This window comes from Cibotium barometz, chromosome 11, assembly GCF_041138505.1.
Source record: "Cibotium barometz isolate CiBa-2024 chromosome 11, ASM4113850v1, whole genome shotgun sequence".
NCBI lineage: Eukaryota > Viridiplantae > Streptophyta > Polypodiopsida > Cyatheales > Cibotiaceae > Cibotium > Cibotium barometz.
The window spans coordinates 22782930-22855018 of record NC_141056.1 but is presented as its reverse complement, the minus strand read 5'-3'; the positions used below and the strand labels follow the sequence as shown (position 1 = coordinate 22855018).

The window sequence follows — 72089 nt, the reverse complement described above, 5'->3', positions numbered from 1 at the left end:
AAGCATACTTCTTACCTTGAAAGAAAACTTTAACTTCTCAACAAGCTGCAAATATGTTTATCAAACAAATCTTTATACATCATGTCTTACCCAAAGTCATTGTTTTTGACGGAGATTCAAGATTTTGTAGTAATTTTTGGATTACATTATTCTCCAACTTAGGCACTAAAGTAGATTTCTCAATAGCTTTCCATCCGGAAACAAATGGACAAACTGAGGTTACTAACAACACTATCTTAGATCTACTCATAGCCTATGTTGCCCAACAACCTAACTCCTGGGATAAGTACATTCATTTTCTCCAATTTGCTTACAATAATACTCCTCATTTAACTACTGGTCGAGCACCTTTCGAAACTGTTTATGGAAAACTTTTGCCTATTGTAGTAACTAGACTTTCTCACAAAATCGAAGCTGCTAATCAATTCACTATTGATTTTATGACCATTCTGAATGATGTAAAACATTCCATTGCTCATGCTCAAGAAAAGTATGCTAAGCAACTAAATCATAAACGTAAAGCTATATCCTTTAAACTTGGAGACTATGTACTTTTGAAAATTGAAAAACATCGACTTAAAAGTGTTGAAAAATTCCCAGCTGTTAAGCTTGCACCTAGATTTTATGGACCTTTCAAAGTGATCCACAAAATTAATGATGTTGCATATAAACTTGAATTACCTTCTCATTGGAACATTCATAATTCATTTCATGTTAGCTTATTAAAACCTTTCAAAGGAAAACTTCCCACTCATCCAGTATATGAAGAACCACCTCTTATTGAAGGAGACCAAGAAATCTTACTCCCAAATACTATCATTGACCATCAAATTACACCAACTCGCACTGGAAACCAATATAGCAAATATTTAATAACTTTAAAAAATCATCCTCGTGAAGATGCAAGATGGGTACCTGAGAAATATTTTTGTGCTTTCCCTGAGTACGTTCTTTTCAACAAACTAGCAAATTGCAAACTCAAGCAAGAGGGGATGTTATGGGTTGGAGGCTATGGCCTAAATTGGAATAAAGTATCTCATAAATACTCATGTGTGGGAGAAAATAGGCCATATACACATGGGGGGGATGATTGCACCCAATCTTGGAGCCGAATCTTTGTGAGCTAAGTATTTTCATATGTTTTTGAATATTTTGATTATGGTCATGTGATGTTTGATGAATTGTTGAATTTAAATCAATTTCTTGCAATATATTTGATTTCTATCTCCCTAGAAATTTAGATCCGATGATAGTGGTATCAGAGCTAGACCTAGGGAGAAGGTGATAAAATTGAGTGGTAGAAAGCAAAATTCAAAGGTTATTGAAGGATTGCTTCTATTAACCAAAGGGCAATAACCAAAGGTTAAGAGGAGGGTGGTAAACCATTTTCAGAAAACCATGAAACCACTCTAAAATTGAGAAGCGATTTTGCTAGATCCTTAACCTCTTTCTGATCCGTCTGTATGGTTGAAATCTAAAATTGAGAGTAAATCTGGCTTAGCTTTCAGATTGCTAAACCACTGTTGGGGAAAGAAACCTATAATGGATGGTGTGTGAATCTCCATGAGTCAATTTATGAGAATATATGCACTCTAGAAAATTTTCAAAAAATAGAATTAGAAATTTTTCCTTTCTTCCTTCCCTTTCCAACCCTTGGTGATTACTTCCAAGGGAAACATTTTTTTTCTCTAAATCCTCCATGGCCGGCGTTGCGTGTAATCCAGAGGAAAGTAGCGTGGTTGTTTGCGCCGATTGCTTCACCCAAGCTTTGTAAGCTTTTAGTAATTAAAAAAAAGCTACGCTGGTTATTTTAACTAAAAACTTTGTTAAGCTTTGATAAGCTTTATGTAACAAGCTTTAACTATATATATATATATATATACACACACACACACACACACCTTATCCCATAACCATCTAGCTCTCTCTCTCTCTTTTTAGTGCATTTTTGTGACCAAAAATTCAAAGAGAGAAAACTTCATAATTTCTCTTATAGAAGAGAGAAAACCCATAGCTTCTTTAAAGCAAGTTTTTGCTAAAAGGTTTTAAAATTCCTATACTCATCATTTCAAAAGAAAAACTTTTTGAGAGAACTCATGAGTCATCACTCCCCACAAAAGGCAATAATTCAGAAAGAAATTTAGGAATCTCAAATCTTTTAGAGGACGGAATTGAACCCATCATTTTGTGCTGATTTATAAGCTAAAACTCTCCGTCTTAGTTGCAATGGCTGCTTTACCCATTCCGCCCACAGTTCAAGAACAAATCTTAGCCCTTCAAGAACAAATTGCTAATGAACGAGAACTCCAACGCAAATTAAAGCGTCAAGTCAAGCGTACCAAACGCAAACGTGATGCTTCTAATTCTTTCAACTCAGATGAGGAGGAAAGGGATCAAGTTACACGCGCTATTAAAGCTACATTGCGTGCTCAAAATTCTAAGAAAGACTCACGAATCAATCAAAACGCATTCACTTTCCAAAATTATGATGGCAAGAAGGACGTACGAGTTCTCATTGTTTGGATTAGCCAACTAGATGACTATTTCTCTAGGGGCGAGAAGTTCTCCGAAAAAGATAAAATTAAATGTGCTTATAATCATTTAATTGAAAGTGCGGCTTTATGGTGGAACGTGATTAAGCAAGGTTAACATCGACCCTCAACTTGGAAAGAGTTTCGTAAACTCTTAAAGAAACATTTTTTACCATCGCAGTACAAAGCCAAAACACGTCAATGAGACACTCTACACCAGATTGATAAAAGAGAATGTCCAAGCTTATGTCGACAAGTTTTGGGATATTCTTTTACATGTTCAAGTAATTGAAAAAGTCGAGGAAAAAGAGCAACGCAAAAAATTCATTATAGAAGTCTACCATTAGAGCTGACGTTAACATGTTTCATTCACATGACCTTAGCACTGCTATGGACCTTACCCTAAATTCAGAACGTAAAAAAGCTATATCTACAGATTTCAAGATTCAGGATAAATCTTTACGAAAGCTTCTTTCCCTTCTAGTACTTTTGATAAATCCAAGATGCAAAAGGGTAAAGATATAGCTTAAGGACGTATTCGGAAGGATAACAACAAAACAAACCTTCAAATGGACAACCAAAGAATCGAATCTTCAGATGCTACAATTGTCAAATAAGGAAGGACACCTCACGCAAGATTGCCTTGACAAAAAGAAGAATTTATGACCAAGAAATTTGTCTTCAATGCCAAAACAAAGGTGAATTAAGCCCATTTCTGACTCATACTCAAGTAAAAAGAGCTGTACGGAAAGGGAGAAGACATTTTTAATTTTTGTCAACCAGCTTACTGCCGTGGCTCCAAATCAAATATGTCTCATGACCCATTCATCTCTAAATTCTCTAATTGCTTCATAGACGACTAACCACCTGGCTTACTAAGACCTCGTCCAGAAGACCATAAAATTGAAATAATTCCTGGTAGCTCACTGCCATATAAAGCTCCTTATAGAGTTAACATGCTTGAACAAAAGGAGATTCAAAGACAAATCGAAGAACTATTACATAAGGAATTGATTCGACCCAGTAGCTCTCCATTTGGTGCTCCAGTTCTTCTCATTAAAAAGAAGAATGATACATATCGATTGTGTATCTATTATCGTGTACTAAACAAAATTACTGTTAAGAATTGATATCCAATACCCCAAGTAGATGACTTGCTAGACAAACTTAAAGGAGCCCGAGTCTTTAGCAAGATCGACCTAAAGTCTGGATATCCTCAAATTCGAATGGATGAAGGAGATATCGACAAAACTGCCTTCAGAATCCAAACTAGCCATTATGAGTTTTTAGTTATGCCATTCAGTTTGACTAATGCAATTCCTAATTAAGGCAAACCAACAAAGCATTCGTCATTTGTTGACTCAGCCATTGATTTGTGATCGACATATCAAATGGGCTTCATTTATCCAAAGTTTCCAACCCATGATTCAATATCAACCAGGCAAAGAAAATGTTGTGTCGATGCTTTAAGTAGACGTTCTAGTATTCATCACAAGATTTCTGTTATTCAAAGTCAACCATTAAGTCCTATGAGAGAATTATGATACAGACCCAAATTTTTCTAAAATTTGGACTAAACTTAGAGACAATAATTGGAACCCTATTGGTGATTACTCAAGCCATGATGGTTATCTTTTCTTCCAAAAAAGATTATGTATTACACAACCTTTCATATTCATACCGGAGGAAATGCATCAACCACCATACATGGGTCATCGGCTACCTTACAACTAGTATCTAGGGAATTCTTTTGGCCTCATCTCAAACAAGATATAGAAAAATTTGTGGCTAAATGTTTTGTTTATCAGAAGATTAAAAGCTACAAAGCCAAAACCCAAGGACTCCTTACCCCCTACCAATTCCTAAAGACACTTGGGAGCAAATATCCATGGATTTCATCACATGTTTGCTTACTACATCAAGTTATAACAATATGATTTGGACAATAATTAACCGTTTGAGTAAGCAAGCATACTTCTTACCTTGTAAGAAAACTTTAACTTTTCAACAAGCTGCAAATATGTTTATCAAACAAATCTTTATACATCACGTCTTACCCAAAGTCATTGTTTTTGACGGAGATTCAAGATTTTGTAGTAATTTTTGGATTACATTATTCTCCAACTTAGGCACTAAAGTAGATTTCTCAACAGCTTTCCATCCGGAAACAAATGGACAAACTGAGGTTACTAACAACACTATCTTAGATCTACTCATAGCCTATGTTGCCCAACAACCTAACTCCTGGGATAAGTACATTCATCTTCTCCAATTTGCTTACAATAATACTCCTCATTTAACTACTGGTCGAGCACCTTTCGAAACTGTTTATGGAAAACTTTTGCCTATTCTAGCAACTAGACTTTCTCACAAAATCGAAGCTACTAATCAATTCACTATTGATTTTATGACCATTCTGAATGATGTAAAACATTCCATTGCTCATGCTCAAGAAAAGTATGTTAAGCAACTAACTCATAAACGTAAAGCTATATCCTTTGAACTTGGAGACTATGTACTTTTGAAAATTGAAAAACATCGACTTAAAAGTGTTGAAAAATTCCTAGCTGTTAAGTTTACACATAGATTTTATGGACCTTTCAAAGTGATCCACAAAATTAATGATGTTGCATATAAACTTGAATTACCTTCTCATTGGAACATTCATAATTCATTTCATGTTAGCTTATTAAAACCTTTCAAAGGACAACTTCCCACTCATCCAGTATATGAAGAACCACCTCTTATTGAAGGAGACCAAGAAATGTTACTCCCAAATACTATCATTGACCATCAAATTACACCAACTCGCACTGGAAACTAATATAGCAAATATTTAATAACTTTAAAAAATCATCCTCGTGAAGATGCAAGATGGGTACCTGAGAAATATTTTTGTGCTTTCCCTGAGTACGTTCTTTTCAACAAACTAGCAAATTGCAAACTCAAGCAAGAGGGGATAATATGGGAATATATTTTAAGCCCTCTTAAAAATATTATTCTACCCTCTTAGATAATTCGGGGACGCTTGGATTATCTTTGCGTCATGCCAAATTATGTTAATATCATGGGTGATACCATTATAAATATTAATACATTTGGTGGATATTGACGTATGCTTGAAGTCTCCAATGTTTGTTTCAGTTGGTTCGTATGTAGGGGTGATTCTCGGGCTACTTATGCCTGGCAAACATGGGTGATACCATTATAAATATCATGGGTGATACCATTATAAATATTAGTACGTTTGGTGGATATTGACGTATGCTTGGGGTCTCTAATGTTTGTTTCAGGGGTGATTCCCAAGTTCCTTATGCCTGGCAAACATGTGTGATGATGGTTTGTATGCTTATGGAATATTTATTTCACGAATTTATTGTTGGTTATTTCATAGGTAAAGAGGATTCCAATGATTGAGGAGTAGTCGCACAAATTTACTACTTGGCACACCATTTTTGTAAACAAGCTTTGTAAATACATGTGCTAGCTTGTGCACATTTTGATTTATTTTGTAAACAAGCTTTGTAAATACATGTGCTAGCTTGTGCACATGTTGATTTATTTTGTAAAAGCTATAGCTTATCAAGCATAGACTTGATCTTTAATATTTGGTAAAGCATGATATGCTTTAAACCCAAGCCTCAATTTATGGGCACTCTATTCTTGAAGATAAGAGAGTGTCGTGCAAGAAAAGCACCCTTTTTGTATTTTTGGAGGCTATGGCCTAAATTGGAATAAAGTATCTCATAAATACTCATGTGTGGGAGAAAATAGGCCATATACACATGGGGGGGATGATTACACCCAATCTTGGAGCCGAATCTTTGTGAGCTAAGTATTTTCATATGTTTTTGAATATTTTGATTATGGTCATGTGATGTTTGATGAATTGTTGAATTTAAATCAATTTCTTGCAATACATTTGATTTCTATCTCCCTAGAAATTTAGATCCGATGATAGTGGTATCAGGGCTAGACCTAGGGAGAAGGTGATAAAATTGAGTGGTAGAAAGCAAAATTCAAAGGTTATTGAAGGATTGCTTCTATTAACCAAAGGGCAATAACCAAAGGTTAAGAGGAGGGTGGTAAACCATTTTCAGAAAACCATGAAACCACTCTAAAATTGAGAAGCAATTTTGCTAGATCCTTAACCTCTTTCTGATACGTCTATATGGATGAAATCTAAAATTGAGAGCAAATCTGGCTTAGCTTTCAGATTGCTAAACCACTGCTGGGGAAAGAAACCTATAATGGATGGTGTGTGAATCTCCATGAGTCAATTTATGAGAATATATGCACTCTAGAAAATTTTTAGAAAATAGAATTTAGTTAATTAGAAATTTTTCCTTTCTTCCTTCCCTTTCCAACCCTTGGTGATTACTTCCAAGGGAAACATTTTTTTTCTCTAAATCCTCCACGGCTGGTGTTGCGTGTAATCCAGAGGGAACTAGCGTGGTTGTTTGCGTCGATTGCTTCACCCAAGCTTTGTAAGTATTAAAAAAAAAAGCTACGCTGGTTATTTTAACTAAAAGCTTTGTTAAGCTTTGATAAGCTTTATGTAACAAGCTTTAACTATATATATATATATATATATATATATATATATATATATATACACACACACACACACACACACACCCACACACACACACACACACACACCTTATCCCATAACCATCTAGCTCTCTCTCTCTCTCTTTTTAGTGCATTTTTGTGACCAAAAATTCAAAGAGAGAAAACTTCATAATTTCTCTTATAGAAGAGAGAAAACCCATAGCTTCTTTAAAGCAAGTTTTTGCTAAAAGGTTTTAAAATTCCTATACTCATCATTTCAAAAGAGAAACTTTTGAGAAACTTTTTGAGAGAACTCATCACTCCCCACAAAAGGCAATAATTCAGAAACAAATTCAGGAATCTCAAATCTTTTAGAGGACGGAATTGAACCCATCATTTCGTGGTGATTTATAAGCTAAAACTCTCCGTCTTAATTTAGTTGCAATGGCTGCTTTACCCATTCCGCCCACGGTTCAAGAACAAATCTTAGCCCTTCAAGAACAAATTGCTAATGAACGAGAACTCCGACGCAAATTAAAGCGTCAAGTCAAGCGTACCAAACGCAAACGTGATGCTTCTAATTCTTTCAACTCAGATGAGGAGGAAAGGGATCAAGTTATACGCGCTATTAAAGCTACATTGTGTGCTCAAAATTCTAAGAAAGACTCACGAATCAGTTAAAACGCATTCACTTTCCAAAATTATGATAGCAAGAAGGACGTACGAGTTCTCATTGTTTGGATTAGCCAACTAGATGACTATTTCTCTAGGGGCGAGGTTCTCCGAAAAAGATAAAATTAAATGTGCTAATAATCATTTAATTGAAAGTGCGGCTTTATGGTGGAACGTGATTAAGCAAGGTAAACATCGACCCTCAACTTGGAAAGAGTTTCGTAAACTCTTAAAGAAACATTTTCTACCATCGCAGTACAAAGCCAAAACACGTCAATGAGACACTCTACACCAGATTGATAAAAGAGAATGTCCAAGCTTATATCGACAAGTTTTGGGATATTCTTTTACATGTTCAAGTAATTGAAAAAGTCGAGAAAAAAGAGCAACGCAAAAAATTCATTACAGAAGTCTACCATTAGGGCTGACGTTAACATGTTTTATTCACATGACCTTAGCACTGCTATGGACCTTACCCTAAATTCAGAACGTAAAATAGCTATATCTCCAGATTTCAAGATTCAGGATAAATCTTTTACAAAATCTACTAAAGCTTCTTTCCCTACTAGTACTTTTGATAAATCCAAGATGCAAAAGGGTAAAGATATAGCTTAAGGACGTGTTCGGAAGGATAACAACAAAACAGACCTTCAAATGGACAACCAAAGAATCGAATCTTCAGATGCTACAATTGTCAAATAAGGAAGGACACCTCACGCAAGATTGCCTTGACAAAAAGAAGAATTTATGACCAAGAAATTTGTCTCCAATGCCAAACAAAGGTGAATTAGGCCCATTTCTGACTCATACTCAAGCAAAAAGAGCTGTACGGAAAGGGAGAAGACATTTTTAATTTTTGTCAACCAGCTTACTACCGTGGCTCCAAATCAAATATGTCTCATGACCCATTCATCTCTAAATTCTCTAATTGCTTCATAGACGACTAACCACCTAGCTTACTAAGACCTCGTCAGGAAGACCATAAAATTGAAATAATTCCTGGTAGCTCACTGCATATAAAGCTCCTTATAGAGTTAACATGCTTGAACAAAAGGAGATTCAAAGACAAATCCAAGAACTATTACATAAGCAATTGATTCGACCCAGTAGCTCTCCATTTGGTGCTCCAGTTCTTCTCATTAAAAAGAAGAATGATACATATCGATTGTGTATCTATTATCGTGTACTAAACAAAATTACTGTTAAGAATTGATATCCAATACCCCAAGTAGATGACTTGCTAGACAAACTTAAAGGAGTCCAAGTCTTTAGCAAGATCGACCTAAAGTCTGGTTATCCTCAAATTCGAATGGATGAAGGAGATATCGACAAAACTGCCTTCAGAATCCAAACTGGCCATTATGAGTTTTTAGTTATGCCATTCAATTTGACTAATGCTCCAGGTACTTTTAACATAATGATGAATAGGATATTCTTGAAATATCAAAACTTTGTTGTAGTGTTTTTCGATGATATCCTAGTTTTAAGTGAGAATCGTCAAGAACATGAACAACATTTAGAAAAAGTACTCTCACTTCTTCAAGAGAATTAACTCTATGTCAATCTTGAAAAAGAGCAAATTCTTCCAAGAAGAAATTAAATATCTAGGACACATTGTCTCTGCTGATGGTATTCGAGTAGATCCCAAAAAGATCGAAAGCATTACTAGTTGGCATATCCCACGTGATATTCACGAACTCCGATCTTTTCTTGGATTATGTAGCTACTACAGGAAGCTCGTTAGAAATTTTATATATATTGCACATCCTTTGACTAAACTTCTTAAGAAAGCTTAACATTTTGATTGGACTAGTCCAGAGGATCATTCTTTTTCTGAACTTAAGAAAGCATTGACCCATGCACCAGTTCTTACATTACCAGTTTTTCAACGACCGTTCTTCGTTGTAGTTACTAATGCTAGTGGACAAGGCTTTGGTGCTGTTCTTACGCAAGATGGACATCTAATAGCTTACGAAAGTCATAAGCTTATACCAGCAGAAAGAAATTATAGTATATATGACAAAGAAGTAGCTGCAGTTGTCCATGCTTTAAGACTTTGGAAACATTATTTAATGGAATCTGAATTCTTAATTAAGGCAAACCAACAAAGCATTCGTCATTTGTTGACTCAGCCATTGATTTGTGATCGACATATCAAATGGGCTTCATTTATCCAAAGTTTTCAACCCATGATTCAATATCAACCAGGCAAAGAAAATGTTGTGTGGATGCTTTAAGTAGACGTTCTAGTATTCATCACAAGATTTCAACCATTAAGTCCTATGAGAGAATCCTATGATACAGACCCAAATTTTTCTGAAATTTGGACTAAACTTAGAGACAATAATTGGAACCCTATTGGTGATTACTCAAGCCATGATGGTTATCTTTTCTTCCAAAAAAGATTATGTATTACACAACCTTTCAGATTCATACTGGAGGAAATGCATCAACCACCATACATGGGTCATCGAGGTGTTTCAGCTACCTTACAACTAGTATCTAGGGAATTCTTTTGGCCTCATCTCAAACAAGATATATAAAAATTTGTGGCTGAATGTTTTGTTTATCAGAAGAAGATTAAAAGCTACAAAGCCAAAACCCAAGGACTCCTTACCCCCCTACCAATTCCTAAAGACACTTGGGAGCAAATATCCATGGACTTCATCACATGTTTGCTTACTACTTCAAGTTATAACAATATGATTTGGACAATAATTAACCGTTTGAGTAAGCAAGCATACTTCTTACCTTGTAAGAAAACTTTCACTTCTCAACAAGCTGCAAATATGTTTATCAAACAAATCTTTATACATCACGTCTTACCCAAAGTCATTGTTTTTTACGGAGATTCAAGATTTTGTAGTAATTTTTGGATTACCTTATTCTCCAACTTAGGCACTAAAGTAGATTTCTCAACAGCTTTCCATCCGGAAACAAATGGACAAACTGAGGTTACTAACAACACTATCTTAGATCTACTCATAGCCTATGTTGCCCAACAACCTAACTCCTGGGATAAGTACATTCATCTTCTCCAATTTGCTTACAATAATACTCCTCATTTAACTACTGGTCGAGCACCTTTCGAAACTATTTATGGAAAACTTTTGCCTATTCTAGCAACTAGACTTTCTCACAAAATTGAAGCTGCTAATCAATTCACTATTGATTTTATGACCATTCTGAATGATGTAAAACATTCCATTGCTGCTCATGCTCAAGAAAAGGATGTTAAGCAACTAAATCATAAACGTAAAGCTATATCCTTTGAACTTGGAGACTATGTACTTTTGAAAATTGAAAAACATCGACTTAAAAGTGTTGAAAATTTCCCAGCTGTTAAGCTTGCACATAGATTTTATGGACCTTTCAAAGTGATCCACAAAATTAATGATGTTGCATATAAACTTGAATTACCTTCTCATTGGAACATTCATAATTCATTTCATGTTAGCTTATTAAAACCTTTCAAAGGACAACTTCCCACTCATCCAGTATATGAAGAACCACCTCTTATTGAAGGAGACCAAGAAATGTTACTCCCAAATACTATCATTGACCATCAAATTACACCAACTCGCACTGGAAACCAATATAGCAAATATTTAATAACTTTAAAAAATCATCCTCGTGAAGATGCAAGATGGGTACCTGAGAAATATTTTTGTGCTTTCCCTGAGATCCTCCGTTCTTTTCAACAAACCAACAAATTGCAAACTTAAGCAAGAGGGGATGTTATGGGAATATATTTTAAGCCCTCTTAAAAATATTATTCTACCCTCTTAGATAATTCGGGGACGCTTGGATTATCTTTGCGTCATGCCAAATTATGTTAATATCATGGGTGATACCCATTATAAATATGAATACGTTTGGTGGATATCGACGTATGCTTGGAGTCTCCAATGTTTGTTTCAGTTGGTTCGTATGTAGGGGTGATTCTCGGGCTACTTATGCCTGGCAAACATGGGTGATACCATTATAAATATCATGGGTGATACCATTATAAATATTTAATGGTGGATATTGACGTATGCTTGGAGTCTCCAATGTTTGTTTCAGTTGGCTCGTATGTAGGGGTGATTCTCGGGCTACTTATGCCATGTGTGTGGTTTGGATGCTTATGGAATATTTATTTCACCAATTTATTGTTGGTTAGAGGTGAAGAGGATTCCGAGGATTGACACAAATTTATTACTTGGCACACCATTTTTATAAACAGGCTTTGCAAATACATGTGCTAGCTTGTGCACATTTTGATTTATTTTGTAAAAGCTATAAGTTATCAAGTATAGACTTGATCTTTAATATTTGGTAAAGCGTGATATGCTTCAAACCCAAGCCTCAATTTATGGGCACTCTATTCTTGAAGATAAGAGAGTGTCGTGTAAGAAAAGCACCCTTTTTGTATTTTTGGAGGCTATGGCCTAAATTGGAATAAAGTATCTCGTAAATACTCATGTGTGGGAAAAAATAGGCCATACACACATGGGAGGGGATGATTGCACCCAATCTTGGAGCCGAATCTTTGTGAGCTAAGTATTTTCATATGTTTTTGAATATTTTGATAATGGTCATGTGATGTTTGATGAATTGTTGAATTTAAATCAATTTCTTACAATATATTTGATTTCTATCTCCCTAGAAATTTAGATCCCGTGACAATCAAGCCCATAACTCATGAAAAGCAAAGGTGCATTAGCTCATAGAAAGCAAAAGGTGCATTAACTAATAGAAAGCAACGCTTGATGGGCAGCAAGGCAACCCTTCATACACAATGCTAAGGCCTTTGCCATAGGCAGGCCAAAAACGACAAGCGCCGACTGTGCCCTATTTGTTGCAGAGCTCGTCATCTCTTTGCACCCGCCAGCTATGAACCGCCTCCTTTTCGTCCACACTGCCCCACACTCCCCTCTCACTTTACCAACTCATGCCAGCCAACCCGTCCGCCGCTGCCAACAAGGCCCCATCATCTGCACGTTGCCCCAAAAGCCTGCATGCTACATTGATCGCCCTGATCTAGACCCCGTCAGGTGCACGCTGCCACGCTCCATGGCTGTTGTTGTGCAGTGCTGCATGCTCCAACTAATACCCCCCCTCTCTGCATCAACTGGGCCCGCTATAGCTACCAACCCCAACTAGGCCCCAACCAATAGCGCTTCTTACTTCTCCTCTTTGCTTCTTCCTTCTCCTCGTTGCTCACTCGTGGTAACCACGCTGGTAACCTTTGTGGCCAGGGCCCGGAGGTGGATTAGGCCTTTCTGTTTCATGGTGCTTGGGTGTCGTCATTATGGCAGTCCAACCTCTCACATGTAGTACTAAAGTAGGCCTTCACTCCTTTTGGATCCACCGTCGTTGGCGCATGCAGTACTAAAGTAGGCCTTCACTCCTTTTGGATCCACCGTTTCGTTGGCGCATGCAGGCCCCGCCAACCACCTACTGTAAACGTCATAGAAGAAGGTGAGTGGTGCCCAGGTCCTTCACCCGGACAAGGATTTCTAGGCCCCACTATAAACGTCATAGAAGAAGGTGAGTGGTGCCCAGGTCCTTCACCCGGACAAGGATTTCTAGGCCAAGATCTGAAACTCCCAACAGTAGGTTTGCTCTACCACAAGTCAAGGAGGAGCGCTGCTAGCACCCTTTGTTGGAATTAACCTAGGGGAAATAATATTATTCCCCCTTGGGATAAACACAATGGACTTATAAGGTTTTTACCTATCTTTGGGATTACATGTTGTACTGGTTTGACTTAGAGGTTCATGTACTTCACAAGCTAGGTAAATGATATGAGATATAACTCATATGTAAGTTAGGTATAAAATATGTAGATTAGGCTTTTGATGTTTAAGAATAGTTTGAAGAATAAACTTTTAGGTTTTAGGTTGCTTGTATTATGGATTTTTGGATACCACTATTGATACTGGTATAATGCCAGCTAGCTGTCATTAGAAGTTTGCTAGCAGTTTTAATCTTGCTTGTAGTTGGGTGGGGCAAAGACAATGGCCTTATGAGGTTTCTAGCTATCTTTGGGATTATATGTTGCACTGGTTTGACTTACACATTGATCACACAGGGTCATGTACTTTACAGGTTACGTAAATGATGTGAGATATAACTCATATATAAGTTGGGTATAAAAATACCTAGATTAGGCTTTTGATGTTTACTAGTATTGTTTGGGTGACAACTATGACATGTGGTTAGGTCCCTTGACACCTGCAATATACATTCGGACTAATCAATTGTTTGTCTGTTTGTATGGATGTAGGCAATAGGACCTACCTTCTCAATGCTTGTTGGTTTTATCAAATGCTATTATTATGGTTCCCTAAAATGAGACTTTTCATTGTCTACTTTCAAACATGATTTGTGTAACTCTACTGTTGTTTCATGGGTCATGTAAACATATTATTTGAATCAAGGTGCTAGTGTTTTTCAAGTAGATGTTTCTATTCGGTTGTGGATTTTAAAAAAAGAAAAAAAGGAATAGTTTTATACATTAGTAGAGTTCCTACCTTCACATTGTGAAGACCCTCTAAAAAGCCAACTAGATTATAGCCAAACAATAATGGACTCCTAGAAACAAAACTATCCCACGACCCTTAAGCAAATTGCAACCAGCCACTATGGCATTGGGGAATATGCCACCCCTCAAAATTTTAAAGCAACTTCTCCTTCAATCAACAAGACACCTAAAATAACAAAAGTAACTAGCAACAACCCCAAACTTTAATATTACCAAGAGGCAATAAGTCCTATAGGATAGCAAATAGCTTCTCTTGCCAAGGATCCAATGGGACCAAGCACACCCAAAATCCATCTACTCGTCTTTATGGGAAAGTGAAGATTTCCATAAAGACATGCACTTGCCTTTCCACACTTCCTCATGCCACTTAAACTTCCATATCATGTTTAAATAAGGCACATCCTCACCCTGATTTTAACAAGTTTCATGTAGAAAGTTTAAACTTTGTATATGAAGCTTGATATACAAAGCTTCATAAGCCACATTCATGTACAAAGTTTGCGAGATGCACCAAGTCTTTACCTTATGGGGAAGTGAAGATTTCCATGAAGACTTGCACCTGCCTTTCCACACTTCCTCATGCCACTTGAACTTCCAGATCATGTTTAGATATGCCACATTCTCACCCCCATTAATAAGCTTCATATACAAAGTTTGTGAGATGTGCCTAGGGAGAGCATACCAAAAGATGGAGCAATCCCAGACTCATAAATGGTCGGAGAAGGGACTTGAGAATCCTGCAATGTAGAGTGAAGCCACTGCGGAGGTAGAGAGGAACTTGGTGGAGGCGGAGAAGAGGTAAGAACCAATGTTGACGGTGGAACCAAGGATATATATATATATATATATATAAAGAGAGAGAGAGAGAGGCATTAACGGCAACACAATGGCATATATGACCAACGGTGGGACTTGAACTCGGGTGGATCATAGAGAGAGAGAGAGAGCCCAACTTAGGAGAGGATCTCGTTGAACTACCGTTGGCTCATTGTCAAGTGTGCATGCCCGGACATGGTGTAGACACAAGGTTATATGAAGAATTGCTCAGCGTTCCTAGGCGAGGAGTGATGGCGGAAGATCTGGAGTCCAAGACGAAGCGCGTCAGGGATCTCCTGAGTAGCTTTTATGGAGAAGACGATGAGCACGCGCAAGCCACGCCCAGTCTCGTCCGACGGGATACCCTGCAAGCCATCAACACCAAAGCTTTCGATCCCGAGTGCTATATGTCTTCCCTGGTCGGTCTCCTTTTTCCTTTAATCTTTACATTCTGTATAGAAACCTAACTTAAATTCTGGACACACATAGCTTCATTCGCACTCGCATTTTGAAACCCTTGCTGAAAATCTGCAGAAAAACTGTGCACTCACATCTCAAAACCCTATTTGTAAAGCTTTCATGGAATGCAGAATTCTGGGAGTCAGTTTAAATCGTGTCTTTAAGGGACATTGATTTATTATTTATTTATTTACGGATCCTGATAGATTTCCTTTTGAAATTTCAAGAAAAACGTCCGGAATTCATTCATAAACACTCTCTAATAATCGCATTGTGTTTCCAAGGTTATTCCAATTTCAACTTGGCTACAATCTGAGATAAATATCCAAGGGATCAGTTTCGTAAACATGTAGTGTCTTACCAAACACTGCTCATGGAAATTGCAAAAAGTTCAAGCAGAGCTGCCATGGAAATGCAGCTTGAATGATTCAAACTGGTCCATGTATGTACGTACGTATGTATGTGATGGTGGTGATGATGAAATCCAAAGAGCATGTGCATTCCACCTGCTCTAGACCAAATACTGACTCAGCCCCCTAGTTTTGGAAGGGTGAGCTTCAAATACTATGAGGCCCAGGCTTTTAGACAAAAAAGGATTCATTTCTTTCATGAAAGATGGTACGAAAACAAGGAATCAATGTCTCTACATACACGAGAAGAGTCGTGAGTGCAAGATCAGGCATTTTCTCTAGCTTAGAATTGCATTTTGACATCTTACTTTTTATGTTGCTCTTATCCTCATGTTGGCTTGCCTTAGACTTGCTTGCAGAGTCAATAATAACATTGCACGACATGAATATATTCAATGTTGAATTGGGATACAGATCTTGATTCCTATCATGCTAGCATTAAGCTACATTCATGAACTAAAGGTTATTACTTGTGCATGGCTAAGAACTGGTGTAAGAGACTTGTCCATCCATCACCAGGGATACGGAGACACCTCACTTCGTAAGATTAATCCCAACCATTGTGAGAGCTATCTCATCGGTGCCTCTTCTGGGACGATCCGATTTATAAGCAATCTCCACAAGATTGGGAGTCCTATCCAATATGTCAAAAGGTCTCATTTCGGTTTCTAGTCTCTTAGAAGAAAACACCTGACTCATCAGGTCCACCTGACCACCCGCTTCCGAGTGACTATATCTACGAGGTTTATCTAAGTTACTAAGCACATTGTTTTCATTGATGCAAGTTACAACTTATAACATGATTTATTTATTTATTCTCGTGCACAGGTTCTTTTATCCCTTAATGAATACATTCTTTTCTAATAAAGTCATTCCACACATTGAAAGAAATTCATCATAAGAATAACCATAATTTCAAACCCTCGGCGTCTTGATTTTTATCCATCTCTAATCTCTCAGCTCATCGAGTCATAAAACAGTCTAGAGCTTATAACCGTTGTCGTGAAAAATCACTCGCATAGTAGAACAAGAAGTGTCCCCTTCACCCTCTTCTTACTATGGAAAACCTTTCCATAGTGGTGGGTTACCCAACGAAGACAGTTGCCTTGATCTTTAAGTATTTTTAGAGTCGGTTGCTGCGGGTGGGGAGTATCTAGCTGCCCAGGCCGGTCACTAAACATATTATATCGGAATGGTTGTCCCAAGAGAATACGTCTCTTGATTAATAAAGAAAACAATTTAAAAATAGATCTCCATACTCATCATAGTCTTTTATTTCCATTGTCATTTGTAGCAATCCATGTAACCAAAAATTACATACATAAGATTCTACATTTACCTCTCTAATATATGACTGGATGTATTAGACAATTTGCTTAACCACATTTGCAAATTTACTATTTAGGGTTAGGCACTTACATGGCAGGGAGTAGATTGACCAAAACTTACAGTTATCAGAGGATGATCATGGCCACTTTCTCTCTAATGTTGATCGTAGTCAAATGTTCAAGGTGCTTGATCTCCATTACTAACCACTTTGGTCTCATTTTCAAAATGCTCGTATCATTTATATCGTCATCTCATACCGTGTGTACCTAATTGAAATAGTGCACGTAGGCTGTTGAGGGCGTTGTCGGCATCGTTGTGCATCCTCCTGTCGGAATACGCAGCGGATATGAGACAAACTGTTGCGAGCACAACGTAGCAAGACACCAACATGAAGATGAGCAAACGCAGTAGAACTACCAGCCTAAAAACGTAGAGCTGTGTGGAGAAAAGAAAACGCAGAAGAGAGAGAGAAGCTGTAGGAACTCTGCTCTATATACAAGACCTGGTACAATACCCAATACTTGAGGTGTGGGGGGCAGCCCCTCTTTATATATAGTCCAGGGCTGTTGGTCGGCCAGCCCAAGATAGGCTGATAGCAGTCCCAACTACTCACGATCAGAAAACAGGAGACAGCTAGAGAAAATCCAAGTTGGCAAGGTCATCACAGTCGGCCAAACCAGAAAATAGGCGGCCAGCATACTCTTGCCCCACAACCACAGAAGACAGGGAAAAAATACATGGAAAAATGGAGAAACACCTAATGGGCGGGCATACCCACAACAGAGTCCCTAGTGTGTAATGTACAAACAGGAGATGATTGCTAACACCCCCTCTCAGCTCTTGGATGTGGAACCAACCCCAGTGAGCTGGAGTGCTGCCGGAGCATAGCTTGAGGTAGAGACTTCGTGAAGAGGTCCGCCACATTGTCGTCCGTCGAACAAAACTCTAGCAAGATGTTACGACCCTGTGTTTTTCTCTGGACAACAAGTAGACGGGCACGGGCACGGGATGGTCAGTGTGAACAAGCATCAGTTTGGAAATGAAAAGGAAACCCATATGTGTGGCTAGCTCCAGTGTGAAAAGGGGACAAAAAGGATTTTAAAGGTTATAAGGTTTTAAATTCTTAGATGACTTAAAATATTATTATATTTATAAGCATGCGTTTTGCTAATTTTGCTTTTGGCTTTTTGAAGAAAAGCGGAATCGCATCTTTAAAAAGGGGCGAAGGGTGGCGGAATTGTATGCAGGTCGCCATGTGGTCGTCGCATGGGGCGTTGTGTAGTAGCGTGTGGAATACGCGGGCGCATCTCCTTGGAGCAGGCCACGTGCGGCTGCGCGTACGGTCAGATGGCTGTGTACGGGTGAGCAGGTGGTTGCACGTACGGCTGACCAAGCGGCTGCGCAACGGGCGACCAGGCGGGCTACAGTCAGCACAACAGGCGCCAGGCGGGCGTCAGGTGGGAGGCTCTCTATACCAGGCGGCTGGCTTATGGAAACAGCCAGCAACCGGCTGCGTGTATGGAAATAGCCAGGTGGCTGCACGCGTGGAAGCAGCTAGGCGGGCAGTGTTCTGTAGTGTGGAACAGGCCGGAGAGCACGCATGGGCTACTGTTGGGTGCGCGTCTGTGCTACGGGTGTTTGTGCTTTTGTGTAGCGCATCTGTTGGACTGCGTGTGGATTGTAGGCGCTGGTGCGTGGATATTGTTCTCTCTCTCGTCATGGATTGCAAGCCTTGTTTTACGAGATTGGGATACAGAGGATCAAGCTAAGATGCACAGGATGATGTCCTTGGAAGAGATGTGTTGTTGCTCTTCGTCTTGGACTTAAGTGTTTTCAGGGATTGCTTGACACGTCCTCTATCTTTCTCTCTCTGGGTTTTGGCAACCGTGCTTGGATGGTATATCTGTCATGGAAACAGGACATTGGTTTTTCGAGAGGAAACATGACTTTGGTATCAAGGAAACAGGCCTATGGTTTATGGGATACAGGTCTTTGGTTTCATGTGGAAAGCATGTCTTTGGATTCATGTGAACAGCTTGTAGTTTTCTCAAGGTTACATGCAAGTTGACTATAGGGAAGGACATATGGTTTGGTACAGCCCTACTGCTGTTTGGGAAAGGGTTTGAGGGATCCATGATAGAGATGGAGAAGACCTTTTCAAGCAGGGAGGTGTTGTACAGGTGTGCCTTCTCCATGGAATGCTGTGCTGTAATAACGAGAGTTCTTATTTGGAAGTCCTGGGTGAAAGCTTCGAGGGATCCTATTGGTAGAGGATTCTACAAGTTGTACTTTGTACTTAAATTTTGATCAAGTAAAGAAATACCGCAAGGGGTGCCATTGCGTTTTGGGGCCAATCGATGTTCTTGTACTATTTGCAGGAGCACTCTCTCGCTACTGTTCGCTTCTGCCCAGGCATTTCAGCGCCGTCTCTCTCTCACTGTTCGCTTCACCCACGCTTTGCTAGCTACTATCCTTTGCTACTGTTCGCTTCTGCCCAGGCATTTCAGCGCCGTCTCTCTCTCACTGTTCGCTGCGCTTCGCTTCACCCACGCTTCGCTGCTGTTCGCTTCTGCCCAGGCATTTCAGCGCCGTCTCTCTCTCATTGTTCGCTGCGCTGGCTTCCCCCCTTTTTCCCACCCACCCTTGCTCAGGCCCCCAAGGCAGCAACATAACTCTCTCTCTCTCTCTCTCCTCCCTGCTTGTGGGAAGGACTGCAGACTGATCCGGAGGAATGGCCCCGAGTCTCCAAGAGAAACTTGAGGCCCTCGAGACGGCAATGAAGGCACTAATCAAGGAGAACAAGAAGACATCCGATTCCAACCATAATGAGGTGGAGAACAAACTACACTGGCACATCATGGCTCTCGAAGCACGGGTCACGAACCTCGAACAAGAGAACACGGGAGGTGAGTGCATTGAAAGTGGAAATGGTAGCCATCAAGAATACTGAGAAGGAAGAAGGGGAGATCAATGACAACACTCACGGCCATCAAAGAAGAGATCTCCAAGGAGATCACAAAGGACATGGAGGGAAAGCTCGAAGCCAAGCAATCAGGATGGGTTGAGGTGGTGAAGAAGAACATCCGTAAAGAAGTGAGGGAGGAGACTCAAAGGGAAGAACACCAACTCATTCACACCACCATTGAGGAGGAGAAGATGAGGCATGCCCGCCGCCTCAACATTTGAGTCACAGGTATAGCCGAGACACCCGACTCCACTCCCGAGAAAGATGGACAGCTTCTATGCATGAAGCTCGGCTACAGGGAAGAGCACACTCTCCCCTTCACCAAAGCATGGAGAGCCGAGAAAGACTCAACACGCAAGCGAGCCCTCATCCTACAGTTTGCAGGAGAAACAGAGAGGGTCACCTTCATGAGGAAGAGGGTCATACTACGAGGTTTAGAGGGAGCTCCTATTTTCTTGGATGATGATCTCACGAGGATGCAGCTTGAGCATAGGAGAGCTTGCATGCCACGAGTCTTACACGCGAGGAGAGAAGGCAAGAAGGCCTTCTATCGAGATGGTTGGGTCATCATTGATGGCCGGCCCATGGATTAGCGGTTTGGGGCCTATGGGACACAGACCAGGCCACTGACAGAGATACACATGGCAGTATAGAACTGTAATGGTTCACTATGGGTGCAGCCTGGACGACTGGAGCATGTTATGGTGGGGAGAGACATCATACTTCTGTTAGAGACACATCAGAGTCCAGAGAGAGGGCTACCTCGAGTAGAGGGATTCCAGTGGGAGTCAGCATACAGGAGGACCACACGCCAGGATACAGGAGGACCACACGCCAGGGTACCTCAAGAGGGTCGGGGGAAGTAGCAGTTCTATTTAGACGGGAGCTACAGGGGAGACTGAGAGTGGTAGCACAGGATCCAGAGGCCAAATACATGTGGATCAGCCTACAGCTCTCACAGGACAGGGTTATATACATAGCTCTATGTTACTTTTCTCCATCAGGGTCCTCCTATGTCATTACAGAGGAGATGCCACAGGAGGAGGAGACAGGAGCCTCGCCATACACTTGTCTGTCAGAGGAGATTATGCATTATTCTACACTAGGGGAAGTATTTCTTACGGGCGACTTCAATGCCCACACATAGAGCAGATAGTGTGAGGTGTATGACTATGATGACATGGAGAGCCTCCACCCTGTGGATCTAGAGGAGTCGGGCATCAGAGGACACTGGACCAGATAGAGGACATTATGGGGACCACTTACTAGAGCTGGGAACCAGGCATCGTCTCGTTACTTATAATGGGATGCTACAGTGGCCGGGATCAGGAGGGTTGACATGCTTCCCACATGGGGGTCATACACGGACCGGAGGCACGGTGGTAGACTACATTATGGGGTCTTTGGAGGCATCACAGCTTGTCACCTCATTCTCCATTTCACCTCGTCCTATTGGGGCAGATCATACATACTTGGCATTTTCACTAGCCGGATCACCAGTATCACCAGCCCCCCACATACCGACGCCACACACTACCATCTACTTCACACATGACATGGCAGACATATACACTGGCAGAGTAGAGGATGGGCTCCTCCTCATGGATCCCCTAGCACCTATGGATACCATTACAGCCCAGCTGGCATCACTCCTACACACGGCTGCATTACAGAGCTTCCCACATCGTGTCTACTCAGGAGAGCTTGCGAGATCTGGGACTATGCCCCAGAACAGATGGTATGATGACGAGTGCAGAGCCCTATACTCACGGCTCCGCATACAGAGAGCCTTGGGAGCCATCACAGAGCAGGAGTCGAGGAGAGAGAGATGAGGAGACTTACTCGCCGCAAAAGGCGGGCCTTCGCAGAGATACAGGAGCTAGAGATCTTTCATTTCTTCATGAGTAGAGATAGCCCTGTCTCATGGCGGCACTTCAGAGAGCCCCGGACACCGACACCTATTGCAGACCCACAGACATGGCACACATATGCAGAGGGCCTATACCACGTCCCACAGCAGCCGCCTATACCTCAGCCATAGGAGCCTCGACCTACCACAGCTAGCTTCTTTACCCACTCGATGGTACAGGAAGCTATCCGCCACCTATAGCATGGACGGGCCGCCGACCATATGGGCCTGCAGGGTGAGCATCTCATATATGCAGTAGATTCTTTGGCTCCTTTTCTTGCACGCCTGTTCAACAGGGCACTAGCAGAGGGTTTGCCTGCGGAGTGGACGATGCACACCATTGTGCCGATTCACAAAACAGGGGATATGCTCGATCCGAGCAACTACAGGACGGTGATGGTTGGCCACGTGCTGGCCAAACTCTATGGTGCAGTGTTGGAGCAAGAGCTTAGCTTATATGCTGAGCGAGCAGGTTTACGCTCATCAGGGCAAGCAGGCTTCAGGAGAGCTTTCTCTACCATTGACCATGTATTCACTTTGAGATGTATGATTGATCAGGCCAGAGTGAGGAAGAGAAAGCTCTATTGTTGCTTTGTGGATTTCCGCAAGGCATTTGACACAGTACCACGAGAGAGGCTTTTTCAGCGCGTGCAGTCTCTTGGCATACCAGCAGATATGACATGGGGCATCTATGCATTATATGAGCAGGTTTTTGGGCGAGTCAGATGTCCAGGAGGTATGTCCGAGACTATTGCTAGCACCATTGGTGTGAAGCAAGGATGCCCACTTTCCCCCACGCTATTTGGGTTATACATTGATGAGGTGGCTGATTTCATTACACGGGGAGGCGGAGATGGAGTTGATTTAGCAGGTACCTCAGTACATATTATGCTTTATGCTGATGATATTGTATTAGTGTCTGAGTCTCCATGTGGTCTACAGCAGCATCTACATGCACTCGATGATTTCTGCACACAGAGGGGTCTTACTGTGAACCTTGGGAAAACCAAGGTTATGGTCTTTCACACATCGAGACAGGGCAGGAGTCAGCTGACATTCACTCTCGCAGGACGCCAGGTGGAGGTGGTGACATCCTACATGTACCTAGGGGTTACCTTCTTTGCAGCAGCCACACACTTCACCATGGGTTCAATAGCCAGAGCTAGATTGACACGGGGATATGCAGCATTGGCTATGCTAGAGAGACAGTGCCACCAGGCGCATTTTCAGGAGCCTCGGACGAAGGGGTGGCTATTTGACACATTAGTCACACCTGCATTGATGTATGGAGCAGCGGTATGGGCGCCAGGCCTTGCTACCCATTGGTGGACACAGATAGAGAGACCACAGGCCCTCATGATAGCACGCATGATACGCAGCAAACCGTCAATACCTCATGACATTATCCGAGCTGAGTTTGCTGCGCCTCCTATGATGGTAGAGGCCATATTTCAGACTATATGCCTGCTAGACAGATTCAGAGAGATGCCACATGACAGATTGTCATACAGGGCTTTTGAGGCATCTAGACAGCTAGCTAAGGCAGGAGACAGAGGATCATGGTATGCACAGGTCACACATTGGTTCTCACAGCATGGCCTAGACATGGATCATCTACCACCATTCCAGTATGACAGGGATGCACCACATATCCGTCTCTCACATAGTGAGAGGAACAGAGTATTGAGACAGGACCTATGGCAGCTCTATACACGAGAGACATGGATATGGCCTACACAGCCTCTTCCACCGAAGATGCGATACTACAGAGATCACTTCATGAGTATCACTGATGATGGATTTATAGAGAGGCCTAGATACATGGAGGACTTTTTACGACACGGCTCCCGAGTGGCTATTGGTTAGCTTAGAGTTTCATCACACCGATTGGAGATTGAGACTGGCAGAGCAGCACGGATCCCCCGAGAGGAGAGGGTATGCAGATTGTGCAGAGAGGAGGTGGAGAGTGAGGAGCATTATGTATGCGGATGCAGAGCATATACAGCCATCAGAGAGAGAGATCCCATCTTATTCAGAGAGCCACATTCCCTACGCCAGATCTTTGAGGCAGCAGACCAGCGCATGCTGGGGAGATTCATTCTAGACATACAGCGCCACAGAGAGACATCATTACAGGCTCAGATAGCTCCAGAGGGGGGACGACAGACACAGATTACTACATTTTTTTAGAGATCCATCCCACTCCCAGCCCCTACACGGCAGGGAATTACTCTCCAGAGAGCAGAGACACTCAGAGCTCGCAGGAGGCACAGGACACCTGGCTTTCGGACACCACGCCTATACCAGAGAGAGATGACAGAGATCAGAGCTCAGTTTCACAGAGAGGGTGCGGAGCGACTGGCTCGCTTCAAAGCACACCCAGGCATGTTCTTCAGGGAGTTGTGGACACCCCCTTCATTGATGTATACCATTTTATACCCCCCAGTATGGTACAGGATGGAGCTAGTTAGGTTGCATATCATGATTGTATACTCCATGTATATAGCTTTGCATTCTCCTAGTAGTAGAGCTCCATTCCTCCCCCACTCATTGTACTTATTGCACACCCAGATTCAGCTTTTTAGTTCGGTACTTTTTCATTTTGTTGGGATGACAGAGGATATCCCATATAGGTACACCGATTTGTCTCATAGGCCGAGTTCGGTCTTTTGGAAGACGTTAATAAAATCTTTCTTTCTTTCTTTCTTTCTTTCTACCTCCCCATGTTTGTTTCCTTTTCCAGGTCCCCATGGGTGATGAAGTGTTTTGTGTGCGAGTGTTTGTTTCACCACCCGTCAGATTTTTGAAGGCCGGTTTCATGGTTCCATTGCCGGGATATCGTCGACTTTCTCAAGGAGGCGAGCCCGTGGTTATTTCACATCAAAAGCTTCTATATGAGGAAAGTGAAAAGGAAGTACAGGAGACGGTGCAGGATTGTGTGTCTTTGCCTATATGAGGTGAAGAGCAAAAGCTGAGGATGAAACTCAGGAGAAAAGACACCAAGGACAAGAAGTAGTTGGCCAGGAACAAGAAGCAGGTGAAGTGTTGTGGTGCAAGAGATGGGTTGAAGGTTATGGCTTTCGACACTTTGTCACTAGTGGTATCTTCACGGAGGCTTCATGGGTTTTGAAGGCAGCTTCTTTCTATGTTTAGCAGTGGTGGTCTACTATGCTTCATCAGGAACTTGTGCTTACCACTTGGGTGGAGTGCAATCAGGTTTTGGGTGCCTGAGGATGTATCAGATGAGGCTGAGATGGAACCAGAGGAACTTGATGAGGTTCTTATTCCTGAGCAGAAACTGGCACATAAGGAAAAAAAAAAAAGGGTATGAGGTAAAGTTTTCCGTCGCTATCTTGTGAAGTTTAAAGAACTATTCACCGATGGATGCGAAGTGGATGGAGGAGGGTGACTTAGTAGATTCACCCTAGGTATTGCAGCTTTATCTTGATACCTTCGAGTTGGAGCCGACTCTTGCGACGGCTCATTCAGGTTTAGCAGAGCATGGGTTTGGAGCATTGCCTGATGCTCAAGAGGGGGGGTAGCACCTCCACTCCCTTGTTTTACATACAGGCTCAGTTTTTCATCTAGGAGTCGCTTTGTATTCACCCGAGGTACTGAGGCTGACAGTACATCTGCTTATGGGACTTCTATGATATTGTGTACTAGTCACATGAGATGGTAAAGTTGGGTTTGGTTGAGCTCAAAGTCTGCAGCAACCTGAGTTAACATTTCGAACTCTATGAAGGGCATAAGTCTTGTGAGCAGTCCTAGAGTTGGTTTGGTTAACATTTCGAGACTCTATGAGTTCACATTTCGAGACTCTATGAAGGGCATAAGTCTTGCGAGCAGTCCTAGAGTTGGTTTGGTTCATGGATATATGGATCGAACTCTATCTGTGCATGTATTTATACACTTTCTGAGATATTATTGTATTCTAGTGCCATTGGATCCTGGTACCCTTGGGAATACATGGGTAATACTCTGGATGTGTCAGGATGAGATGCATGTATGTTGGTATGATACATCAAGTACTTTATTATGTTCATGGATGCAACACTGAGTGTGGCTCCTGCGGGATGGCCATGAGCAGAGTGGGTAAAGCATGAAGAGGGACATATGTGGGAAGTACTTAGTGGATGTACTGTTTGGATGCATTGAGTGCTTTTATATGCTCATGTTGTACCTCCAATCGTGGATACCCATGGGTGTAAGGCTTGCGAGCAACCTTGAGACTGTTATATTGGAGTAGGTAGAGCATCTTGAGGAGCATATTGTTTGCGAATGCATATATGTGTCATATGTAGAATGATACATGGTTTTGTTTTTGGCTAACACAGGTTATGCGTTTCCACTTGGTTTTAGACTTTTGCTACAGGTTCTGAAGGAACAAGCAAGAGTTGTTTCACTCTGATGTGACGGTGTGGCCTTATTGTCTAGGATGATTGTTTCATCACCCAGATGCACTGGAGGGGCATTGCTTTTGTCATATGGGGACTCTTTCTTCATTGGATGCTTACTGTGTTATTGAGTGCAATTGAGGATGCTTGCTTTTTTTCAAGAGGGAGGTATGTTACGACCCTGTGTTTTTCTGTGGACAACAAGCAGATGGGCACGGGGCCCGTAGGTGCTTTTTATCTGCCCGTAGGTGATGCCTCCAAGGAAGCACCATGTGGAGTTTTGAACCCAGGACCTCCTGGTCCTAGACAAACATCTCTACCACTTGAGCTATCACCTCATTGGCGTGTGTGTGCAAGTTTTCATTTCAGTTTGTTTCTGTTTTTACGTTCCTTGTACAATTGAAAGAAATGATGATTCTCTCAACCTATCCTATTGTATATTGCTGCTGTGGAATTTTGTTGGTGTTGCTCCCAACTGTGGGCTGTGACACTACAGAGGCAGCTCCTTTTGTTATTGGTCCAAACACCAATTTTCTTGAAAATTTCTATACCTTTAAACCCTCCATGTATCTTTTGACAAGTTTGGGTTGGGTGTAAAAACAACCCTGTTGCTCCCTGTCAATTCGAGCTGCACTTGCAAATCAGGTTAACATTGAAGCTTCTTGTCGAGCTTCAAACGCTTATTCTCCATCACTTGCAGCAATGATGAAGCAGAACAAACTGTGGTCTGCTGAATTGAGAAATCCAGATGACATTGCAACAGGACCATAAACTTCCAAAAACAAGATCTAGGTGAAAAATAGCTATCCGATACTTGATCTGGTACTTCAGAGAGAAACTTGTTCTAATACCTTTGTTAGGGTACAGTGTACAGAAGCATTCATCTTTAAACTTATCTAGAGCACTGTATGTTTTGAACTGCTAAAAGCTAACAAAATTACCAGTGAACTGCATGCTTAGCTCTTGTGCTCCAAGATCTACCTCCTGCAGACACTGCTAGTATTGGGGAAGCCCTAGACTGATCATCAATGACTGCTTCTGATGGCTGGATCTGATACCTTTTTGTCTCTTCAGGTTTGGCTGGCTGCTCTAAACGATCCATAAAAGGTTGGGGAGAGGGTGATTATATGTTGAAACTGCAAAATGGTTGGCCTACTTGCAATAAATTTCTTTATTTGCATTTGCAGTTGCTTATTTTGATAGGTTGATAGCCTCTTCTGCCCTTGTATAAATAAGGGCTTACTGATTCCTTTGTTGAACCCTAACCCGAATTAATAGCCCTAGCATGGCACATGCATCGAAGTGTTGGAGCTAATGTATGTGACATTTGCAGTTGGTCCTAATGGCTAGTGGCTTATGTTGATCAACTTGGCCGGCTAGCATCCAACGAGCACACTGCTCTAAAATTGGGTGGCCTGTAGCTTGTTGCTTCCTACTAAATTGTGGCCCTATGTGTCAACTATTTACCTGCCTCGAATTCATCTCCTATTCGCAAAGCACAAATCTGCCCACTCTCTCACTGCTTGTGGGAGACTTTGCATTGGGGATTTGCAGGCAGGTAATCCCCACTTCCCTATCTCATGTGAAAAATGCCAATTTCCAACATGTGAGATATGGCAGGGCATGGCTTCTTGGAGCAAAGCCTTCAAGACAGCATCAAAGTCAGTCACAAGACTCTTATGAAGCTGAGATTTCTCTCGAGTCTGGCATCTAAATGGAATTAATCTACGTTGTATTTCTTCAATTAGCACATGCTGAAAAGTGTATCTATTTGAATGAAAGCAATTGAATGCTCTAGTTTTTGAGACCTGTTTATTTTTTTTCTCAACATGCGTGTTTACAGTTTTGGGGAATGCAACACCAGGCACTGAAGTGTGGTTTTCTGATGCAGGCTCGTGTAATGGCAGATTCAGAGCCTGTGCATAGCCGTTCAGAAGCTGTTGGATTACTCCAGGATCTAAACCATCCGGTGTGCCCTTGTTATGACGTGTGATGCTTTTTTTAAAAATGTGAAGTCATTATTCAGGGACCAAGATATTTTTGCTTTTCCGAACAAAGAATCTGTGTTGTTTTTCTAATGAATGAGAGGTGATTCTTAGGGGCAAACAAGCGCATCATTTTCCCTTTCAGGTTGAAAAGATCATGGAGAAATATTTGGCAGGAGATCTGGAACGGCTTATTGCAGCTCTTGAAGGAGTAGCAAGCAAGCTTATCAAAGAACTCAAGTGATGCTTCTGTTGTAGATTGGATAACGAGTCTGACTATCAGTCACCAAAGAAACTAATGGAGATTCTCAATAAGGTTGGTAATGTGTCCAATCTTGTTTGTTGATGCCTTCTCGAATTAGTTTAGTCTCTTTTGGAGGGAACCTCCTCTCCTTGGAATCCATATCGGTTATAAATGCAGCTGCCAAGGAAGGGTAAAAGGAAATAAAAAGAGAAAGAAGAGAGGCAGGGGGTGAGGGTGGGGGGTGGGAGGAACTCTGTCTAGGAGATGAGCCTGTGAATGGTGGAATTAGCATGTTGTTCTAAGCATTAGTTCTTCCGTCTCTACCAGGAGTTTCTGGCTGACTTTGCCCAATCAGCTTCCACTTTTCGAGCTATCTTTCCAATGGGGGAGAAGCGGCTCACCAAAGCTGCTACAAACCTATTCAAAAAGTGTGGATCCTGTTTCAAACTCAATACTTATATTCTTGATTTTATAAATTTTTGTAAGGAGATTTTATGTGCAAATGCATTAACTAACTGTTTTTGTGTATTTGATGTGCAGATATTTTGCAAGTGTACAGAAATCACTACAGCCTGATTTTGGAGATCCTTCTGCCAGTGAACTTATAGCTGCTCTAAGTAGGACTATTGAAGCCCAAACTTGAATTTCTCTTCTTGTTTTGTTAAACATAAACATTATGTAAAAACTCTTGCAAATACTTCTCTATACTTCAAACTCTCGTCTCAGCCATCAATAGTACCAACCAGTTCACAAATAGAATAGAGGGCTTTCTTCTTAATTCACCTCCCAGCCATCACTCATCCTTATGCATGGTTCATAAACGGGCAGGCGGATATGGCTGATGGCTGATCCGTCACCTCTGAGTACCTTTCTGTCCCAGTGCCCGCTCACAGACTGCTGGGCCAAGGAGGTTCCAGCCATTTGGTGTGAGAGACTGGTCATTTCCTTCCGGCTACTGTCTCCATTGTTCAACACCAAGCATGTCAACTGCCTTGGGTAACGGGTTGGTGGGATACTTTGGATGGCAGTCGGAGTAGTAGTCAGAAAATATGATTGGATGCCCAAGCTTGGTTGGCCTCAATATGTAGGACACAGAAGCAGCAAAACTGTCCATTGAAGGAGCTATGGAAAGCTCAGCTGAGAGTTGGGGTTTCATGTGGGAGACACACACAGAGAAGAAGGGAGAGAGAGAGAGACATATGTGGGGATAAGTCAACTCATCAAGTGTGAGTGTGTGACTCCCCTAGCACACATGTATATTTGCTATAGTACACATAGTGCACTTAGTACATTAAAAGTACTAAGTGTACTATGTACTATAAAACTTATGGGCTAGTACACACTATAAGGGTGGGCATAATGCCTTTACCACAACAACCTCCCACTTAAAGGCAAAGTGCCCTTAAATGAAGGAAAAGAAAAAATCAGCATGTACATGATAATATACAAGGCCATATCAAGGCTGAAACTGGCCTCATCCAATGCCCATCAAGTGTCTGCAAATGAGCAAACCGCTCTGGAGGCAAACTCTTTGTCAACAGATCAGCCGGGTTGTTATCCGTATGAATCTTGATAAGCTGAATTTGCTTGTTCTCTATCACCTCTCTGATGAAGTGATACTTCACATCCACATGCTTCGTCTTTGCATGAAAGACAGGGTTCTTTGCCAACTGGATGGCACTCTGACTGTCACAATGCAACAATGGAATATCCCCTGTATAACCCAAATCAACCACTAACCGAGATAGCCATAATGTCTCCTTACAAGCCTCTGTGGCTGCAATATACTCGGCCTCTGTAGTAGATAAGGCAATGCACTTCTGCATCCTGGATATCCATGACACAGCACCTCTTGTGAATGTAAACGCATAACCGGTAGTAGACTTCCGGTTATCTGGATGACCGGCATAATCCGAATCCGTGTAACCATGCACTAATGCATCCTGTTTGCCAAAGCAAATGAACATATCCTGTGTGCCCTTCAGGTATCTCATGACACCTTTCACTGCTTCCCAATGCTTCTTGCCAGGTTTGGCCATGTATCTAGTAACCACTCCCACTGCAAATGCAATGTCCGGCGTGGTAGCAACCATGGCATACATGAGACTGCCACAAGCTGAAGCATACGGAATCTTGGCCATATCAGCCCTGTCATTGTGGGCTGTCCTTAGCACTGAGTTTCACATATGGAGGCAAAGGAGTACTAGTCTTCTTCCCCCCTTCCATATTGAACCTCTGCAAAACTTTGCCAATGTATTCCTTCTGAGACAAATACAACACATGCTGATTTCTGTCCCGAAGTATCCGCATACCCAAAATGTGATTTGCATCACCCAAATCCTTCATATCAAAGGTCTGATGCAGCCTCTTCTTCAAGGCATCCATCTCTTTACGAGATTTCGCGGCAATCAACATATCATCAACATACAAGATGAGGATCAATAGAGTGCCATCCAAAGCTTTCTTGGTGTATAAGCAATGATCTATGTCACTTCTCCTGAAATCCTGGGATTTCATGAATGTATCAAATTTATGATACCATTCCCTTGGTGCCTGTTTGAGCCCATAAAGACTCTTTTTCAGCTTGCGTACAAGCTTCTCCTTTCCATTCACTACATAACCTTCTGGCTGTTGCATATATATCTCCTCATGGAGATCACCGTGAAGGAAAGCAGTCTTCACATCCATCTGAATCAAATCCAGATCATCATGAGCAACCAAAGCTAATACAGCTCTAAGTGTGGTCATTTTGACCACTGGAGAGAAGATCTCATCAAAGTCCACACCATATTCCTGCTTGAAGCCCTTAGCCACTAACCTGGCTTTGTATCTTGGCTTTGCATCTGGTGCAACTTTGAGCCTGTAAACCCACTTGCATGGCAAAACCTTCTTGCCTGTAGGCAAATGCACCAACTTCCATGTTCCATTTTTGTGCAGAGAATCCATCTCTGACTTCATAGCACGCTCCCAAAGAGCCTTGTCTGCCCTCTGTAAAGCCTCCTTATAACATGAGGGCTCCCCACAGTCAGTGAGCATCAAGTAGTCAAGCCCTGGAACAAACCTGTCAGGGGCTCTGGAGGGTCTTATGGACCTCCGTACCCAATGAGCATCATTTGCAGGTTGCTGTCCAGCCTGCATATCACCTATCGGTGGCTCCTGTTCCATGCCATAAGGTTGAAAGATCATGCCCGGTATCTCCTCTAACTGTGGGATATCCATAGGGATATCTTCTGCCATCTCTGGCTGTCCATTTGGACCATTTTCAGCACCATTTAAGGGCTGGTTTTGATGCTGTAATGGCTGATTTACAGCCCTTGGATGTTGTCCATGATGTCCATCATCATCAAAGATGACTCTGCCAGGCTCCTGTTGCCTTGCAGGCTCCTTATACATGCATGTTTCATCAAAAATGACATCATTGCTGCGTATAATCTTTCTATTCACTGGATCCCAAAGTCTATACCCCATTTCACCTCTGTCACCATATCCTAGGAATATGCATTTGTGAGACTTAGGATCAAGTTTGGTGCGTATTTCCCTGCGTATGTGCACGTACGCAACGCAACCAAACACTCTTAAGTGCTTGTAGGACGGAGGCTTCCCTGTCCATACTTGCCCTGGCACTTTCCCACCAAGCCTCGTGTTAGGTGACCTATTTATAAGATGAACGGCTGTCATAATAACAGCTTCAGCCCAAAAACCATGAGGTAATGCAGCATGTGACAACATAGAACGGACCTTCTCCTGAATGGTCCTGTTCATCCTCTCTGCTGTCCCGTTTTGTGGAGGATCATAAGGAGTAGAGAGCTCCCTCTTGATGCCTTTAGCATCACAAAAGTCCTGAGACTGTTTTGACATATACTCTCCCCCATTGTCGGAACGCAAAGCCTTCAGTGTTTTGCCAGTTTGATTCTCAACATGAGCAACAAACTTCTCAAACACTGAGAATGTATCACTCTTCAAACGAAGAGGATAAACCCACACCTTGCGTGTGGCATCATCAATAAAAGACACAAAATATTTTGCCCCTCCCAAAGAAAGCTAAGGCATCTCACATACATCTGTATGCACAAGCTCTAACTGAGCATCTTTCTGTCCAAGAGCTTTCTTGTGGGGGCACTGGAGTTGCCTGCCATATATACAATGCTCACAAAACTGAAAACTTGAGAACTTTAGAGAAAGCAAGTAACCAAAACGAGACAATTGCTCCATTCCTTTGATACTCATGTGTCCCAACCGGCTATGCCACATAGAGATTTCCGGCAGCTCGGTTGCATTTACATTAGCATGGTGACAAACACCAGCATGCATGAAGTAAAGAGTGTCCACCTTAGAGCCTCTGGCAACAACCAGTGAGCCCTTACTAATCTTCCACTTTCCACGACCAAATGTGGTAACATAATCAGCATCATCAAGCTGTCCAGTAGAAAGCAGGTTCTTCTTGATCTCAGGCACATGCCTGACATCATGGAGCATAAGCTGTGAGCCATCTGAAAACACAAGCCTCACATCACCTCTGCCAAGAATCTTGCATGCATGGTTGTCACCCAAATAAACTACTCCTTCATTGCCAGCATTATACCTGACAAACAAGTCTCTGCAACCTGTGACATGAAAGGAGGCACCTGAATCAATGATCCATGAATGCATACCATGACCATCTCCTGCAAGAAGTGAATGGGCATCAAGTGAAGACGTGAATAGGACTTCATCCTCACTGTCACCTGCATGTGACACATTGACTTCTTCAATCTTGACTCCACTTTTGTCCTTTGGCTTTGCATCTTTGGCTTCATCTTTGTCTTTGTCCTTTCCTTTTCCCTTTTCCTTTTGATCATTCTTCCATTTGTAGCATTGCTTTTTGATATGTCCCTTCTTGCCACAATAATGGCATTCCAAGTCCTTTTTGGAGCGGGACTTGCTCCTTCCCCGTTCTTGGCTTTTACCCCTTTGCTGGGATCTCCCACGTGCATTCATTGCATTGGACTTTCCAACAGAATTGTTTTTCCTGTTCATCTCTTCTTGAAGAAGAGCACCCTCCACATCTGCATATGACAGCATAGCATTTGAATTGCTAGTGGCTGTCCTGAATGTGTCCCAACTCTCTGGCAAAGTGCATAAGAGAAAGGTGGCTTTGAACTCATCGTCCATTGCCAACTTTTGATTGATGACCTAGCTGACAACACCATTAAACTCATTTAGATGGGCTGTCATATACGCCCCTTCGTTCATTTGAAGACCTAAGAGTTTCTTCAACCAATACACTTTGCTTGAGGCACTTTGCTGGGCATACAAGTCCTGCAATCTTTGCCACATTCCCCAAGCTGTCTTCTCCTCACGTATGCTGAAAAGTAAAGTGTCTGACACAGACAACATGATAGTGGATCTTGCTAGCTGATCCATATCTTCCCATTCTTCAGCAGTAAGAGAAGCGGGCATTACACCCCTTTCTTTGATAGGCTTGTGCTGCTTCTTCTGGAGCAACACATTATAGCACTGGGTTTGCCAAATGTCATAATTATGTGAGCCTTCAAGCTTCTTGATGTGAAGCAATGAAGAGCTCTCACCTGTGGTTGCCATACCAATATGCAACCTTTGTCAATGCCTGACTCCCTGCAAGATGTGCAAACACTGCACCAAAGCACACAAAGTGCTCACAGTTGTTCTCCCAAAGTTTATCTCCCACTGCGGAAGCACGAATGCAACTCTACTCCCACTGAATGCGATAAAATCACCAAAATCTGGTTGCTGCAGATTTAGGACAGCACCTTAGATGTGCTCTGTTCCCCTTCCAAAGTACTGTACAACAGTACTAAGTGCTCGCCAATGATGTACCAAATCTGTACCGGCAAGTACAGCAGCTGAAAATGAGCCTTTTCTTCACTCAAATCAATGTACAGCCATGCCAAAACTTGTACAAAGTTTTACCAAATTTGTACCAGCAAGTACAGCAGCAATAAATGCTCTCCTGGCTGTCCAAATGAGTGAAAATCAGACCTTGACAGTCCTCACCACTGCATACAACAGTCCCGGACAGAAATTGAGCAAAAGCCCCTTGACTGCAAGTGGATTTCTGAGGGTTCAAGGCATAAAAGTCTTTCCTGCTGCTTTGCCAAGCTCAACAAGCATAAAATCTTGAAAAGCCCCTTGATTCAAGATCAATTTCTGATCATACATGGTACATTAACTCACATGAAGGCATCCAGAGTCTTCACAATGCTTCCCCCTGGCCACATATACATCCAATACATAAAAGCCCCTTGATTTACTGACTCATTGAGTGCTTGACAGGCATCAACACATTGCCCAAAGCATCAAATGCCAGTGCCTGCATGCAAATCAATTCAATTGGCACAAAAGCCCTTTGATTTGCACTCCAATTTCCTGTAATTTTGCCCCAAATGTGAGATTGCTCACATCATACAGCATGTATGAATGCCCAATGGCACAATTACATCAAAAGCCCCAAATTTTGACACCCAATTTCCTCTGAAATCAGTTGATTTCTGTTGCAGAAAAGGGGAGGGGGGCGTCAAATTTACTGACTCGTGCTGATGCTGCTTCTGCAGAAAGATTGTGCAGATGAAGGGCTCCTCAGGCGTGAGTATCCTCAAGCGTGCTGCATGCGACTGTAGAAGAGGTTGCGAATGGGTACGCTGCTGCCAGCAATACGCTAACCAGCACCAGAAATGCCACGCAGCGACTGTAGAAGAGGCTGCGAATGGGTACGCCGCTGCCAGCAATACGCTAACCAGCACCAGAAACGCCACGCTTCTTTGAGTAGCACGCTAGCTACTTTAGAGATGTTCGGCTAGCACGGTGTCCACGTCTAACACCTTGACTATGCTTCCACTCCCGACAAAGTCACTGCCTGGCTTCGACGGCTTGCTCGTAGGCGTGTTCGCCTAAGTATGGACGCCCGCCTGCCTGCGACTGGTTCAACAGCTCTGCGCACAGGCGACCAGCGACCAATGAAGGAAGGGGAAGAACGCTGCGGCCCTGCCCGTGGCTCTTCAATGCTGCACGCTGCCCTGCACCGGAGGATATGGTGTGTGAAGCGAAAGCTACTACCTCCACAGTCAGCTACAGAGGTGAAACCGGTGGCCTTTGCAGTTGGCGTCAAAAAATGCCTGTGGACACGCACCCCTGCTTCTTCAAGCAAATGCTGCAGTTGCAATCGCCATGGCTCTGATACCAGTTGAAGGAGCTATGGAAAGCTCAGCTGAGAGTTAGGGTTTCATGTGGGAGACACACACAGAGAAGAAGGGAGAGAGAGAGAGAGAGAGACATATGTGGGGATAAGTCAACTCATCAAGTGTGAGTGTGTGACTCCCCTATCACACATGTATATTTGCTCTAGTACACATAGTGCACTTAGTACATTAAAAGTACTAAGTGTACTATGTACTATAAAACTTATGGGCTAGTACACACTATAAGGGTGGGCATAATGCCTTTACCACAACATCCATGAGCTGGACCTGCTCCCTTTGTGAATGCTAGGGCATCCATAGAGATGAGCTGGCCCAGTCACGAATGGGGAATTCAGGACTGCCATTCATATTTGTGAACCGGGCCTTATTTTCCTCTCTTCCCTCTCTTCCTCATAATTTCTTCTAGAGGCTTCTATTTGATGTATAGACCAAGTCTTCTCTTGCCTAGTAGTTGTAATGTGGCCCTCCTATATTCTAAGGCAACTAACCCCTTTGGTATTTCACCTTTACGTACCTCAATCAATGTCTAGGGACTCCCCTAAGCATTCCTCTTTTTGCATTGGCCACCTCAGCCAATTGCTTAGCCCTCTAAATCTGATTATTTTCTCCAAAGTCGAACTTTCTGTTGATGTGCCGTTCCATTTGACCAGACCTTCTTTGTACTCTGAATGCCAATTATGCCTACTTTTAGTATTCAAATACCTATGTGGTTCATGTGAAAGACTAGGGGTTTCAATCGATTCAACACCTACTAGGTTATCCTGGTTACCCAGTTTTCTGCTTAAGGAGCTGATACATGAAGCACTAGATATACTTTAGATTCTTTGGGAGTTTGTAACTTCACATATCTTTTTTCTTTCCGGAGAAAAGATCCTTCTATTAGCTACGATCAAACAGCCATAGGCTACATTACAAGTTCAGAACCCTCAAATGGGGTTGCAGCTTGATTACCTTGACATAGTGAGTTGACTTGGGACACGATTCTGGTACTATCAGGCTGTTAAGAGTTCAACAGAGATAGGTTCTTACTCGTGATGATTGTCCTCCGTTTGTCTGGAAGCAGAACGGATACATCAGTTCTGGTGGAACGTTGCCATGTGTTCAATACCTAGAGATCATTTGATTGGTTAGGATCTGCCTATGATAATACCGAACATGTTATGGTTAGGCATGGGTGTTAGCCTAAGTTTCCCTTGAGAATGCCTTCTTGTCCTTAGAGGTTCGAGTTCTGATAAGTTCTCTTTTGCGACGAAATTCCCAACTTTGTAGAGACTTATCCGACTGGATAAATGGGTACTTAAGAGCCTACACAGCTGAACCTAAACCTGAGAAGGAGAAGGATGAGCCATGTCCCATCGAGCATCCTCTCCCATAACCAAAACCAAAGGACATCCAAAACAAGCTGGGGCACTACTTCGAAAGCAATGAAATGAACGCTGATAATGTCAGATTTTTAAATTCCTCAGGAGTTCGATTGAGGGATTGTTGTGTTCCTCATGACCTTGGTTTGAGTTGGTATGTCTTTAGTTCCATTGAGTTAGTTGTAGGAATAGTGGCTCCAGATTCAGGTAGTTCCTATGATAGATATATGAGTGGAAAGATTAGACATGCGTGATCGAGATTATGGAGTCCGTTGTTAGATGATGTTGAGTTTCCCTTGTTTATTTTCAAGAGTGGAAGTGTCTTAGGTGGGGAAGTATGTTTAGTACCTTGTACTAATCCTTGAGATTAGTTTCCTAATTTGGTAGGGTTAGGGGAGTCCTCGGATTAGGAGAAAGCAGGCTAATACGTGCGGCTAAGGTTTTTATTAATAAATCCATGTGTTATTTATAATAGTTTGGTTATTTATAACAACAATGGATGCTACATAAGTGAAACATGGGTTGGGTTATTATTGACGTAGCCTCACTTCTAGTCTAAGTCTTGACCATGATTCTAGCCATAGTTGTGGTAGAGCACAGATAGGCTTGCCTAGAGCCTCTATGAGGCAGATATAGATGGTAGGATTGCCATGCTGTCAGGCATGGATTTGAGGGAGGAAGACCTTGGTCCCTCTCTCGGGGGAGGTTCGAAGCATAGAACTCATGGTTGGGAGGTGAGCTAGCTTGTACCCTTCTTAGGGAGTTTGTACTAATCATGGGTGTTTTGTGTTTAGGAGGCCTATGGGGTCGTTACAAGGGGTGACATTGAGGGGGAAGGAGAAGACCACTGCACCGTTGTCAGGGGTGGCGAAACGAGGATGGAAGGTCACACAAACCCGGAGCAGGGCCATTTGTGAGAACTTTCTTGCATCCACTGGAAGACACCCGAAGAAACCATAGTCGATTGGCTTCGCCATCACACGGGGCTGGTGCCAGGCGACTCTAGGAGGTAGGGCCGCCACTGGAGAGGACTGGCACCTCATTGTAGGGGACTTATGTCTACTCCGAGGGCCAGTAGGTTGGATATGTGAGGCTGGGAATTTTAGTCCACGCCCATATATGGTATTCCGGTTGGCCTCAAGACATATGTCTACGCCTGGAACGATTGCCTATTACAAGCTAAATGAAAGGGAGATTGTCCACCACATTCTTATGCATGGCATACTTGCACGCTTGGAACTATTTTTGACTGAATTGTTTTATTGCTTGCAAGATGTGTGTGTCTAGTTTACGGGTAGGGACACTCGTAAATTAGATTTGTATGTCTAGTTTACGGGCAGGGATGCCCTCTTGTGAATCGTGCGCATGAATCTATATTTTGACCTCGCTTGTGGGCTGTAGACAAGTGGTAGATGTGACTCTAAACTCTTTGTTTAAGCTTACTAGAGTTATAGTTCACTTTGCTATTTTGCAGGTCCACACTTCATTGAAGTACGGCCAGACAACTAATAATTGAGTTTGGGCATCCACACTTCATTAATGAGTGGGTAGACGAATTTTGGGTCATTTATCCCTGCCAGTTGGCTAGGCTATTGACCCTCCCCACTATGGAGAGTTGTGGTCTTTTTTGAGGTGTTCAATAGCCATCCATTTTGTATATGGAAAGCTCCCTTCTCTCTCTAAAATCAGGTGCCAACCTCAAGAGGTGGATTTAAAGATTTTACTCATAAAAATAGTCTATACGCTCTGTTGCTTGCTCTTTGGAGGTTCTCTTACTTGGTGGAGCTTGCACATGGTCTAATTACAGCTTTCTAGTGTTGGGATTGACCTATTGGCTACTCTCTCATGGATTTCTACATGATGGCAAGGTTTTGAGCAATTTTGTCGCCAACAATTCCTCCAAAATCTGAAACCCTAATTCTGTAAAACCCTAATTATGCAAAGCCCTAATTTGCAACAACCCTAATCGAGTTAAAATCATAATTCTACGAAAACCCTAATTTGCAAAATCTCTAATTTCAACCGGGAGTGCTATGGAGTATTCTATCATCATTACTTTGATCTAAAGGTGGAAGGTGTCTGTTAAATGGGAACCGATTCTCGGATGAGAGTTGCTTAAGTTCGCTAAACCTACTCTACATTTGCGTTCTTGGCCATTAAGGTCTCCTATGTCTCAGTCTAGCATACACTTGCATGTGTATGGATGCCAATGGAGCATATCTGCTTGTGGCAAGATACCAAGGATTGGGAAGTGAGGTCCTTCACGGTAGAAACTGTGGATTCAACCTCTAGTACGGCACAACTTGTTCGAAATGCATGAATCTTGTTGGAAATCTACCAAGCATTGCCCAATGAAGCTCGTATGTAAAATTTCTTGATATTACAATGGGGGTCGGCCCTTTCTAGCCCTATTGCAGTGTCATTTCAATTTTTAGCATTGCTATCTTGTTTTGTGTTGTGCCAATTCACTTTGTTTACGAGCATTAATAGTTTAAGTGTGTGTCAAGATTGTGCTCAACCCCGACCGGGGGAATTACACTGGTCCTGTGTTAAATGCTCATAATGGTTACCAATAGGTACCGTTGCCTCACGGGGCTCACCTGCATGGCTCTTCGTCCAACGACGCCTTTGTGGGGGAGGGCGGCCTGACAGCGCCCGTTGGATTGGGGGCTGGTTGCCAGTGGTTAGCATCCTTGCCATGCCGAGTCTATTGCTCTGGTGGTGGATGACTGGTCGTCTGGTCAAGTTGGCCAGTCTCTTGCACACTTGGCTGGGGAGAGGGAGGGCTTGACCACCTGTCTCCTCCTCTCCAAGAGAGTCTTTGGGCTGGGGTTGAGTGTGAAGGACATTGTCTACAAGCCTGACGTCGAGGACAAGCTCTAGCTAGGTGTCCCATTTGTTTGCATATGAAGCACTGGCCGGGGAGGCTTGAATACTCAACCTGCTGTGTAATTGGGTGGCCCTCAAGGCTGGGGAGCACAATGAATTGGGGAAGAGCCTCTGGAGAGGCTATGCACATTGCAAACCCGAATGGTGGGTATCCCTGCTGCCCAAGTGACCACAGAAGCGACCACAGAAGTGGCAGTCTTGGGGAGGGGGGGGGGGGTCTTGAGAACTTGTCCAATCAATTGGCCAATTGATCCAAGGAGGAGGAGATACTCCTTTCAGAGTCCTGGTAAGTAGACTGTGATGAGGAGGCCAGATGCACCTGTGAGGGGGTCGGATGCGGGGGTCGAAACCATGGTGCCATCAAGCGAAAAACGCGTGAGCGCTGCTTATTGCTGTGGCACTCTGCTGCATCACGATCAGTTGCCTTGGGTGAATCAAACTCCGCCTGGGAGTAGCCGTGCCCAAGAAAGCGTATGTCGGTGTTTTTTCCAGGCTTGCCAATGAGGGCTGCTTGGAGTAAATCTCGAATCTGTCCACGCGCTGGTGGGCGGTTTTCTTGGCAATCTTGCATAGTAGAGAATAAGCCACAAGTGAGGATACTGTAGAAACCAAGAGCTGAAGGTCTGCTTTGGAAAAATGGCAAGGAGTGTGGCCTCGGTCTGGGATGATGGAGCCACTGCCATGGAGTCGACCCGAAGGGGTGAAGGTGACTCCCGCGGCCCGCCGAAAGAACTGCGCCGAAAGAACTGCTACTGGACGCTGGAAACTGCTGAGGGGGCGGGGGAAGGACCGGGTACAAAGGATGGGGAAGGGCGGAGGCGTAGAAGGACTAAGGCAAAAAAGGGCTGCTGGAGGACTGGCGGGTGGCGGAAGAGAGAAGGGCGTGCTGATGCAGGTGGCATGAAGAGGCAGGCGAGAAAGGGCCCGGTGGGGGGGGGGGGAGCAGGAAGGTGGAAGGCTGGAAGCAGGTGGCAGAGAGGGAAGGAGGTGGGTGAGGGCGAAGGTGCAGGTGGAACAGAGGGAGGGCTGCCGGCAGCTGAGGCGCAAAGGGCTGGAAGGCGGGGTTCAGGAGGAGGGGGCAAAGGCACAGGTGCACAGAGGGCGCAGGAGGGAGGGGGGGATGGAAGGCAAAGGGGAGCGATAGACGCCGGGGGAGTTCCAGATCGCTTTGTGCTCAAAAAAGGTTGTGCTCAAAAAAGGTTCTAACTTAACCTATCTTGCTGTGAGTGGATTGAGATAGCTTTAGCACATTCACTTTCTTAACTCTTGTAGAAGAATTGGCTATTTTTGAAGAGACTTTTGTGTGTGTAGTGAACCCAACCCTTCTTCAGTACAAGCTCGCATCGTTCTTGGTCTATCTTGAGATCTTGATCCAGCTTGATCATTTGTACCTTTTTCTTCTCTAACCCGAATGCTACTGATGTTGTCACCTGACTTCTTACGCTTCTTTGTGTCTAAGCTTCTGTTCTTTGGTATTCTCTTCCGGTTGTATCTAGCAGTCTTCAGTCCCTTTGTAGTCTTACTCTTCTTTTATGCTGAAGGGTATGCAGCCAGACAGGCTTTTCAGTTATCTTTGCTTTCTTGTTGCTCTTGTGCCCATCTAGCTTCCGGTTCCTTCCTTCCAGCTTCTTCCTTGGCCTCATGGGATTTCCATTCAGCCTTTTATTTGGCCTTCCAGGACTTCCATTCAGCCACATGTTCCTGCCTCTTTTCTTCCAACGCCTTCCACTCCTCTTCCATACTTTGATTCATGTGGGCAATCATCTGCATCTACGGAGCCAGCATGGCAAGCATCATTTGCATCATCTGTGCCATAACCGAATTCTTGAAGTATTGGATGGGCAGGCCCTGTGATGGAGTGCCTTCGCCTCCTCACCCTCAACTGGAGGGGAGGTCCGGTCTTTATACAAATGAGTCTGTTTGTGGATTGGATCTTTGCTGTCCATGATGGGCCTCTTCCTCAAATGCAATTCAACCATGCATGTCTGCAAAGAAACTTGAAAATTTCATCCTGCAGGAAAAAAATTTCACTTTTAAACCTTAGCTCTGATTTTAATGTCAGAGCCAACAGGTCACCTGTGGGATGCATTTTGCTCAAGAGAGGGTTGAGGGATACTGATTAACAAGTTTTTGGGTTTGGGGAGGGGGGTGGTCTCATAGACCAGTTCTCTCCCCTTACTAGTCTGCATGCTTGACCAGGGGTCGTGAGCATGAAATAAGGCCTTTTTGCCAAGCATTGTACTCAAGAGAGAGTTGAGGGATACTGATTAACAAATAAGGATTTTTTGTTTTGTGGGGACTTTGATAAACCTATTCTCTTCCCCTTCTACTAGTCTGCATTCTTGACCAGGGGTTGTGAGCAAGAAATAAGGCCTTTTTTCCAGGCATGCACCTACATCTACCGTATGCAACCCCCAACCTATGCTCAGTCAGTCATCGACCGTGCTCCTTCTGTGAGGCCTCACAATCTTAAGTTAACCCTTATTTCCATATTCTACCCTGAAGGTGTTCTTAGGTTGGCTTCGCACATGCATATGAGGACTGATGCATGTGACAGAATGCTAAAAAGGGCAAATTCTAAGCTCCATCCCAGGACTGGTGCAACCAGCAGTAGGTCTATGAAGCATGCCGCTCTTACAAGCTAGTGGGGCTACCCGGCCAACACGTTGGAAATGCCTAGATTCCTTGCAAGCTTGCGGCTTTGCACAACAAACGTGTTACATTCCTATCTCTGTAGGAGAAGATATGTTATCAATGCATCATAGTTTCAAGTTTGCTATTCCAGCATAAAAATGGAACTGCTTGTTTGTATGAGGTGTTGATGACAAATAGCTTTCTAAACTGTGATCTTGCACACGGCGTGCGGAATCTACCTTTTGTACTTGGCATTAATCCAAGCATGACCCTTGAGGCTTGTATACTATCCATAGGAAAGGCCTCCCAAAGAGCTTGTGGAATCTACCTCTTGTACTTGGCATGAATCCATGCATGTCCCTTTTACACCAGCCATGGGCAAGGCCGCTCAAATAGCCACTAAGGTAATAATAAGTATACTGTAATATTTTTAAAGGAAAAAAATACCTTCTTATACAAGTCCACCAGCTGCACCACAAGCTACGGGTGCTGGCTTGTAAAGACTGTTTACAGATACCGCCGACATGTCAAACTGGGTGTAACAGTTGAATAAAGGTTATGCTTCTTGTGTGCACAGGTACACCTGTTGTGAGGTTGAAAACCAGAGATTGGATCCTTGCACAAAAAGATAGTTATGCTTCTTGTGTGCACAGGTACACCTGTAGTGAGGTTGAAAACCAGAGATTGGATCCTTGCACAAAAAGATACAGGAACAGATTAGCTTTAAAAGCTTGCATGGACTAGAGTTAGTCAGGAGAGATGCACTAAATTGTAAGAAAGGCCAACCAAATGACACATTATAGCTTACTATTGTGGAGAGTGATGAGAGTGATGTACTCCAAGCTCCCCACAAGAAAGAGAATAGGAAAGTGGACAAACATTTACATGTAGGTAGCCTATTGTCTTGCATGCAGCGTGTGTGTGTTTTGTGGGAGAAAATGGGAAAGGGAACAGAAGGGGGGTGGGGTCTTGTTTCAGGTGCTTGGGTGCCCAATTTCCTTGTCTGGCCACCCAAAAATGTTGTCGAGTGCCCACATAAATAACATGCAACTTGATGCCTGGGCATCCTGTTTACTCCCCAGCCCGCCTGACAATGAGGACGTGAGCATTCTGTTGAAGATGTGTCAGACAAGGTCTTTTAACCTCAGAAATATGCTCATCACATGTAATCTCAGTTGGCATATCTCTTCTTTATTCTGTTATTGAATGAGTTTGCATATCCAAATATGATGTCCGTTTTGAAGTGATGATTACAACACAATGGTCATCTTGCAATATGCAAGTTCCTAGATTTATGTACATGTTTCCAACAGTAGAACCAGACATCATTAGTTCATTTTTAGAGTCTGGTGTTATACTTTAGGTGTCGCTTTGATTTCACATGGACTAGTACTGTGTTCTTTTAAGACTATTGTATTGTCTGTACTGAGTGAAGGTCTGTCCTCGTCTTCTGCAGGACCTCAAAGAACTTCTTGATGATAGAGTGAAGCTGATGGTTAATTGGCGATCACTTTACGTTGACTTAGTCCAAGGTGGCGTCCAAGATCTTTTTGTGATGCTGAATGATCATTTTTTGGCTATGTGCACTTCAACAGGACATGACAACTCCAAGCAGGTCAATGTGCCAGAAGATAACGGGAAGAAGATGCTGGTGTCAAGTGGGCTTGTCCTGCTTCTTGCACGCTTCTCAGTCTATATAGAACAAATGGCAGTTCCAAAGATAACAGAGGTATGCCTTTAAAATACAGATAGCGTAATTTTCAAAATTCCACAGACAAGAATAAGGTAACAATAGTTGATCAGAACCATGCTCTGTATGATGCAATATCATTATCTTGGAGCCTTAGCTGCACAAGATCCCAGAGCAGGAAAAACTAGCTAACACTAGTCATTTAGTGGTTGATGATAATGAGCCCTGATATGCATGAGCCATGACATAGGGCCTCATTGGGACGCATACGCGGGAGTGTGTGTTATCAATACTCCAACCCATGGGTCTACTAAAACCCATGGTTGCTCATGGATGAATGGGAGAGATAATTAGGGTTAGAGTTCATGTGGGAGACATACACAGAGAGAAGAAGAGAGAGAGAGAGACATATGGGGATAAGTCAACTCATGGGAATGAGTGTGTGACTCCCCTATCACACATGTATATTGCACTAGTACACAGTGTGCATTAAAAGTACTAAGTGTACTATGTACTATAACTTATGGGCTTGTACACACTATAAGGGTGGGCATAATGCCTTTACCCCAACAACCTCCCACTTAAAGGCAAAGTGCCCTTAAATGAAGGAAAAGAAAAATCAGCATGTACATGATAATATACAAGGCCATATCAAGGCTGAAACTGGCCTCATCCAATGCCCATCAAGTGTCTGCAGTGAGCAAACCGCTCTGGAGGCAAACTCTTTGTCAGCAGATCAGCCGGGTTGTCATCCGTATGAATCTTAACAAGCTGAATTTGCTTGTTCTCTATCACCTCTCTGATGAAGTGATACTTCACATCCACATGCTTCGTCTTTGCATGAAAGACAGGGTTCTTTGCCAATTGGATGGCACTCTGACTGTCACAATGCAACAATGGAATATCCCCTGTATAACCCAAATCAACCACTAACCGAGATAGCCATAATGCCTCCTTGCAAGCCTCTGTGGCGGCAATATACTCGGCCTCTGTAGTAGATAAGGCAGTGCACTTCTGCATCCTGGATATCCATGACACAGCACCTCCTGTGAATGTAAATACATAACCGGTAGTAGACTTCCGGTTATCTGGATGACCGGCATAATCCGAATCCGTGTAACCATGCACTAATGCATCCTGTTTGCCAAAACAAATGCACATATCCTGTGTGCCCTTCAGGTATCTCATGACACCTTTCACTGCTTCCCAATGCTTCTTGCCAGGGTTGGCCATGTATCTAGAAGCCACTCCCACTGCAAATGCAATGTCCGGCCTAGTAGCAACCATGGCATACATGAGACTGCCACAAGCTGAAGCATACGGAATCTTGGCCATATCAGCCCTGCCACTATCTGACTGTGGGCTGTCCATAGCACTGAGTTTCACATATGGAGGCAAAGGAGTACTAGTCTTCTTCCCCCCGTCCATATTGAACCTCTGCAAAACTTTGCCAATGTATTCCTTTTGAGACAAATACAACACATGCTGATTTCTGTCCCGAAGTATCCGCATACCCAAAATGTGATTTGCATCACCCAAATCCTTCATATCAAAGGTCTGATGCAGCCTCTTCTTCAAGGCATCCATCTCTTTACGAGATTTTCCAGCAATCAACATATCATCAACATACAAGATGAGGATCAATAGACTGCCATCCAAAGCTTTCTTGGTGTATAAGCAGTGATCTATGTCACTTCTCCTGAAATCTTGGGATTTCATGAATGTATCAAATTTATGATACCATTCCCTTGGTGCCTGTTTGAGCCCATAAAGACTCTTTTTCAGCTTGCATACAAGCTTCTCCTTTCCACTCACTGCATAACCCTCTGGCTGTTGCATATATATCTCCTCATGGAGATCACCATGAAGAAAAGCAGTCTTCACATCCATCTGAATCAAATCCAGATCATCATGAGCAACCAAAGCTAATACAGCTCTAAGTGTGGTCATTTTGACCACTGGAGAGAAGATCTCATCAAAGTCCACACCATATTCCTGCTTGAAGCCCTTAGCCACTAACCTGGCTTTGTATCTTGGCTTTGTATCAGGTGCAACTTTGAGCCTGTAAACCCATTTGCATGGCAAAACCTTCTTGCCTGCAGGCAAATGCACCAACTTTCATGTTCCATTTTTGTGCAGAGAATCCATCTCTGACTTCATGGCACGCTCCCAAAGAGCCTTGTCTGCCCTCTATAAAGCCTCCTTATAACATGAGGGCTCCCCACAATCAGTGAGCATCAAGTAGTCAAGCCCTGGAACAAACCTGTCAGGGGCTCTGGAGGGTCTTGTGGACCTCCGTACCCAATGACCATCATTTGCAGGTTGCTGTCCAGCCTGCATATCACCTATTGGTGGCTCTTGTTCCATGCCATAAGGCTGAAATATCATGCCCGGTATCTCCTCTAACTGTGGTATATCCATAGGGATATCTTCTGCCATCTCTGGCTGTCCATTTGGACCATTTTCAGCACCATTTAAGGGCTGGTTTTGCTGCTGTAATGGCTGATTTACAGCCCTTGGTTGTTGTCCATGATGTCCATCATCATCAAAGATGACTCTGCCAAGCTCCTGTTGCCTTGCAGGCTCCTTATACATGCATGTTTCATAAAAAATGACATCATTGCTGCGTATAATCCTTTTATTCACGGGATCCCAAAGTCTATACCCCATTTCACCTCTGTCACCATATCCTAGGAATATGCATTTGTGAGACTTAGGATCAAGTTTGGTGCGCATTTCCCTGCGTATGTGCACGTACGCAACGCAACCAAACACTCTCAAGTGCTTGTATGACGGAGGCTTCCCTGTCCATACTTCCTCTGGCACTTTCCCACCAAGCCTCGTGTTAGGTGACCTGTTTATAAGATGAACGGCTGTCATAACAGCTTCAGCCCAAAAACCATGAGGTAATGCAGCATGTGACAACATAGAACGGACCTTCTCCTGAATGGTCCTGTTCATCCTCTCTGCTGTCCCGTTTTGTGGAGGATCATAAGGAGTAGAGAGCTCCCTCTTGATGCCTTTAGCATCGCAAAAGTCCTGAAACTGTTTGGACATATACTTTCCACCATTGTCGGAACGCAAAGCCTTCAGTGTTTTGCGAGTTTGATTCTCAACAAGAGCAACAAACTTCTCAAACACTGAGAATGTAATCACTCTTCAAACGAAGAGGATAAACCCACACCTTGCGTGTGGCATCATCAATAAAAGAGACAAAATATTTTGCCCCTCCCAAAGAAAGCTGAGGCATCTCACATACATCTGTATGCACAAGCTCTAACTGAGCATCTTTCTGTCCAAGAGCTTTCTTGTGGGGGCACTGGAGTTGCCTGCCATATATACAATGCTCACAAAACTGAAAACTTGAAAACTTTAGAGAAGGCAAGTAACCCAAACGAGACAATTGCTCCATTCCTTTGACACTCATGTGTCCCAACCGGCTATGCCACATAGAGATTTCCGGCAGCTCGGTTGCATTTACATTAGCATGGTGACAAACACCTGCATGCATGAAGTAAAGAGTGTCCACCTTAGAGCCTCTGGCAACAACCAGTGAGCCCTTACTAATCTTCCACTTTCCACGACCAAATGTGGTAACATAATCAGCATCATCAAGCTGTCCAGTAGAAAGCAGGTTCTTCTTGATCTCAGGCACATGCCTGACATCATGGAGCATAAGCTGTGAGCCATCTGAAAACACAAGCCTCACATCACCTCTGCCAAGAATCTTGCATGCATGGTTATCACCCAAATAAACTACTCCTTCATTGCCAGCAGTATACCTGACAAACAAGTCTCTGCAACCTGTGACATGAAAGGAGGCACCTGAATCAATGATCCATGAGTGCATACCATGACCATCTCCTGTAAGAAGTGAACGGGCATCAAGTGAAGACGTGAATAGGACCTCATCCTCACTGTCACCTGCATGTGACACATTGATTTCTTCAATCTTGACTCCACTTTTGCCCTTTGGCTTTACATCTTTGGCTTCATCTTTGTCTTTGTCTTTGCCTTTTCCCTTTTCCTTTTGATCATTTTTCCATTTGTAGCATTGCTTTTTGATGTGTCCCTTCTTGCCACAATAATGGCATTCCAAGTCCTTTTTGGAGCGGGACTTCTCCTTCCCCGTTCTTGGCTTTTCCCCCTTTGCTGGGATCTCCCACGTGCATTCATTGCATTGGACTTTCCAACAGAGTTGTTTTTCCTGTTCATCTCTTCTTGAAGAAGAGCACCCTCAACATCTGCATATGACAGCATAGCATTCGAATTGCTAGTGGCTGTCCTGAATGTGTCCCAACTCTCTGGCAAAGTGCATAAGAGAAAGGTGGCTTTGAACTCATCGTCCATTGCCAACTTTTGATTTATAACTTGGCTGACAATGCCATTAAACTCATTTAGATGGGCTGTCATAGACGCCCCTTCCTTCATCTGAAGACCTATGAGTTTCTTCAACCAATACACTTTGCTTGAGGCACTTTGCTGGGCATACAAGTCGTGCAATCTCTGCCACATTCCCCAAGCTGTCTTCTCTTCACGAATGCTGAAAAGTAAAGAGTCTGACACAGACAACATGATAGTAGATCTTGCCAGCTCATCCATATCTTCCCACTCTTCAGTAGTAAGAGAAGCGGGCTTTACACCCCTTTCTTTGATGGGCTTGTGCTGCTTCTTCTGGAGCAACACATTATAGCACTGGGTTTGCCAAATATCATAGTTATGTGAGCCTTCAAGCTTCTTGATGTGAAGCAATGAAGAGCTCTCACCTTTGGTTGCCATAGCAATATGCAACCTGTCAATGCCTGACTCCTTGCAAAATGTGCAAACACTGCATCAAAAGCACACAAAGTGCTCACAGTTGTTCTCCCAAGCTTTATCTCCCACTGCGGAAGCACAAATGCAACTCTACTCCCACTGTATGTGATGAAATCACCAAAATCTGGTTGCTGCAGATTTAGGACAGCACCTTAAATGTGCTCTGTTCCCCTTCCAAAGTACTGTACAGAAGTACTAAGTGCTCACCATTGATGTACCAAACCTGTCCCGGCAAGTACAGCAGCTGAAATTGAGCCTTTTGGTCACTCAAATCAATGTGCAGCCATGCCAAAACTTGTACAAAGCTGTACCAAATCTGTACCAGCAGGTACAGCAGCAATAAATGCTCTCCTGGCTGTCCAAATGAGTGAAAATCAGACTTTTACAGTCCCGAACACTGCATACAACAGTCCCGAACAGAAATTGGGCAAAAGCCCCTTGACTGTAAGCTGATTTCTGAGGATTCAAGGCATAAAAGTCTTGCCTGCTGCTTTGCCAAGCTCAACAAGCATAAAATCTTGAAAAGCCCCTTGATTTAAGATCAATTTCTGATCATACATGGTACATTAATGCACATGAAGGCATCCAGAGTCTTCGCGATGCTTCCCCCTGGCCACATATACATCCAATACATGAAAGCCCCTTGATTTACAGGCACATTGAGTGCTTGACAGGCATCAACACATTGCCCAAAGCATCAAATGCAAGTGCCTGCATGCAAATCAACCCAATCGGCACAAAAGCCCCTTGATTTGCACTGCAATTTGCTGCAATTTTGCCCGAATGTGCGATTTCTCACATCATACAGCATGTATGAATGCTTAATTGCACAATTACATCAAAAGCCCCAAATTTTGACATCCAATTTCCTGCAAATTGATCCTGATTGTGACCAATGTCACCCAATTTTGCCAATTTTGCTCAAAATTTGAGCAATTTGGCACCTGACCTGCTCAATTGATGATTGTACCTGCTCAATTGCAAATTGGACATGCAAATTCCAAAAAAATTGAAGCAAATACGTCAGGTAATTTTTTGATTTTTTGTTGCAGGAAAGGGGGGTTTGCTGATGCTGCTGCAGCTTTGCAAGCGCTTGTTGCGCTTGGTGTTGCTGGGCAACCCGCTCAGCTGCCTGGCTGTCGGCTACATGTGCTTCAACAAGGCTCCAATGACGTCGGTTACACACACAAGGCGGCACTGTGGCACACGCTACTGGCCAGTCGCCTGCCTGCCAGCCTCTTCTTCGCTCGCTTGCCTTCCCTTCGCGCTACCCAGAGGATGCACAAGCCCGCCCAAGTGGCGTCAACATGTCCAGCCATCTTCACGAAAGCAGCGCATTCCGAGGGTGGAGTTGGAGCCGCTCTCGACAGGTACCCAAGAGCAGCCGAGCGTGTCACCGCGAAGAATACACGTGCGCGACATGGAAGCTGCCGCCACTAGAAGCTCGCACTGCTCGTCGCCTACGTGCGAAGAGAAAAAAAAATTCCGACTCAATGTTGCCGCCGTTCTTCTTCTTCGCTCGCCTGCCTAGTGGCTTTATGCCTTGTGGCCAGGCGCCTTGCTGCAAGCTGCTCACGCTGCCTACGACTTGCTGCGAGCGCTGCTGCCCTGCACTGGAGGTGTGCGAAGCGACCCAAGCACTTGTCCCTGCCGCCCGTCAGGCTCCACTGTTCTATGCTGGCCGAAGATGCTATCAAGGCTGTAAATCGTCGAAGAGAGAGAAGCTTCTTTCTATGAGGAGAAAGTCTTCTGAGCTATCATAAGAAGAGGGAGGGGATCAAGAATGGCTCTGATACCAGTTGAATGGGAGAGATAATTAGGGTTAGAGTTCATGTGGGAGACATACACAGAGAGAAGAAGAGAGAGAGAGAGAGACATATGGGGATAAGTCAACTCATGGGAATGAGTGTGTGACTCCCCTATCACACATGTATATTGCAGTAGTACACATAGTGCACTTAGTACATTAAAAGTACTGAGTGTACTATGTACTATAACTTATGGGCTTGTACACACTATAAGGGTGGGCATAATGCCTTTACCCCAACAATGGAGGCCTGGTTCAAGGACATAAATCTATCCATTTTCCACATTCTTTTAAAAAATTTCAGATTTTTTGTTCCATAATGGAGTCAAGATAGCACTTAAGTTGTGGGCCGTGGCACACCTGCAGATACAAGGCGATCAGACAGGCTGGACGCCAGTGCACAGCGCTTGGGCGGGCTGTCAGGCAGATGATGTTGGGCAAGCTCTGGGCAGCAGGGCGTACAGCAGTTGGGCAGACCAACCAGAACACCCCCCCCCCCCCTTTTCCCCTTCTTCTTTCTCTCGCTGCCCCTCCCCCCAACCCAGCACCTTTGAATAGGTATCCTATTTCATCAGCAGCAGCTTTGCCATACAGAGTGCTCGTATACAAGTGATCTGGAGAGCTGGAAACAAATCTGCAGCTAGCACTTTTGCTGAGGAGCAGGAGTTGACATCAAGAAGACTTGGGCTGATATCTAGGGAGATCACCTTTTGGTCATCTTTTGGGAATAGGCTACAATAGTTTCTCAGACCATCATTTTAAATGTTCACCATTAATACAAGGATTAGAGTTGGATACTTGTGAATGCTTGCGTTGTAAGTCTTCCGCTACTCATTTTGTCTGTGTTCACACATGCATTTCACTAGTAATGTCACATTCTTTTTGTTAAGTTTGGGAAATAACTTGAAGTTTCCATTGGTACATCTTTCTGCCTTCTTAGTGGACATGCAGATTTCTTTTGAAGTCATAGTCCAAGTTGCGGCCAGCTGGTTTCTATTACCAGCTAACATATGTGTGTGTGTGTGCATGTGTGGGTTTTCTCTTTACTGCTAGCCTTCATTATGGCTGAGTCTGCCCTTCACCTCCAGAGAAGTGATAAAAACTCAGTTTGATGGTTTATCTAGGAAGATTTGTCTACGACACTGACATATCTTTGTCTACCACGGCGACATATCTTTGTGCATGAACCTGCTGCTACTCTTGGGTGCTGATGACGTGAGTGGGGATGTCATAGCACATAGTGTATGATATGCATGGTGGAGTTGATAATTTGAAGCTTTGAGTAGACTCTCATGGAGTCAAGATGCACTTTTGTTTTTGTTAACTTTTAAAAATAACTTGAACTTTTCATTGCTATGACAGGGTAACAGAGGGAGGGAGATGTAGTTGTAAAATGGTGGTGTTGGGAGACTGACTTATTTGCTTTTGTGGCCATTCTTTTGATCTATGCAGGATATAGCTATGTCATTCACTGGAGGTGGAGCAAGAGGCTCAGAGGATAGGCCTCCATTTGTACCCACAGAAGTTTGCAGGCTTTTTAGAGCAACAGGAGAACGACTTCTTCAACATGTGAGTGGGAACTAAACTGTATTTTTGAAATCGCCTTAGTTGGGTTTCTGAAGGCAACTGCCCACCACTGGCGTCAAGCTCATGATTGGTATTCACTACCTTGCAAGGATCCATGTGGGCTAGTTTGGACCAGAATGGGGGGTTATCTCAGAGTAGTAGGCTCATGGTTTCTGTGACCCTGTGTGTGTAGTATCATCATAATTACATGTATAGGGTATGGTCATGGTCTGGCAATGTTGGCAAATAAAACCGTGTAATTCCCATGTCCAAAAGCAAGTCATACACATGTTCTTCTGACACAACATGCATAACACGGCATAAATTATGCAAACTGAATGTCATAGAAATTTCCCATCTTACATAGCTGTGTAGAGTATTTCCATGTAGGAAATACTCACATTCTGAATGGAAAACCTATGCATTCTCTTGTTCTAACTCAATAACAAGCCTCTCTTGTCCCAGTAAGGAAGCCTCTCATCCACCAACTTAGGCACAGGCCTCTCTTGCTCAGCTTAGGTACATACCTTTAACCGATTCAGGGTAAATGTGAGAGCTGTCACAGCCTCATGATATTCCCTTGAGAGCTATATCACAGCCTCGTGACACACCTCAAGGTGAAGAGCTTCACAACCCTTCTTTGCAGCTTGTAAGAGAAGGGGGCTAGGGGACATCCCTGTTTGACTGATCTGGAGATCGAATACCTGTCCCCCAAGGCAAACTGGACAAGGACCTGACTGTGAGCGGCGGAATATAGCCTCTAATCCATTCAACCAGAAATCCCATCCTAAGCATGGTACCCTCTTGAAAAGCCCAATTGACCCTGTCATAGGCCTTCTCAAAATCCAGAAGAACTGCCGTGTCCTCCCTGCAAAGTCTGGCTGCAGCAGTTGCCTCCCAAAAGGTGAAGATGTTATCTAGGATGCTCCTATCCTGTATGAAGCTGGTTTGTGTTCCATGGGTCAGGTCGGAGAGATAATCGACGGCTGATGGCTTTGGCGAGGATTTTGTAAGCGTTTCCTGAGAGGGTGATGGGCGCCATTGTCGAATCTTTAAAGTCACCACCCTCCTTTGAATCAGCCCCTCAGAGGTCTCTCTGGCATGTGGCTAGAGGCCATGATCTCATTGAAGGTGGCCATGAAACCATCTTCCATGAGATCCCAATGATGCACAAAGAGAGACACCGGCAAGCCATCCTCACCCGGACACTTGCCCCGTGGAAGGGGGGCACAGTGTGAATCACGTAACTCGGTCAGAGAGAAAGGGGAGCACAAAAGGGCTTGGAGGCCCGTGGGCACCTCCCGTGTATGCTGGCAGACTCTCCCTCGCATCCTCCACTTGAGGGGTGAGGGAATCTGCTGAAAGGAGATTTCCGAGAAACCTGTGGCTATGGTCCGAACCTTTGGGGGGGGATTGCGTATGCTGGCAGACTCTCTCCCTCGCCTCCGCAGTCTCAATGGTACCGTGTGAGCCCCTCAGCCTCTGGACTCCATCTCAGCGATGGTGAGGGCCCGCTGTGTCAAAGAAATCATGGGTGATTCTGTCCTCTCCCTGAGTCCAAAAGGAGGCCCTGACATGGTATCAATACTCCACCCTCCTCTCCTCAATCGATCCAATCTTTGTGCGGGTTGCCTCCAACTGAGACTCCACCCATGGACTGTTTGGGGTCTGCTCCTGTAGGCGCTGGAGGGACTCGGGAGGCTAGGCCCCTGTGGAGACTCCTCTCTGCTCTCTCAACCTGGTGAGTCGGCGGTCCTGAGCTACGCTCTGTAAAAGGGTGCTAATCTCCTGAATTTCATAGTCGAGCGTGGCCTCTCCCGGTCTAAAAATGAGGGACTCCCAAATCTTTTTTGACTCTTCTAGTGATCTCAGGGTCGTGGTCCAAGCTGTCAAGGATTCAAACACTCTACTGATGTCTTGGTGTCCAAGCATCCTCCAGGAGAAGTACTACTGGCGAATGATTTGACAATGTGGTGCCTGCAAGAATTCCAACCAAACCACCTCTGCTACCAGCCCACTCATCCACATAAAATCTGTTAATGCATGAGAGGTCTGGTCCCTGCATCCTCTGGTCTGATTTGGAGAAGCAAAGGCTTCCTGGCGTTTGGCCAAACTTTGGTAAGTGCCAAGGATCGGGGAAGCGGGATACACTTGCCAAGGGGTCGGATGCAGGGTCGAAACCATGGTACGATTGGAATGCCTGAGTGCTGTGAATCGCGGCGGGGCTCTGCTGCATCACATGATCAGCCGCTGCGGGCGAATCAAACTTCACATGAGAGTAGTAGCCAAGCCCAAGAAAATGGATACCGGTGATTTTTCCGGGCTTGTCGATGAGGGCTGCTTGGAGCGAATTCTGGATTTCTCTGCGCACAGGGTGGCTCCCTACGATCTTGCAGACCAATAAAGAAGCCACTGTGAGGGACGATACTGTTGAAGCTAAGAGCTAGAGGTTCGCCTACGAAAATAGGCAAGGGACAGCGGCCTCAGCCGGGAATGACGGAGCGGCTGCCATGGAGTCCTCCTGGAAGGTGAAGACTAGAAGTGCCTACCCTTGTTGATGAAGAACAACCCGAGAGCAAAATCTTGCGAGGATGACAAAAGGAGAGGAGCAGCAGGAGGTGACGGCGAAACGATGGGAAAAAGGGCTAGGAGAGGCGTTGGCGGCTGAGGGAGGGTGGAAAGGTGACGAAACTGGAGCGCCTGAATGAGCAAGAGGTGGGAGGGGAAGGAGGTGGTGGGATTCGTGCGGTGCAGCTAGAAGGGGTGGAGGTCGATGCAAAGGAGATGGTGGAAGTGAAGATGGAGGGAGGAGGTGGGGGGAAGGTGGGGATAGGTGTATAGGAGGAGGAAGGCGGGGGGCTGAGCACAGTAGGGAGGTGACAGCGAGAAGCAAAGGCTATGGAGGAGGAAGGGCGAAAGAGGGGGGGGGGGGTGGCGATGGCGAGGGAGAAGGGTGAAGTGCGGCACAGTCAGGGGTGAAGGAGCACGAGGCAGGTCGGGGGCGTGAGAGAGATCCGGATCTCTATCTTCTTTTTGTTTCTGGGAACTGATCTTCTTTTTATGCAACAACTTCTTTGATCTTCCAGTGATGAATCATCCTCTCATGCACCCAGTCATGTGTTCAGTTAATAAACTAGCCATCAAGCTTAGTCATGTCTCCTAATTTTTGCAGTCAAGAAGTTACTCTGGAAAAATCAAGTTCATCATGAGCCAATACGTGCAGGCTGAACTTCATGTTTCCTTGTCATGTATTCAGTCAGCCATTCGTGTGCGGGCTGAACCACATGTTTTTTTGCACATATGTTTTCTTGTCATGACATGATGAGTCAAGCGTGTGCAGATTGATTCTCATGCATCCTTGTCTTGTGTGAGAAAGACATCCAACCAAGATGTCACATGAGGTGGTACTTAGTCATCAACTAAGGCCAGCTTCTTTGATATTGAAACTTTGGTATTTCATTCTTGGGACACTTGTTGTGCTATGTCATGGTTTGTGTATTCTTGTCTAGCTTCAGCTCAAGTGAGTGACTTACCTTGAGGTAAAGAAATACCCGGCATGTCTAAAATGTCCTTGAGGGAATGATTTGTGAAGGCTCTAGGAGAGCTCAGTTTCCTTTAATGTCTTCTAATATTCGTGTCATTCATGTCTTGTCTTGTCATGTAATTATATCATTAAGTTGTTAGCATTGGGACAATTGAGTAACCAATGATCTTTCTTTGCAGACAATCACATCATGAGGTTAGCTATCACCTCATGTGTGCTTTCGGTTACCATAAGCGTGGCATAATTATGTCAGAGTGTGTTAGTATATTATGGGAGAGTTTCGGAGATCATGGTTATCTACTTCTAGTCATGCTATGAACTTATCATGTAATCTTGTCATTGGATAGAGCTCGTCAAGTACTTCATTATGATACTGAACATGCTATGTGTCGAGCAAGCATGTGAGGTCATAATGTGGAGTCAACATGCCATGCTGACAAGCCATGCCAATGTTCCACATCAACAGTTATATGCCGTCATGTTGCAAGCAGTCATTCCAACAAATGCCTCTAGGATAGGGACACAAGTCAAATAACCCTCTGACGAGTCAAAAGGATGAGGATCTCTAGTTCAGGGTCAAAAAGTGCATTGACCTAACTCTTAGTAGTGCAAATGTCTCTTTTTTGTCTCATTTGTCTTCTGCACTACTTAAATTGGCACACCACTAACATTTTTTGGTGGAATTACAGGTGCTTTTGCTATCTTGCCGACTGTAACCGTGCATTTTCCTTTCCACCTTTGGCCCATGTTTTACTTCAAAACAGGAAGCATTGTGTGGGTTGTTGAAAGGAGATAGTTTAATATGTGACTGATGTTTGTGCAATCTAGAAAAATATGACCTTCTGAGTTGCCCATTGTTCACATGTGACATGCCAAAGGAGATTCCCATTATGTTACATGGCTTTCACTTTTGGGCAAATTTTGTTCACTCTTAGGAGAAGTTGACATCACTTAAACAAGTGACTTGGAGGTTGGAGCGTCCATTCCAAATGATGATGTCATAATCACTCATATGCCAGGTTTGCGTTGTCCTAGCACAAGTGGGTGCTTTCTCATCACTCTAATTTTTGGCATCGATTGGGACAGGGGTTTGTACTTCCATATTTGGAAACATGCACAAAAATGCTCTTGCACAGGCATATTCTCAAGCTCGTGCTTGATCAGTCTGACGGTATTTCTCTTTGTTTTATGTCTTGTCCCTGTTGAGTCTCTCATGCACATCCATGCACATGCACTTACTCTGCTGCACATATGTATACAACGCACCACACACTAAGCACACACTCCACATCCACACACCCACACATGTAGACATGCAAGTACATGCATGCATGCATGTGTGCACACACACATTACAAGATGCAAAGGTGGACATTCAATTTAAAAGTAGGTTGTGTCTAGGCATATGGATGTTTGAGATGTTAGATCATTTCCTGTTTTAATGCCAACCTCGTACTGATAAGTGGCTGTTGTTTTGTATGCCTGTGCAAATGTGAAGTTCACGGGGTTTTAGATAGTTCATCATATGATAATGTACCTTTTTCTTTGCAGTACATATCCACGCGGTCCAAGAAGCTTTCCATGTTGATCAAGAAAAGTGTGACAACCCCTAATTGGCTCAAGGTGAAGTAACAATGCTTGAATCTTTTGGTTTCTTCATGTCTGGTATGGAGAATGTTTCTTAAGCTGGATGCTTTCTTCTCACAGTACAAGGAGCCACGGGAGGTACGCATGTTTGTAGACTTGCTTCTACAGGAGGTAAGTTGGATATTATGGAAGTATTCAAGCTTGCATTTCAAGTTCTGAGTTCCAAGTACTGTGTTTCTAGGTTGACGCCATGAGCACAGAGGTGAAGCAAGTGCTCGAACCTGGGACTGTGCGAACACATCGGCGATCTGATAGCACAGGAAGTGCCAGTTCTTCAAGAAGCAATCCATTACGCGAAGACAGGAACAGTAGGACAAGCATCTCTCAAAGGGCCAGGAGTCGTTTGCTGGAAAGAGATGTTGCCAAGCTATTTAAGCAGAAAGTTGAGATTTTCACGAAGTTAGAGTAAACACAGGTTTGATGTCACTGCTAAGCAACCCCCTTGGTGGTTGAAAGGAAAAGAGGAGACTTCTAAAAGCTTTTGATGGCTGTGCAGATATCGGTCATCTCTGCTGTGATCAAGATGTGCCTAAAGAGCTTCCAAGAGTATGTCCGGCTTGAGACTTTTAGCAGAAGTGGGTTTCAGCAGATACAGGTGGATACTCAGTATTTGCGGGATCCTTTGCATGAGGTGGTGGATGATGAAGCCATTGTCCACTTCCTGCTGGATGAGGTGAGAAGACAGTAAATACTTGCTCTGCATCATAGTCCAGAAACTTTTATTGCTGAAACTTCCTCTTGTTTTGCAGGTATGTTCTGCTGCAGCAGAGCGCTGTCTTGATGCTATCCCTCTTGAACCAGCTATACTAGATAAGCTTATACAAGCAAAGAAAGCCAAAAGAGCAGAGAGTACTGGGATATCCTAGTTTTGGTTCTGTCCTCTTTTCAGAACACTGGAGCCCTCAGAAAGATCACCTTGTACCCAATGTGGAGCATTCTACTGCTGCTAGATCATTGTGGAAGATTTTATTCCCATTGCATGGTTGCAGTGGCAGCTGCTAAAAACATTCTCCACGTCCACCAGATGGATGTTTGCTTGCCTTGTCCATGGCCTGCATTATTTGATATATATGAAAAACATGAACATGCCTACAGTTTTACCTTCCTCAAGCTTCTAGAGACATGGTGTAATGATATTTACCTAGTGCTTATCAGTTCAAACATACAAGCGTGCAGATAAAAGATCATTATGTTTTTGAGGTGGACCCAACTCGAAATTTGAAGGCCAAGTTACATTTAATGAGATCGGCTCAGTGAGTGGAAGGCACTGTAAGACGAACTTGCTTCTATGCTTGCTTACGTTGTATGGATAAATTTCAAGAAGCGTGCACCGATTGCAGAAGGTTTTCCTATCCTATATAATAGAGTGATGCAACTTAAGCAGCTGATCCTTTTCCCCAATACCTGAAAAGGATAATGGACCATGGCCTTCATTCAGATTCCCACACTTTTGCTAACCGCAGCTTGCTTAAACTTCTCTTCAAATAACTTTGAGCCATAGGGATTAGCCGCTCAAGAAAGCAGTGGCATGTTGACCCTCTGCCTGATATTGTGAACCACGGGTCTTGGTGCTTATGGTTGTATGGTGGATGTCTTTCAGATATCTTCATTGGGATCCTGGTAAGTGGGAGTGGATTGATGCAATCAATTTTATGAAGAGTAAGCCTTTTTTCAGCTACACTGTCCGTAATACTAGGCTCCCCCTACTTGGGCAGATTCAGAGGACGAGTACTCTTAGGCTGCACTAGGAAAGCTATAACATCACCCCACTGATTCAAAAGAGATTTTGGCAGACTTTGGCACTCACTTGTTTTGGTTATTCTTACATGGTGTCATATTGAGTAGAGAGACTATTTATGTTACTAGGGGCTCTATTGCTTGGCTCACTTAGTCTGGTCCACAAATATTTTTTGAGGGCAGGGTTTAGGACACTGCCATAATGATGTATGCAGAGGTGTGACCCAACGCTGCATGCTACAAGAAATTCCTTATACCCATTATAGACCACCTCTACAGAGGATTGATGCTACTTCGCGAATATCACAACTTGGTAGATTTGGAAAGCCAGATGCACAGAGGTTATTGAGGGCACTCAGATATACGACACTCAGTGCATTTGTACTATGTGGGGAGATATTATTCACACTTTTATGGCCACATGGGCTCATATAAAGGGACCTTCTAGATCTGTGAGTGCACTGTTTTCATAAGGGAGTGGTGTCAAGGGATCTTTTTCTCAACAATCTCCATGAGACTCTCTTGGCACCTTTGTGCCCCACATTGGTTGAGATCAACCTACATTTTGGGATGAGGTTTTGTTTTACTTCGGCTTCATTTTGTAAGGTTTATTCATACTTAATAGAACTCTCCTTTTTGCAACAACACTCGCACCCCCCCCCCCCCAAAAAAAAGAAAGAAAGAAAGAAAAGAAAAGAAAATGAAATCTTTTCAAATGCACTTAAAGCTTGGTTTTCTATAAATAAGATGATCAGGTCCATATCGTTGAATTCTTAGGTTGATGATAAAGAAGCCATCATAATAGTGAAGGTAAAGACATACGTTTCAAGTAAATGGCCATTGATTTAGTATCTAAGTAAATGGCCAAAGTGAATTGGGTTTTCAAGAATCTTATCAAGAAAAGAACATATTACGAGGATTAGGAAGGTTTGTGGTCATTGAACTTGCTATCCAACGACGTAGAATTTTTCAAACAATTTTTAATTGTCATTTGAGTGTGCGACATTAATGCGATTTAATAATATTTATACTTAAGTGGGAACATTACAACTAGGACCATATTAAGACATTTTAGAAAATATCAAGAACTTTGGGAATTTGGAATTGGTGAGTGTCCTATTTAATTCTAGGAATCCTCAACTTTATGTTGAATTTGGGAATTGTTAACTTTGAGTTTGTTGATGATTTAGGAAACCTTGAGTGCTTCAAGGAATTGTCAAATTTTAGTTTCTTGTATATTAAGTTCGATTATTTTATTAATTTTTGGGAACGTTTAATATAAAATTGAGTAATTTTAATTATCGGTAATTTCATATTATCAATAAAATACATTAACTTTGAAATTTTTACTCAAATCATTTGCAACTTTTCATCTAAGATATGATTTAAAATCATAAATTGTGGTGTTTGCAAACATGGATAAGCTTAAATAAATTATTTTCTAGCAATAACAAAATGTACTAAAAAAAATTGATGATAAGAAAGTTGCATGTTAAAAAATTCAATTGATATGTAAAAATGGAATTTTAATATATGAAACTCAAGTTTCCATTGAATTTTCTTCCAAACCTACTTAAAGCTCTCTTGGATCTTCTTGTACACAAATAATAAATTGATGTTTAAAAATACATTTGCAATTTATGAAACTCAAGTTTTCAAATTCTCTTCAAAAACTACTTTAAGCTCTCCGTGGTCTTCTTGCACACAATTGTTGGTATTTTAATCCAATTTGGTTAAACATAATTGTTTTCAATCAAACTTTTCCTAACATAAATTGTTTGTTGTGTGCACATCTCCAATTGCCACAATATTACCATGCTTCATAAATTGCCCACAATCCAATGTAAATAACATTAAGTTTGCTTTGATATTTGCACCCACCTAGAAAACAAACGCAATATAGAAAAACAACGATTAAAATAAAGAGAGATAGACACACAATTAATTGGACTACTGAGTTTCTACAACCAATGTATTCTTTTAATACAAGTTCGACAAATCCTTGACTAGAGCCTATGTTGTAATACCCTGTAAGAAAATGCAACTTTAACACTAACACAAATAACAAGATCTTCACAAATCCTTATCCACAATAGTTAATATTACTTTAATCGTGTGGCTACACCCTTTTTTGCCACATCTTTTTGTATCTGCGCTAATAGAATTTGGGATACCACTAAGCTTACAACTGGTTGATCCATAATTATTGAGCTTGTGCCATTAGCTTATACATAGCCTGAGAAATCATCTCATTCTAGTTTTGGGCTCTTGGACAACATTACTTGGGAAGCCATGCATTGTAAATATGAGGCATGTATATAACCTAGTTTTGGCTAATGATGAGAATACACATAATCCCATTTTCATAATTGAGTCCAGTCTTGTGCTTTTGTGGTGAGAGTTGCATGCTTACTTACTTTTTCTTTGTTGCTTGTTGCTTGTTGCTAGTGGATTATGGGGGTGAGTGCATTGAGTGTTGTTGCTTGCCAGTGGATTATGGGGGTGAGTCTATTGAGTGTTGTTGCTTGCAAGGGGATTGTGTGGGTGAGTGTATTGTGTATTGTTGCTCGCTCTCCTCTTCTTCCCATCCATCTCTATCTCCATTTCCATTCTTGTATTCACGATTGGCATAGAGGTTAGGATATAGCTTTCCATAGCTCTCTTTGACACCAATAGTGGAGGCAAGGTTAAGGACCCTTGCTTCTCCACAAGAGAGGGTGACACCAATGGAGGCAAGGTTGAGGACCCTTGCTTCTCCATAAGAAAGGGTTATTCTCTTGTGAACGGCTGAGGGGTAGAAACTAGCCACCATCCAAGAGACTTGAAAAATCCACACCGGGCACTAATTACTAACCCAAACATGCTCTTCTCATGACCAAACTTTGCAAGCATGTGGGGGGCCCTGGCCCCCCCACATGCTTACAAAGTTTGGTCCCCATCGGAGCATGTTTGGTACGATGGTACGGGGAAGACTCGGATTTTCCATGGCCTCTTAAGCAAAAAGAGACTTGAAAAATCCGCACTGGGCACTAATTACTAACCCAAACATGCTCCGATGGTGACCAAACTTTGCAATCATGTGGGGGTGCCCCTCCAACATGCTTGCAAAGTTTGGTCCCTATCGGAGCATGTTTGGGTACGATGGCATGGGGATTTTCAACAAACAATATGATAGCCAAAGTCTTAAAAAAATAAAAAAACTATGAACATTAACTAAAATGTAATGATACTCAATAATGAAAACAGTCATAATGATATAAACATCAAATAAGTACATCAAAATGTGAGCTAACCCAGCTACTCTGGGTTTTAGCCACTAACTCAAAAGATCAAGGCATAATGAAAATGAGCTACCCCAGCTAGTTTGAGGTTAGTCACTGCCCATAAATCTAAGTACAATGTAAGTGAGCTAACCTAGGTAGTCTGAGTTTAGTCACTATCAAATGACAACCCAATCAAAATTGTCATCTCTGATTGCTGGTCGACGTGCGTGTCGAGGCTGCTATGCACGTCGAGGAGGTTGTGCCGGCTGCGGGGGGTCGTCGAATATCTACGGGGACCTCAAAGGCAGGATCATGAGCTGGTGCCGGTGTACTCGGGAGCTCACGAGTCCCATAAGATGCTATAGCCCTCTCCCTCTCGCTATGTCGTGCTACTGCAAGACGTCTCTATCTATAAACCCAAAATCTATAATCAGCAATGGTACGTGCCTGCCACTGTGTAAGCTCCTCTGTTGACACACTGCTCATGAGAAGCAGCACTACTGCTAGCACTATCACTTGATGTGCCACTAGGACTAGCATCACCCACATGCTCGTATCCTGTGATCTGGCTTTCGTGAAGGACTCTCTCATATGCATCAAACTCGTGTGCACGCCACTCAATATCTGGAGGCACCTCAGGCTCTTGATCTTTGTCATCGGCGGCGTCGAGTCCCAAGTCAGTATAGTTGAGGTAAAATCAAGAGGCCTGCCAGCCCTAGCATTTACTTGAGCGAAGCCTGGGTGAAGATCATCAATGCCCAAAACTCTGTATGTCACTAGGTCGATGCGTGCGCACAAGAGGGACATGCTGAGAAGCGTACTAGCTCCTGGGTGATGCAAGACAAATGGAAAAAATGTCCACATCCTAGAGCATATCCACCAGTACTGTCAATGTCATCGATACATAGAGCGTAGCAGGCATCATGGAGGAATGGTGGTGCATCCTGAGGGAGAGGTCGTTCGAAAAACCTCTGTATAACAGGTCATGGATATAGAGGCAAGTAAAGCACTGTCACATCTGAGGATCTGCAGAACTCTCGAACACGCAGCATCAACTACTCTGCCCTATACTGTGCAATCCGCTCCATAATCATGTGCTACTGCGCCTCAGCTCTAGAACTCTCTACCTCAGTCTGAGCCTACGCAAAAAGTAAAGCATAAAAATAATTGATTAGTCTCTCTCATTAGGTATTACTTAAAGAAATTTATAACTTACAACCTTAATTATAACTCTTTTATGTACAAGAGAAACCTACCTGCTAGATGTCATACTCTCTCGCATGCCATGCCTCTGTAGTATCTGCCTCCTGCCGTCCGCAATGAAGCTCTAAGGCAGTCAATCTCCGCTCTCACCTCTACCAACTCTTGAGAGTGAGTCTCTCAGTGGTAGGTGTGGGACCCTACGTGACACAATCAACCATGCTGCTCATGTAAAAATATAGAAAAGTACATATAAACATGTAAATAAATGACTAAAAAAACTTAAGAAGTAATAAATGTGTAAATACCTCAACATCTGTCGTCGTGGTATCGATCGTGAGAACAAGCGACCACGTGTTGGATGCTCTCCGTGTGGTACTCCGTACGTCAACCTGGGTGCCAAGAGCCTCGACCGTCGACATAGACACAAATGTCGGATCCGTAGGAGCTACACGAAGGGCTGCTGGTGGAGGCCGCCTACCCTGGTCTTGGAGACGGCCTCGGCCAACACCACCACCAGGCCCCGATGGCTAGTATAATCCACCTCCTCCCCTAAGACAAACTTCGCATATAATTGCTTTGCGAAGTTTATGGGAATCTGGCAGTTATTCGGCATCCTCCCATATGCGGCAACATATCGACTATAGATATGTGCCACCATACGAGGGTGCGAACACCGTGAAATAGTAAGGGGCTTGCCCGTCATCACACGACTATATCGAGGAAAAGATCTAAGTAGGCTCCATCCCTAATCAGACCAAGGTCACAGACCTGAGGATATGTCAGGCCATGTGACACAGGAGCAGTGCGATGGTGGGCTATCCACTCATCTACATAAACAATATCGTGAAGGCTAGAAAGGGACGATAGCATCACCTCCAAGTCTCCCACGATATGTAATGTAGACGGTGTGTCTCTAGCACTCCTACGGATAGCCACTAACTCGCGGGTCTATCTCCGTGATGGGGTCCACAATAGACGAGCGCCCCTCCTCGTGGCCCTCCTCCCATGACTCCATGCTAAAACCTATGCCTAACACAAAGGTCCAATGCTTAGTGCTAAGTAGCGCTAATGAAGCTATAAAACAATGCTAATGGGCCCACTCATCCTAATCCAAATCAAGAGAGCAAGGAGAGTGAAAACGACTCGTGAGATAATGAGGCAAATTTTTTTTCTGGTTTTATAACCTCAAACGAGGTTCGGTGGCATCATGCACGTTAGGGTTTGCAAGATGTACGCTCCCGATTTTAGGGTTAGTGAGATGAACGACCAAGATACGCACTTAATTTTAGGGTTGGTGAAGGATCGATTGCTGTGATTTGAATTCAGTACCTCGTTCGAGGTACATGGATGGCTTAGATTTAAGTCATTACCACGATCGAGGTATGTTTGACGGTCGAGATTCATTTAATACCAGGATCGAGGTATGTTTGACGGTCGAGATTCATTTAATACCATGATCGAGGTATGTTTGACGGTCGAGATTCATTTAATACCACGATCGAGGTATGTTTGACGGTCGAGATTCATTTAATACCTCGATCGAGATATATAAATGGTTGGGATTGCATCTTCAAATGTGCACGAATGGACGGGTCAGATTTTATAGATGTACCTCATTCGAGGTTTTTAAACGGTCTTGATTTTATCTCTATACCTCGAACGAGGTATGTGGACAGATGAGATTGCGTCTCTATACCTCGTACGAGGTATTTCAATGGTCGAGATTATATTTCAGTATCTCGTTCGAGATATCTGGACGGTGGAGATGGGTTGATTAAATATGCTGAATGTACATTTGAGCGGGATGTCTAGGGGGATCCACCGTGGCATTGATGTGGATCTGAGTGGCATGAATATCTCGAACAAGATAGTGTGGTGTGGCGGTGACCTGTACTGGTGACATGGATGGTGACTTGACACCCGGACTTACTAGCGTGGAATTAGTTGGTATCTCGTTCGAGATATGTCACTTTAGGCTTGGGAGGAACCTGTCGTGTTTTAATTGATGGCAATATCACGATCGAGGTACTCCGCCCGAGATGCATAGATGTCCCAATTTTAGAGAGAGTGAACGAAAGTGAGTACCCTCATCTTGCAACCACCCTATCATGAGAGAAGAGCATTCCTTCAAATGAGGTATTGAAGGATTGTATGAAACTTGTAAGGGAATTATCAAATTTCTCACGTGCTTTGTCAAGCGTATAATTCGTACAATCTGTTTCAAATGACTCTTCTGTAGAGAGTATGTCTTTCTCTTCAAAGGAAAAGCGGTACTTCTCTAGGCTTTCTATCTTGGTTGCTATTTTAGGTTTGGCATTATGAGATTCAATTGCAACTGGTGACCCTGTAAGACATTCAACCAAGCTAAGCATTCTCTTTTGAGCTTGCTTTTTGCGTTCCTCATTTGTCATGTGATTATTATTATCCATTTGGGGTGGTTGGGTGGGTTCTAGTTTCTTGATTGGTCTGTGTGATGCACTAAACGAAGAGTAAGAACGAGTTTCATCGTCACTTAGTGATGTACTAGAACTTGTTTCATTCTCTGACTTTCTTTGGTTTGTCAGTTTTTCATTATGTTTACCCATGTGCAACGAGATCGAATTTTTTTTGGGTTTTTGTATCCTATGTCACATGTATGGGTGTTGAGGTCTGTGTGGTGGTTTTTGAGGTGGATGCTTTTGCATCATGTATAGCTTTTGGCTCTTTTGGGATTATGTTCCCTTTTGGGTTTATGTCCTCTACAGGCTTGCTTTCCCTGTCTTTTAATTCGACCTTGGTTTCAACAGTTTGTTGTCCTTTGTTTTTCTTGGTTTTAGAAGGTTTTACTCCTTCTTTTGGGTTCTGTTTTAAAGCATGTTCTTCTACCCATGTTGAGGTGTTGTCTTTTACATTATTTTTGACTTTTTGTTGTGCCTTGGCTTGTAAACGTGTAAGCACATTAAATGGAACTGTGGGTGGCCAGTTGCCCGTTCTGTACACTTAAGATATTAAGAGTTGTATTTTGTGAGACAAGTTGCATTGAAGCAACTCGTCTTGGGCAATCTTGGAACATGTGATCAATGCCACATCGTTCACACATTGGTTGCAAGGTGTCAGTGATGACTATGGGTATGGAAGGATTCCAAATTGTGCAGTCTGCCACCTTGTGAGGTCCACGACAATAGAAACACTGAAGTGTCCGATTAACTGCGGTTTCTACCCTTTGGACTGTTTCTGTTTGGTGCACGGGAGCTGGAGGTTTTGAGTCCATTGTGGATGAAGCGGAACACTTTTTAGTATCATTGGTCAAAGTTTTTACAATATATGCAGTATAGAAGAACATGTGTCTTGTATGCACAATGAGGATTGGGATGGTCGTAGTGATTGCATTCAACACAACGCATTTCATTCCTCACTTTTAGAGGCATTAAGGATGTCTGGTTTTGAAGGTTTTCATCCTCTCTTAGAGATGTTTGCTGGAAGGTTTTAAGTAAGGCTGCATAAAATTTTGGGAATGTCAATTCCGAGATTGATCTTTCTTTTGCCATTACTTCACTTGGTTTAGATGAGGAACACCTCATAGCATGATCATCTTCTAGCATGTTGTCATCTAAACGTATTGCTTTTTTGCAACATTGATCGAATGTTTTCGGATTGGATACAATGATCAAGTTATGTGAGCTGTTATTCTTCAAGCCCATCATGAAACATCTCTTCAATTGAACATCGCTCAATTTTTCCCATGACTCACAACATGAGTCCAAGAGTTTTATCCTAAGGATAAAATCTCTAATGGATTCATTTGGTTAGCGCTCAATTGAATAGAGTTCTATTTCTGCACCCCACCTTGTCTAGAAAAGCCATGTACAAAGGCTGATTTGAAGGTTTTGAAGTTGATCTTGATCGTCGGCATCAATGCGATAAACCATCTACTAGCTTTTCCCTCTAAGCAGCATAAGTTCAACGCATGTACCTTAGTGGGGTAGTTAGGATTTCCAAAGGCTTCACATCTCTGTTCAAACATTTGAATGAATTGAACAGGGTCTGTTATTCCATCATATTTGCCCATAATTTTAAAAATTTGTACGGTCGTATTTCTGTATGAGTCACTGAGGCCGTATGTGAGTGCTCTTGTTGGAAGAGACTTACTGAGTCCTTGAGCCATCCCTCTTTCTAGACTAGTCAGTATGTCCAAGGTGTGGGCATCCAGGAAAGGGTTGGTACTTACAGGATTTGCGGGAAATGTTAGGTAAGGGACCAAAGCCCGGTGGGATCAAAGTGATAGGGGGTGTAAAACTTGATGACACGCTTGTTATAGGCATGGCTAATGGCATTGGGAGGTGAATTTGTAGCATAGATCTCAATGGCTTGAAGATGTCAGCCATCGGGTTCAGTCCTTTATGTGATCCCTGGCAATCCCTCTATCGTGGCCATGTTAGAGTGCCTAAATGCTCCTTAATGAGCAATCATAATTTTTTTTAAAATACCTTTTTATACTTTCCCACAACCCGTTACAACCTCAAGAGGCTTGGCGTACTCTTTGTTGGATCAAACAGTTCTTTGTTTGCCCTAATTAGCTTAGGCGCTATACGCACACGAACGACCTGAGATAATTTTCCAGAAAAAGCATATGCTAGAAACTTCCCATATGGAAGAGGAGGTCCTAAAACCTTTTTTCCATCACTCTCAAGACGAAAAAAATTTCTGAGAAATTTTTCCCTATTTCGCAGCACGTTTTTAAGAGTGTTCCAAAAGGAATTTTGAAAAACTAGGTATGAGGAAGTTGTAGTATTTTTGGAGTACTACAGCTTTGTTTTCCTGAGTCATCCGTGGATTTGTCATTTAGGCCCTCAAAAAGTATCCCGAATATGGCTTGTTGTCGTTTTCGTGCTATTTTTTTACGATTTTTTTAAAACGACGTGAAACCCTAAGTTTTCACGCTGTGAAACGTTAAATTTTCACGGCGTGAATTGGACTTCACGAAATATTAAATTTGATTTTTTCTTAAATGCCGTGAAACCTTAAGCTTTCACGCTGTGAAACGTTAAATTTTCATGCCGTGAACCAGATTTCACGGAATATTAAATTTGATTTTTTTATTTTTTTAAATGCCTTGAAACCTTAAGTTTTCACGCCGTGAAACATTAATTTTTCACGCAATGAACCAGAACTTCATGGAATATTAAATTCGATGTTTTTAAAATGTCTGACCTTTCACGGCCGGAACCTTCACGGCCTGAACTTTTACGGCCATAATTTTTCGGCGGAATTTCTTTCAGCGCAGATTTTTCTTTTGCCGCAATTTCTTTCACGGGCTAGAACTTTTTTGCAGAAATTTCGTTCATGGCCGGATTTTTTTTTGGAGTCTAGTGGGAAGTATGAATTTTCCTTTTTGGAGGCGAATATTTTTTGAATTTAAAATGAAAGGGGTATGGGCATTTTTCCAAAAAGGTAAGTGGGAATCAATAAAGTCAATCTTTTAATGACACCCCTTACACCCTTCATAAATGACTCCCAAAATGGACAATTTTGATAACTCATGAGCATCTACTCATTGAATGCTCATTAGCCTTAATGAGTTATGTAAAAAAGTGATTAAAGATTAATCTAAGATTAATCTTTTCACTAATCTTTCCCTCTTTTACACAAATCAAAAACTCTAGTTAACCACTAATCCCTAAAGATTAGAGGCAAAATGATGGAAAAAGCCAAGGGATGGCTCCCCGACAGCGGCACCAGAAATGTTATGGCTCACCCTAACCCTCCTTGAAACACATCCAAAAAGAGACTACCTGGTGAACCGCAACTATCGTGAGGATCTTTCCAATGGCCGAGCTCGTAACACTTGAGGTCTCCAAGATCTACAACTCCTTGAGAAGCAATTCCACCGTGTCTCCTGCTAGCGTTATCACACTGCCATGTTGCACTACGGGTCCTCGTCCCTCCTCTCACCTCACTTCACTCACACACACTCACTAGCATGCAGTAGGGAGAGAGATTAGCAAGAGAAAGACTCAATTATACAATGGGAGAGTATGTTGTATTATGAGAGAAATTCACTTATATACATGGCCATAAGTGTTCACACTCACTTAAACTGTGGCTGGCCAGGCACTTTAGGCTCATAAGAGGCCTAATGCTATTACAATGACTACTCTCATAATATATCCATGAAGTAAATCACTTAGGACTTCATCCTATCTTGTTACCACACGCTCTTGAAGCGGGAATTCCCATATATACTCCGTCACACCATTACGAGCACCTATCCAAGTTGTAGCTTTGGACACTATTGCTTCATATCTTGAATGTATGACCCTTTGGTGTATCTACCTTGACTCTTTGATGTAAGATAATGGTGGTAGCTCTTGTTAATCCTAGAATTAGATTAACATATACATATATACATATATATACATACATATATATACATATATATACATATATATACATACATATATACACATATATATACACACACACACACATATACACATATACATATATATATATTTGGCCATGTTAAGAGGGAGTAAGTAGGCCATCATGGTCTTGGGTCTTCCGAAAATAAATCCCAGCTAATCAACAAGCTTTTTTTTTTAAAGAATGCATCGGATATTAAAACATCAGGAGTGAAAATTTTACTCAAATGAAAGCAAATGGGTTGATGACACATAATCAGTGACAATGTTAAAAAAATAGAAGGCCAATAAAACCTTGACACATCAGCACATGGAATGATAAAAAATAGAGAGCTAATAAAAATTTGCCACATCAACGGAGAATTTAAAAAAATTGTTCCACTTCCCAAGACCATGATGGTTGGGAAAGGCCATGGGTTGGCCTTTCCCTAGGAAAATGGGTCATGACTCATTGGTTAGCACTTGCTCCCCATTTTCCTCTAGGGAAAGGCCTCCTCATGGTCTTTCCCTACACCGTCTCTCTATACATCAATGTGTGTGAGCACAATGCATAATGCACATTATACATGACCTGTCACATATAATTATCACACATTAGTATAATAGGCCATCTCTCTCTGCTAACTCCTGTGGGGTCACAATGCATAATGCACATTATGCATGACATGCCACATATACATATTCAGTATTATTGTATGCACATGTACTAAAAAAAGTACCATAGAACTTTACAATATATACTCAATATATATAAATCTAAATGCTCTTTTTGCATTGACGTTTCTTGATTCATAATTAAATAAAAAGAAAATTAGGTTCTATTTAAGTACCAAAAGAAGATAATTTGGTATTTTAAAGCATTGGTAATGTTCCTTTTGTTTATTGAAATAAATGGCTACCGTGCTCACCTCATGATCTGAACTCCTTTGAATAACACATGAGTTCTAACACCTTATATATATATAGCTCTGTGTTTACCAATAATAATATTATTTACACATAATAATATGATAACAATCCTAAAATGGGATTGATCATGGTGATAGACAATGATTAAGCAACAGTGGATTAAACCACACTAAAAACTCCATGAGAGAGAGCGGGAGATTGCACACTCAACACACAATTCTATTGCCTTCATATCTCAAATGAACCATAAAATTATTAAAAGACTAAGGTCATGTAAAAGGGTAGGAGAAGGGTGTGTGTGTGAAGGGACTTAAGGTCCACTAGCTCACCTATTTAAAGGTGGAGCTAGAAGGCAATTTGTATGGAGCAAGAAGCCTAGTTGTATTTGAGCAACTTAATAAGCAAGATATTTTTCTTGTATTTTGTGAGTCCCTCTCCTCCACATACTTGATCTAGCATAAGCACCACGAATTCTAACATGGTATCAGAGCCTTTGGTTGAGTAGGTCACATTTGTGGTGTAGAATAGGTCATTTTCCTTATCTTCTCCTTTGTGGAGCTGAACCCCCAGCCATTGGAGGAGCTCTAGCAGCTCGTGGAGGCCATATCT

At 42.9% G+C, this 72089-nt stretch overlaps 2 protein-coding genes across 4 annotated transcripts; both read left to right on the top strand.

Moving 5' to 3' along the window:
- The first annotated feature begins 15252 nt into the window (after positions 1–15252).
- LOC147633916 (uncharacterized) lies at positions 15253–29228 on the top strand. Its single transcript, XM_086804985.1, has 4 exons — positions 15253–15521; positions 28463–28540; positions 28702–28872; positions 29128–29228. The coding sequence occupies exons 1-3, from the start codon at positions 15288–15290 to the stop codon at positions 28798–28800; spliced, it is 411 nt and encodes a 136-aa protein (XP_086661111.1). The 5' UTR covers positions 15253–15287; the 3' UTR covers positions 28801–28872; positions 29128–29228.
- LOC147633915 (vacuolar protein sorting-associated protein 51 homolog) lies at positions 29172–59127 on the top strand. Of its 3 annotated transcripts, none has more exons than XM_086804983.1 (9): positions 29172–29228; positions 29341–29417; positions 44355–44627; positions 52663–52779; positions 57872–57943; positions 58028–58045; positions 58149–58382; positions 58464–58640; positions 58717–59127. In XM_086804983.1, the coding sequence occupies exons 3-7, from the start codon at positions 44391–44393 to the stop codon at positions 58374–58376; spliced, it is 672 nt and encodes a 223-aa protein (XP_086661109.1). In that variant the 5' UTR covers positions 29172–29228; positions 29341–29417; positions 44355–44390; the 3' UTR covers positions 58377–58382; positions 58464–58640; positions 58717–59127. The 3 variants fall into 3 exon arrangements, with proteins under 3 accessions (XP_086661109.1, XP_086661108.1, XP_086661110.1); XM_086804982.1 differs by having other exon boundaries at positions 58028–58078; XM_086804984.1 differs by lacking the exon at positions 29172–29228 and having other exon boundaries at positions 29374–29417; positions 44355–44430; positions 44514–44627; positions 58028–58078.
- The last annotated feature ends 12962 nt before the right edge of the window (positions 59128–72089 follow it).

What these genes read in the sequence shown, in the direction of transcription:
- LOC147633916 (XM_086804985.1), top strand. Translation starts at nt 15,288, where the DNA reads ATGCCCGGACATGGTGTAGACACAAGGTTATATGAAGAATTGCTCAGC. An exon ending in AGTGCTATATGTCTTCCCTG is followed by an intron (nt 15,522 to 28,462) that starts GTCGGTCTCCTT and finishes TTTCTGATGCAG; the next exon opens with GCTCGTGTAATGGCAGATTC. An exon ending in TCCAGGATCTAAACCATCCG is followed by an intron (nt 28,541 to 28,701) that starts GTGTGCCCTTGT and finishes TTTCCCTTTCAG; the next exon opens with GTTGAAAAGATCATGGAGAA.
- LOC147633915 (XM_086804982.1), top strand. Translation starts at nt 44,391, where the DNA reads ATGGTTAATTGGCGATCACTTTACGTTGACTTAGTCCAAGGTGGCGTC. An exon ending in GAGAACGACTTCTTCAACAT is followed by an intron (nt 52,780 to 57,871) that starts GTGAGTGGGAAC and finishes TTTTCTTTGCAG; the next exon opens with TACATATCCACGCGGTCCAA. An exon ending in TAGACTTGCTTCTACAGGAG is followed by an intron (nt 58,079 to 58,148) that starts GTAAGTTGGATA and finishes CTGTGTTTCTAG; the next exon opens with GTTGACGCCATGAGCACAGA.